Source organism: Geotrypetes seraphini, chromosome 1, assembly GCF_902459505.1.
Source record: "Geotrypetes seraphini chromosome 1, aGeoSer1.1, whole genome shotgun sequence".
In the NCBI taxonomy this organism is placed as follows: Eukaryota; Metazoa; Chordata; class Amphibia; order Gymnophiona; family Dermophiidae; genus Geotrypetes; species Geotrypetes seraphini.
In genome coordinates this window covers 469,089,035-469,161,123 of record NC_047084.1, presented here as the reverse complement: position 1 = coordinate 469,161,123, position 72,089 = coordinate 469,089,035, and the positions used below count along the sequence as shown (strand labels likewise).

The 72,089-nt window shown below is 40.6% G+C and overlaps 4 protein-coding genes across 4 annotated transcripts; all 4 read left to right on the top strand.

Annotated features, from left to right (window-relative positions):
* Positions 1 to 6,404: 6,404 nt before the first annotated feature.
* Positions 6,405 to 7,349, top strand: LOC117368624 (olfactory receptor 1-like). Its single transcript, XM_033962356.1, has one exon. It carries the CDS (start codon positions 6,405 to 6,407, stop codon positions 7,347 to 7,349), a length of 945 nt encoding a protein of 314 aa, XP_033818247.1.
* Positions 7,350 to 23,326: 15,977 nt separating this feature from the next.
* Positions 23,327 to 24,280, top strand: LOC117368613 (olfactory receptor 1361-like). The gene has a single exon (XM_033962345.1). The coding sequence runs from the start codon at positions 23,327 to 23,329 to the stop codon at positions 24,278 to 24,280; it is 954 nt and encodes a 317-aa protein (XP_033818236.1).
* A 13,943-nt stretch (positions 24,281 to 38,223) lies between these two features.
* On the top strand, positions 38,224 to 43,502 carry LOC117368602 (olfactory receptor 1361-like). Its single transcript, XM_033962334.1, has 2 exons — positions 38,224 to 39,137; positions 43,472 to 43,502. The coding sequence occupies exons 1-2, from the start codon at positions 38,224 to 38,226 to the stop codon at positions 43,500 to 43,502; spliced, it is 945 nt and encodes a 314-aa protein (XP_033818225.1).
* A 19,128-nt stretch (positions 43,503 to 62,630) lies between these two features.
* LOC117368591 (olfactory receptor 1361-like) lies at positions 62,631 to 63,542 on the top strand. Its single transcript, XM_033962323.1, has 2 exons — positions 62,631 to 63,063; positions 63,349 to 63,542. Exons 1-2 carry the CDS (start codon positions 62,715 to 62,717, stop codon positions 63,540 to 63,542), a joined length of 543 nt encoding a protein of 180 aa, XP_033818214.1. The 5' UTR covers positions 62,631 to 62,714.
* The last annotated feature ends 8,547 nt before the right edge of the window (positions 63,543 to 72,089 follow it).

Sequence of the window (72,089 nt, the reverse complement as noted above, 5' to 3'; positions counted from 1 at the left end):
AGCGGCACATTAAGCACTCAGAGCTGAGGAAAGAAATATATTCTTTCACAATCAATTTCTGTAACTGAAGAAAAAGGTGAACATAGAAATTGAAGTAAGTAAATGAGGGAGTCCAGAGCAGAAATAAAAAGAGTAACAGCAGATTCTGCAGGACATGAATGAGATGTTATAACACATGTGTGTAGATCTCAGTATTGGAACAGGGAGAATTCAAAAAGGCTGTGCTGCTGAGAAATGCAATCTAAATACTGAGCAACCCTTAGGATTAGAATGGGCGACTCGGCATTTAGCTTGTACTGCTTGGCAGTGTGACTTGATAAAAAGGGGGAGTATGCAATAATATTTTGAAAGTCTTTTCACTTCTCGAATAGAAACTGAAAAGAAACTGAAACTGAAAAGTGAGAAAATCCCCCCAAACTAACTGGCAAATTCTCATACACCTTCTCAACAAGGTGTGATAATGTTAGAACATATTTTTCTATTGTATCATAAATATTATGTAATACATATGAGGGGTTGCTGAAAAGTTCTCAGCCCAAACAACAAAGCTGAGGCAGTCTCCACTGAGTGCTGCTCCCAACACTCATAGAGCTCCTATGAGCGTTGGGAGCAGCGTGGTCCATTCAGCATGGCTCTCTGCGCTAAAAACCACTAGCGCAGTTTCGTAGAAGAGGGGGTTAGTCCAATAATTTTTCCCCCTTTATTCATTCTGTATTTTTCCGATGGAACATAAAAAGTGGAAAATCACTAGACTATGGAGACAGTCCCAACTTTGTTGGATGGACTGAGAACTTTTCAGTGGCCCCTGGTATACATGAGATTGAAAGGGCAGCAAGTGTTTTACTCTTAACAAAAGTTAATTATGTACCATTCACTTCACAACAGTCACAGAATCATCTTTGCATATGCAGGTGGAATGCTAGAAGAGACAATATACTTATTCTGACTAATGAAATAAGAAAAAAAGTTATAAAATAAAATTGTACAGGACAATAAGCAGAAAGATTGTTACAGACAAAATTAGGATGGAAGAAATGAAGGCAAAAAGAAAAAAGTGACAGAATTATAAAAGGAAGCATAGAAAGATAAATGAAGATGCAGCAGGAGGAGCAAAAATGTGGATATGTCAAGTAAGTACTTTTCTTCTGTAATATAAGGGGCTTTTTGTTAATAACCCCTCCCCCCCTTTTTACTAAGCCACGGTACAGGTTTCTACCATGGTCCAGAATGGTAATGGTCAAATGCTCATAGAATTTCTCTGAGCATCGAAGCAGCATCAGAATATTTAGCGCTCTAGGCCATGGTAGAAACCTCTACAGTGGCTTAGTGAAAAAAGACCATAATGAGACACTGTAGATGACTAGCAACAATGGACCAAATAAGTTCTACTAGAGGAGAGAATGGGGAAGGAAAAGGGTGATCAAGAGGCCCAGAAAGCATGAACAAACAAACCTTCTCCAGAGCAAGCAAACCTTGACTAGCAATGATTAGCAAGCAGTACCTTCACTGGTCCTAGTAATTGAGGACCAAAAGGCACCTGATCTGTGTTAAAGGCTTGGGCAAAATACGAAACATCTGCTTTGAACTGATGGTAATGTATCTTCTGTTAGGCTAATAGGAAGCATGATCTAAAGAAAAAGGGCTAAATATGATAGGCATCTCCAGCAAACTTTGGAGGAGCAGACAGAAAATCATTCTCTGTTGTGATTATCTTGCCTATATTGAGGAGGAATGTGGGACTGCAAGGGAATGTAAGAAATAAGTAGATCAGGTGGATGTTTAAGGGAGCTGGTAAAAAATGTTTGATGCCTCAGCAATTGAATTGTGAAGTAAGCAATGGGGAGCCAGCACTGACTAACAGAAGAGTAGCATTTCCCAATCTGTGGGTATGAAGGCAGCTATACTGTTCTCCCAGGGGAGCTCAGAATGGTTTACATGAATCTATTCAGGTACTCAAGCATTTTCTCCATCTGTCCTGGTGGGCTCACAATGGGGTCAGGCAATGGGGGGGATTAAGTGACTTGCCCAGGATTACAATGAGTAATGTGGGTTCGAACCCACAACTTCAGGGTGCTGAGGCTGTAGCTTTGATCACTGTGCCATGTTCTCCCCCTTTGGTAAAATTATTACAACAGTCTAGAAGGCATAGGATTGGGGCATGTATCAGGAATGCAACTATGTAAAAATGAAGTTTGATTTTCACCCCTTGTTGAACTTATATGCATTATATTACAGCACTACATTCTTTACCTTAGTCAAAAGTGAGTATGTAGGTGTAGTGTTGTGTGGAGGGAGGGTTACTTAATAAGGGATAGGAAAACTCCCTCACAGTCTTGTATAGTCACTACCAACACCTTAACGAATGTTGTTTCCAAAGTTTATGACATGGTAGTTTCTTCTCATTGCACTATATTCATTGTTGGTCTAGTCAAATATATCCTTTGCCATTTCCATTCTATAAGGTATGCCAAAACTGCAATCTTACCTCATAACCAGAATTTCCTTCTTTCATTCCTGAATATGCCATGCCCGGACTGACTTTATACATTTCAGATTCAGCTTTCAGCTCTCTCAGTTCATTCTTCACGTCTTCACGAGTCAATTCATTCTAAAGGTCTCACACATCATATTACTTTTCTCATTGGATACCCTTCCTCATGAACTCCGTTCATCAGGTGGTTCACTTTTATCTGTGCTCTCTTCTTTCATCTATAACTCCTGGCTTGACTTTCCATCTATCATACTAGGATTACCACACGTCCGGATTTCCCTGGCCATGTCCTCTTTTTGAGGAGATGTCCGGGGGGGCCGGACGGCTTTTCAAAACACAGCATATTATCCGGGTTTTGAAAAGCTGTGTCATGCAGGAAGGAAATCCGCACATGCACGGCTGTCATGTGATGATGTCACGTGCATGCACGCGTGCGCATAATGTCATCACATAGCGTCCGCGCATGTGTGGACTTCCTTCCTATCCAACAAGAGCAGGCAGTGGTGGGCGCGGGCTAGGGTGGACCTAGGGGCAGGATTAAGGAGTGGAGGGTGTAACTAGGTGGGCCTGAGGTGGGGGTCTAGTACCCCTAATGTTACATCTCTGCTGGTATACAGTGGTCTCAAACTCGCGGCCAGATACTATTTTGAGGCCCTCGGTATGTTTATCATAATCACAAAAGTAAAATAAAACAGTTTCTTGGTCATATGTCTCTTTAGTTATAAATTACAATATTATTATTAAGACTTAGCCAAAAAGGAAAGATTTATAAACTATGAAGAGTTTTACCTCATGCAAATTGTCATTTTTTTATTAAGACATTAACTATTTTTTTCTGAGGCCCTCCAAGTACCAACAAATCCAAAATGTGGCCCTGCAAAGGGTTTGCGTTTGAGACCATTGCTCTATGCAGTGCAAGCTCATAGATTCAGGACTCTAATGTAGCATGCAGGCACTCTAACCACCACAATTTCTTCTCTTTTTTGAACTCGTGTGGTGTAGATATCCACTTCTTGTTATTCTGAATCAGGTCTCTCAGCTCACACCCCTACATTCATTTGAGACCACAAGCTTTATTCCCATTCATTCGAAAACTTCTTAAAATGCATAACATTTCACCCAAGTTTTTGAGTGTTCATCCTTTAGTACATGATTTGCTTATGGAGTTACCCACTCCCACTGTACACTCAGCCATATAACTTTCATAAATTGATACAATCCTTCTGCAGTCAGATAAGTGGCATACAGAAAGTCCCTTTTCAATTTTAACACAAACTGCTGGTTTCAGACTCCTTGTTCACAAACAACTCTTTCCAAGCTCTGTCAGAAACCCATTCCTATGGAGACAATGCCCCTTCCATTCCCTCATACCTCTTTATTTTTTTCCCTGCGCAAGCAGCATTATGAACTTGTTGCCGCATCGGTGTCACCTCTCTCTGACATCACTTCTGGTCCCCGCGCCAGGAAGTGACATCAGAGGGATAGCCAACATGACGCAAGCAGTAAGTTTGTGATGTTGCTTGTGCCTGGAAAATTAAAATGGTGTGGGGAAGGGAAGGGGGTACGCACATGGCAGGGAGGTTGGGAAGGAACGGGGAGCAGAAAAGAGAGTGAGGGAGGGGCACCACTACCCTGGACACTACTCACCCTCAAGGCAGTTATTCAGCTAGTGGCTCAGCATGGAGCAGGAGCACAATAGCACCACTCCTGCTCTGGCCCACCGCTCGACCACCAGGGATTTCAAAAGTATGTGGTGAGGCAGGAGAGAGTTAAAAGTTATCACAGTTGACCAGGACAGGATTCGGGAGGGATTCCTCCTGTCCCAGCCCACCACTGGACCACCAGGGATTTCAAAGGTATATGGGGGAGGCCTACATAGCATCAGGAGGGAGGGAGAGTGGACAGTGTACAAGGCAGGGAGGGAGGGGGGGACAGGACACAGGGTAGGGGGAACAGGGTGTGGAGCCTGGCAGGGCAGGAAGGGAGGGGGGACTGGATACGGAGCTTGGCAGGACAGGGCACTTGAATATTAACAACCATGATTTATATTTGAGTCAACCTTTTTCCTTCTTTTTTGGATGGAAAAATGTTACCTCATTTTCAGCTTATATTCGAGCATATATAGTACTCTAGAACAGTGTTTTTCAACCTTTTTACACCTATGGCCTGGCAGAAATAAAAGAGTTATTCTGTGGACCGGCGGCTGAAGAACTCGGGGCTAAGTCGTGGGCCAGACCCCGCCCATCTCTACCCAATCTCCATCCCAGACCCAGACCCCATAATAGTACTAATTGCACCTTGCACGTCCAGTGCCTCATCTGGAAGCCTTCCCTCTGACGTTGCAACGTCAGAGAGAAGGTTCCGGTTCAGGCGCAGGATGCCGGTAGGAGCCACTGCCTGTGGCTTTGCGCACTGAATCAGTGAGGAAGAGGGAGCTGGCTCGAAGATAACGCCGCATCGATCGCACTGTGGACCGGCGGTCGAAGAACACTGTTTTGGGTCTGATGCACGTGCTGGCCCTGTGGACCGGCAGGAAATTTCTGTGGACCGGCACTGGTCCATGGACCGGTGGTTGAAGAACACTGCTCTAGAGGACAGGAGGGACAAGAGAGATGTTACAGATGTTTAAATACTTTAAAGGTATTAATACGGAACCAAATCTTTTCCAGAGAAGGAAAAAGGTAAAACTAGAGGGCATGAATTGAGTATGAGGGTTGGTAGACTTTAGAGTAATTTTAGGAAATTCTTTTTCAAGGAAAGGGTGATGGATACCTGGAATTCCCTCCCTAGAGAGGTGGTTGAGAGCAAAACAGGGATAGAATTCACTGTGGGATAAATTGTGACAAAATTCACTGTGGGATGAACAGTGACAAAATTAACAGTAGGATGAACACAGAGTTTCTTTAACCAGAAAGTGAAGGGTATAAATTGAAGAACTAGGGACAGAACTGGGCAGATTTGCATAGTCTGTGTCCTATGTATGTCTGGTCAGTTTGGAATGGGCTGGGGAGGGCTTTGGGAATTCTAGTAATGTGGGATTTTTTAGATAGGCTGAAGTGAGCTTCAACAGCAACTTCAGTAGTTGGAACTAAGAACTGTGCTTGTTCTTGGAAAATTTTGTTTGGGATATGTTTTCTTCTATAACGGTTTGGAGCAGATCTAAACAGCCTCTCTGATGCATCTTGCTTGTTCAGGGCACAAACTGTAACAGCACTGGCTTAATTTTAAACATCCTTACTAAACAACACAATCTATTTGCATACAATGCCCTAATTCACTTTTTACATTAAAAAAAATATTTAAATGGATGTGTGGAATAAATGAAAGAAAATACCAGAAAATTGAAAAAAAATAATTCTAAAAGTAAACTGAAAAGATTTGGCTGTATACCTTGCTTGTACTACAAATAAAATGGAAAACAGTAGAAACTGGTGACATGAATGACTGATCACTAATTTAGTAAAGCCAAATGCAAAATAATTAGCAAATTGAAGAACAGGGACAGGGGTTGAGGGTAAACTCATGCAACTTGAGCTATGTTCAGTTAATGGTGGGATTTAAGGATGCAGAGATTTAGGCCTTTGAAGAGTGGTTATGAGAGCTTAGTTTAGTCTCAGTAAGAGAAAAGTAGAAGAGAATTTCTGAATGTATCCTCATTTACTTTTCTATACATAATATGGAGGAATGTGTGATATTGCATAGATATTTTTATCTTATTTTTAATTACATTCTTTTTCCAATTACAGAATTGTTCAATTTTTTTTCTCTAATTAGTTTTCTACAAGTCTTCATTTGCTATTTGTGGAATTGTCTCATCTTTGGTCTTCAAAAAAGGACACTCCATATTATTGCCCATATGGCATGTTTTCCTTAATGCAACATTTTCATTCACTTCTATACTAAGATGATTGAAATGGAATCGAGAAACCAGACAACAGTGCTTGAATTTCTTCTTTTGGGCTTTACAGAACGAGTGGAGCTAAGAGGTTTTCTCTTTGTAACATTCCTGGTAATGTACACAATGAATCTTCTTGGAAATGGAACAATGATTTCAATAATTGCTGGTAACTCACATCTTCATACCCCCATGTATTTCTTTCTTTGTAACTTATCTTTGGTGGACATGTGCTTTAGTTCTGTCACTGTCCCCAAACTGTTAAGTAACCTCATCTCTAATTCAAGGACAATATCTTTCTCTAATTGTTTTGTCCAACTCTATTTCTTCATGTTCTCTGGTGGCTCAGAATGTGTGATTATGTCTATCATGGCCTATGATCGTTATGTTGCTATCTGTAATCCACTGCATTATGTCACAATAATGAACAAGAAGGTATGTCTGAGTATGTCAATTGCTTCTTGGATCATTGGCTTATTTCATAGTTTGCTACATACATTGTTGGTATACCGGCTTTCCTTCTGTAAGTCCAATGAGATTCAGCATTACTTCTGCGACCTTGCACAGATGCTGCAACTCTCTAGCACCGACATTTTCATTAATGAAATAGCAATCTTTGTAGAGGGTTCATTGATAGTAATGTTACCCTTCGTGATTATCCTGATCTCCTACATTCGCATTATCACTACCATCCTGAAGATCAAGTCCACAGGTGGAAGATGGAAGACCTTCTCTACCTGTTCCTCCCATCTCACAGTGGTAACACTCTTCTATGGGACACTTATTTTTATGTATTTCAGGCCTTCTTCCAATTATTCTATGGCAAGGGACAGGATCAGCAGTGTGGTATATAATGTGTTATCTCCCATGCTCAATCCATTCATCTATAGTCTAAGGAACAGAGATGTGAAGATAGCACTTAAGAGAGTCCTGCAAAGAAAAGGATCTTCTTCCAGTGGATAAACATTGTCCACAGAAGGAATACTTGAACATAAAAGACTCATTTTTCCTTTCTGTCTCATTTCTCGTTGTTTCATCTTAGATTTGATTTGCATCTCATAGGAGCTGAATGATTGAAAGTGTCTTAAATTTTATCCAGTCACCTCTCATCCTAGTGTGTCAGATGCATTTGACTTCTCCACAATAAAAGGCAACATAATATCATAATATTATAAGGCTTAATTAAATTGATAGTATAGTGGATAAATTATCAATATTAATAATCTAATAAACTTCCAGACAATTAGATTTCTATTCTTTAAGAAGAGCAGCAAGAGGAATGTCATGAGTCTCCAGTAAAGGTAGAAAGAGGTTATTTCTTTTCTGTCATTTCCCTACAGTGTTATGTAGGCTTAGTACTCATAAAACTGTGAGCTGACCTTGAAAATGAAGCATTCTGTGGACTTTCCATTTGAAAATATGCAAAGGTGGGTCTCATTGGGGCATCATTAACTCATATATATTGCAATAAGAAAGTATGCAGGTAACATTGGTGCAAAACAGGCTTAGGGGTTTATGACTATGTAATATGTAGAAATATTTTTAAAAAAAAACATAATGGAAAAATGCCTTTTTTATGGGACTAACTGTAATTTTTGATTAGCTTTCAAAGATAACCCCTTCTTCTTCAGAACAGAAATTGTTAGTCCCATAAAAAAGGTATTCTTTTTTTCCTTTATGTTTTTGTTTCATTTCTACTTATTACCTTGAAGAGTGGGCTAACATGGCGACCACACCATTTCACTCATGAGGAGTTTGTAAATGAAATCCATGGACTTGCATTTTTGACCCATCGTATCCCCATCCTCCGTGTGAAGATTGTCACTATCATAACACCAGGACTATCTTTAGAGGACTGGCGAAGGGTGTATGTGGTCCCTCTCCACAAAAGTGGAAGTAAGGAAGAAGTAGGGAATTACAGGCCTGTAAGTCTGACTTCTGTGATAAGCAAATTAATGGAAACACTTTTAAAACAGAGAATGGTTAAGTTTCTGGAATCCTGTGGATTACAGGACCAGAGGCAACATGGATTCACTAGAGGTAGGTCTTGTCAGACAAATCTATTCAATTTCTTTGACTTAGTGACCAGAGAATTGGATAAAGGATGTGCGCTAGATGTGGTGTATTTAGATTTTAGCAAAGCCTTTGACAGTGTTCCACACAGACATCTAATAAATAAACTGAGTATCCTCAGGATGGGTCCCAAAGTGATGGGCTGGGTCAAGAACTGGTTGAGTGGAAGGCGACAGAGGGTAGTGATCAATGGAAATTGCTCTGAGGAAAGGGTTGTTACCAGTGGTGTGCCTCAAGGTTCTTGGGCCTGTTCTTTTTAACATTTTTATAAACAATATTGCTGAAGTGTTGGGTAAGATTTACCTCTTTGCGGATGATAGTAAAATCTGCAATAGAGTAGACACGCCGGATGGTGTGAATAACATTAAGAAAGACCTGGCGAAGCTTGAAGAATAGTCTGAAATTTGGTAGCTAAAATTTAATGCTAAGAAATGCAAGGTCATGCATTTCGGCTGCAAAACCCAAGGGAAAAGTACAGATTAGGGAGTGAAGAGCTTATGTGCATGAAAGAAGAGCAGGACTTGGATGTGATTGTATGTGATGATCTTAAGGTGGCCAAACAGGTTGAAAAATGATGGCAAAAGCTAGAAGGATGCTAGGTTGCATAGGGAGAGGTATGGCCAGTAGGAAAAAGGAGGCATTGATGCCCCTCATTTAGAATATTATGTACAATTCTGAAGTTCGCACCTTGGAAAAGATATAAAAAGGATGAAGTTGGTCCAGAGGAAGGCTACTAAAATGGTGTGTGGTCTTCATCATAAGGCGTTTGGGGACATATTTAAAGATCTTAATTTGTATACTTTGGAGGAAAGGTGGGAGAGGGATAATATGATAGAGACTTTTAAATACCTACGTAATGTAAATGCGCATGAGTTGAGTCTCTTTAATTTGAAAGGAAACTCTGCAATGAGAGGGCATAGGATGAAGTTAAGAGGTGTTAGGCTCCGGAGTAATCTAAGGAAATACTTTTTTACAGAAAGGGTGGTAGATACATGAAACAGTCTCCCAGAAGAGGTGGTGGAGACAGAGATTGTGTCTGAATTCAAAAGGGCCTGGGATAGGTACGTAGGATCTCTCAGAGAGAGAAAGAGATGATGGTTACTGCGGATGAGCAGACTGGATGGGCCATTTGGTCTTTATCTGCCGTGATGTTTCTATGTTTCTGTGACTTACCAGCCTGTATATCCCTATTGCTGCCTTCCCTCCATTTGTTGTAGAGAGAAACTACATCCTCCCTAATCTAGTCCTGCATTACCCATCCCCGACTCTAAAGAAGAAATGAGAAGGTCAGCCAGAAAAGTCGCCAGAATTACTCCCAAATTTCCGCAGTACCCTTGGATGTATCCATCCATAGTTTTTAATAAACCCTCACAAGCCCAAGCCACTGAAAATCAATCAGGGTCTATCACACCTTCTGACCCAGTCGCATGAAGTGTTTGTACACCCTCCCCCAACACTTCAGCTGTGAACCCAGAACATAAAATATTAGTGAAGTCATCTGTCTCTTTATAAGCTGCTACCTATTGCCCCCATGTACCCTTGGGTTCCATAATGCCACTTTTGCACATCTTCCTATCCCTAATAAATTAAAAAATGTCTTGTCCCCCATCATTACCCTGGCAGTTATTTATCTTTCCATCTCCATCTTTGCTTTCCAGACTACTCGACCAGCCCCCCTTAACTCTATCCAATATTGCCTTTGATGCCTTGGACCTCATAAGATATCCTGTTGCCAACAGTGGCCAACCCAGGTCCCAAGAACTTAGCTAGATCCCATAAACCATATTCCATGCCCAAGTAGTAAAACAGAATTATTTTTTCACTCAGAGAATAATTAATATCTGGAACGTGTTGCTAGAAGTTGTAGTAAAAGCAGATAGCGTAACTGGTTTTAAGAAAGGTTTGGACAAATTAATGGAGGAAAAGTCCATAGTCTGTTATTAAGATATGGGGGAAGCCTCTGCTTACCATGGATCGGTAGCATAGAATGTTGCTACTCTTTGGGTTTTGGCCAGGTACTAGTGACCTGGATTTGCCATCGTGAGAATGGGTTACTGGGCTTGATGGACCCAGTAACCCAGTAAGGCTATTCTTATGTTCTTAATTAAGGATTAGTTAGTAAGAAAAAATTAAATTTGGACAGACCCAGAAAATAAATTGAAGAAAGATGAAATGAACTGGAGGAGGGAAAATTGTCTGATGGACAGGACGTCATGAGAAGACGAAGAAAGCAGAAACCCGAGACTGACACCATCATAACTGAAAAATGTAAATAACCAGACAACAAAGGTAGAAAAAAAAATTTAGCTTAAGATAAAATAGTGTGGTAGGTGTGTTAATAAATGTTAATAGGTAAAAATTAAAAATGGAAATAAAAGTGTTTTTATTAGATTAATTTTAATACCTTTTTGACTAACTTTAGAGGCCAAGATCTCTCTCCTCATGTCAGGCCAAGATACCAAAACAACAATATACTGTTCTGACATGAGGAAAGAGATTTTGGCCTCTGAAAGCTAATTGAAATATATATTTAGTCCAATAACATGATATCCTTTTCATTTTTTGTAATTTTTGCATTTGTTAATTTGTTATGTAGCAGTTGGAATATGTCAGTTTTTAGAAATGTATGTCTGCTGTATTTATATTTTGCATTGTACAGGGGACACACACATTGCCTTCTCTTTCTCTGGTGTTGCACTGTATGAACTGCCTGGCTTCTTTAGTGTTCTGCATGTGTGAAAGAGATATTGTTTTCTGATAACACTGACTGCACAATCAATGTGTTCTAATCTGGTTTGTTAGTTTTCCAATAAGTTTAGCGATGTTCTAGTGCTCACTGCAGTGGTACTTGTTGTGTGACTTGTGGAAGTTACTTCTATTATGGTATGTCGGAATTGCTCTGTAGGTCCTGAGTGACATTTATAGTGTTGTTTATTACTTCACACTCTGCCACCTGGTATTAGATTTTGAATTTGGATTTTCATCACACCTTTCTCAGTAAGGGCTCACGGCAAATTATGTTCAAGTACAGTAGGTATTTTCATGTCCCTGGAGCGTTTACAATGGAGAGTTAAGTAACTTGTCCAAGATCTCAAGCAACATCAGTGGGAATTGAGCCCTGGCTTCCCTGGTTCTCAGCCTGCTGCTCTATCCATGTTAACTTATTAACAAATTAAAGACTACTGGAGCTGAAGCCTGGTGGTCCTTTGGCTACCCACCAAAAACATTGCTAGGTAAATTATTTTATGTTTGGTAGTAATCTCAATTTTTGTTCGAGTACTGCTGAACCGGTGAGTCAGGAGGAAGACACTGGAATGGAGAGCTAGAACTGATTGAGAAGCAAATATTAAAGTATCTGATAATATTTTCCAGAATATAACAAATACTATTCTGTTCAATATGTTGTATTGTTCTGTACATTTTAAAAAATAAAAATTTAGCACATAATTCCCTCGTGTGTATACAGTGTGCATAGTACCATCAGTAACAGAAGAACTACGAAAGGCAGCTGGTAGACAATGAAGAGGTTCTTTTTTTTTTTTGTCTGTGATGTAGCTGAAGAAATGCTCACAAATTAAGGTAATAGAAAAGTTTTGCTCATGTCATCTTGGACCTGATGTTTGGATTTCTGTGCGCAATGCAGAACCTAGGCCAGCATGCTTGAAAAGTTGTACTTTTATTGATGTTCTTTCAATCAAATAGAAGTTAGAAAAAAAAGAACCCACTATAGGCATAAAGGCCCGGATTCTGTAATCTGCACCATTGTCAATAGCTGCCAATTGCATGTCAATCATGCAACTACAATGGTTAGAGAATCATGCCTCCAGCAAAGATAAGTACTAGAAATGTAGGGCAGTGTTTTCCAGGCCCACATTTACGACATCTATCTTTGATGTGAATTGCACCTCTGGAAGTGCCTACCGATTCCTAACACTACTTCCAGCATTAGCCATGTCTATAGTGGTATCAGGCATCAGTAGGTACCTCTATAGGCATGCTTATGGTGCCTTTTATTTAGGTATCAGAAGGTGCTTTAAATTTGGCATTTCTTGCCAGTAAGCCTTAGTTCTATAAAATTGCATAAATCAAAAGATTAGGTTCTTACCTTTGCTATTCTTCTTTCTTGTAAATCCACACTTTATTCCAGGACCAATGGATTATCTCCATCTACTCACCAGGACTTTGTAGGAAGCCTCAAATTCAGAGACTTAAACCCCTCTCCCTCATACCTCATCACTGTGCCAGTGCCTCAGTCAGTCTAAAACCAGCCAGGAACATCTGTAAAGGACAAAAACAAGAGAGAGGGGAATGGGGAAAACTCCCCAACATGTAAATCAATTCTGCTCATATCAACAAATACAAACAGCAACAATTAAAAAATGAGAGAACAGGTTATGAAACATGAGAAACCTGAATGACAAATTAGTGCTTTGGGGAGATACAGCCTGCACTGTGTGACCAGGCAGGCGCTGGGCCTGCCAGCATCCCAGTAAAGTCAGAAGGGAAAGTAAAGGGTAAACCCAGGAAGGGAGTTTATAAGGTCCGTCCTGGCCCTAATCTTGACAATTTCCCAGTCAACCACCAGGGGGGAGCCTGATCGTACTGAGAATCTAGTAAGTAGTGAGTATTTGGGTCACCACCGGAGGAACCCAAGGGCTACCCAGTTCCCTGCGGACTCAGCTAGGTTAGGGCGTGGCCCTAGAATAGAAAAGCCAGCAGTGGGGAACAAACAGACCGGCAGCATGGGGAGAAGATTAAGGCCTTTTCTCCCTGAGGATCTCCCTGGGCCAAGCAGGAGCAACAGAGTCACACCTATGGAGGTGGAGGAGGCTGGAGAAGCCCTGGATTTATCTTTGCCTAATGTGGAGCTTCTAAAGGAAATACAATAATCTTTGCCTGAGGAATTGGAGCACTTTCCTGAAGCCATGGAGGTTGGTTTATCCTCCAGCTGCAGGCAATAATCTACAAACAGTGAGTTTTGTTTTGGAAACTGTTTGATTTTTGGAACTGTTTGTTTTTTGAGCTGTTTGGTTTTGAGCTCAGTATTTTGGTTTTTTCTTTATAAAGCTGGAAGTATCTATGGGGAGAGGTTTGCCATCACCCTGGGAGGGAATTTTGAAAGCCATTGCAAAAAGCTTTTCTTAGCAAACCTAAAACACTCGCCTAATCCTAGCAGGTCTGCAAAATTGCTGCTAGAGGCTTTGTTTTGTGAAAGTGTGAACTGTTGGGAAGCAACACACAGAGCTAGGATTTGTTTTTACACCTTGTTTGAAATACAAGCAGTGCTGGCTCGGGAGAGAGCCCTAGCTCAAAGCATTACTGACTGAGTTTAAGGAAGAAAAGGTTGAAGTTTTTTTCCTGTTTTGTTTATTTGCCTTCTTTTGTATTTTGCCTTGAGCATTATTGACTTTATTGGTGACATCCTGATATTTGTGGTTTACCAAATAAAAGTGAAACATTTTTCATTGATACCTTCTTGGTATGGTTTTTGATTATTTTTGAGTTCCCACAGATGATCGCTGAATCAGCAAGGAATAGAGTGGGTTCCTGGAATAAAGTGTGTATTTACAAGAAAGAAGATTAGCAAAGATAAGAACCAAATCTTTCATTCATGTACAGTCCCACTTTATTCCGGAACCAGTGGGATGTAACAGAGCACTTCTGAAAATTGAGGGTGGGACTGATGATCCTGCTGCAAAAACAGAGGCACCAAAAGCAGCATCCTGCTTAGCCACCCCATCAAACCTGTAAAACGTGATAAATATATGCAAGGAGGACCAGGTAGTGACCCTGCAAATCTCATTCAGAGAAACAGCCAATGACCCTGGCCAAGTGGATGAAACATCTCTGGTATAATGAGCCCTCACCACAAGGGGGGAGTTCTTCCTGGCCACCACATAAGCCATGGAAATGGCCAAATGGATCCACCTGGAAATGGTGGCCAAAGAAGCCGAATTACCTATGCGAGCAGAACCCACCAGAACAAATAGATGGTCAGAAAGGCAATATTGCGCATGTCCAAGGACCATAACACCCAGTCTTGCGCCTTCGAACTAGAAGCAAAGGCAGGAAGCCAGACTTCCCAATTCACATGGAAAGCGGAGACCACTTTAGGAAGAAAATAAAGGACAGTACACAGCATCACAGTGGAATCCATAATATGCAGGAAAGGATCCCTGCAGGAGAGGGCCTGAAGCTCTGAAACCCTATGGGCTGAGGTAATAGCCACTAGAAAGACTGTTTTGATCATGAGATCCATCAGAGATGCCTGCTCCAAAGGCTGATATGATGGATGAACTAGAAAGCGAAAAACAAAATTAAGATTCCAGGTCTCCTGTGTGCTCTCCCCATGGTACTGCATCTATCTCTGTCTTTCTTTCTTTCTCTCTCTCTCTCTCTCTCTCTCTCTCAATGGATTGAGCATCTTTCCCAATCTTTCCCACCCTCTACACATCCCATTGTTCTCTGTTCTCCATTCCAAAATCTCTCTTTTTTTCACTATTCTTCCCTGCAGGTTCAGCATCTCTCCCCATTTTCCCTATCTAAGCTCTAGCTTTACAGTTGAACTTTATTTAATGTGACAGACAAAAGGGGCCAAGCTCTAAGACATACAGTATGCCAGTCAGTGACAACCCTGCCACTGGTTGCAATTCTAGCATTGTAAACCTGGATCACAACGAGGCAGTTCCTGTCAACCTAGAAAGGGCTTTGAAACTAGGATTTATTTGCCTTTGAATAAGCAAAGCAGAGGGAAACCATCAGGGAAAGGTTTCACACCCTTTTTCAAAGCTGCAACAGGCAGTGGGGGAGGGGTGCATAATTCTCACAGAGGAACGTCAGACCTCAGGGAACAGTGGACTAGGCAGCCAATCAGGAAGCTAAGTAGCTCAGCTCAGTTGGATAAACTGAGAGTGATTTCAGACAGCAGGAGGCCAGCTCAGAGTTCCTCACAGAGCTCACCTCAGAGACCCACACCAGGGAGAAACCACTGGGAAGGACACTGGAGACACTTGGAGTCAGACTTGGGACCAGACCTACCTTGACTGGGGGCAAGACAGGAGGAATCTTCCAGGCAAGTGAGAGCTCCTTTCTGTCTCAAAACTTACCAGGCTGATGGCAGTGTTGAGATAGATAGCTCTCAGTTAGAAATGGCAGTTAATGAGAACAGCTGTGACTACCCGTTCCCGGCACTGCTAATTATAATCAGCTGGCTGTCCTACCAACCGCTGAATTTAAAATGGGCTACGCATCATTATTGCATTAACAGCTGACTACATAGCAGATAATTAATAGCAGTTTGAAAATTCGATAAAAAATCACTATCAGGGACTAAAGTGTAATGGTCCCGATTTTGTTTTCCTAACAGCTCGTACTTGTAGGAAACACTCAGACACTGAACACTTTTCACAATATTCATTAATAATTTATTAGAGTTCAATACAAGATATGCTATATATTTGATTGACTAATAGTATTGCAGAACCCGAATGTGAAATGATTTGGGAGGAAATATACCCCTTTGCCTAGAGTTTACTGCAAAGTCAAAATATAGGCTGAACATTTCTCTGCATGTTTGTGAAGGTAGGGGCAGGACGTTTCCTGATCTCCCAGCTCAGTCCTTCTAATGAAACCAGTGTTCCTGTGTAAAATAAGAACTGTACAAGCCTTTAGAGGAAAACCAGCAGGGCACAGTAGCCCAAAGTTATAGAAGCTCTAAGTAAGTTGTGCATTACATCAGAGAGCTGACTGCACAGCTGATATCAGTGCAGCTACTTAGCATTGTGATAAAAGCACGTTGCAAACATTTGATTTTGTGAAGACATTTGTGGCATCATTTTGGTTTTGTTTATGGACTATTTTCTACCACATGAAGTGAGCAATTTTTGGTCATGCCATAAGAGTTATCTGAAGTACCAATACCAGAAGGAAAATAAAAGAAATCTTTTGTTTGAATCCAAAAGTTTGCAGTGTATTCTTAAGGGTGAGGCTTGCTTAGCCACTCCAGTGAACCGCTGGGCTGGATGTGTGTGTATGTGTGGGGGTCAGGACAGCACCTTAGCACCCTACTCCCTGCCACAACACAAATAATAAATATATCTAAACAGTTTATAAATATAAAAATAAGAGAATGGGTTAAGATTAATGGAGACAAACTATAGGCGAAATTAGTTTACAAGGGTTTAATAAAAATGTCAGAATTGGAATCATAGGTCAAAATTAACTTGGGGGTTGGGGGTGGGAATGAGTTGGGAGGCTGAGTGAAAATTAGTTGCCACACATAAGTGTGAACAGGGTGTACTCGCTGCAGAGGGTATTAAAGTGGTTACAAGTATTCTAGATGACCAAATGAGCTTTAAGAATGATATTAGATCTTAAGATATTTAGGTATGTCATTCCATAGGGAACAGGAATCTGTAGAGCGAACGGCTTCTGGGGTAGGCCAACAGTGGCATTCTGTTTCTCTGAGGCTTCTGGTGGCCCAGAAGATTAAAATAATCCAGTGTGTATCTGTATGTGTGTGGTGGTCGTGATACTGGGCCCCACAGGGGTGAAGGGGAGAGAGAGATGCTACACCACTGGGACGTCCAGCTAAGAAAGAAAAATTGGCATTCAACACAGGTTGACAGCTCGTTTGGGGAAGTCAGTGTTCCATCCCCATTCCCCACCAAACTATGCAGATACTGTCCTACTCTCTTTTCTCACTTCTCTTCAATCAGCAGCATCTGACTCCTTCTCCATTTCTACCACCTCAATATGTGAACATTCACCTCTTCTCCCACCCCAGCATCTGCCTACATCAGCCACTTCTATAAGCCCCAGCATCAGCTTTTACAGCCATATTTCAATAAAGTTGTCATCTTTGAAACCTAGTCACAAATGTGTTGAGTTAGACCTGTAAAATGCTTTATTATTTTCTATTTTAATTTTTATTAATACAGAAATAATGAATCATAGTATAGATCACCCTGTCCTGGAGGACCACCAGGCCAGTTGGGTTTTCAGGATAGCCCTAATGAGTATGCATGGAGCAGATTTGCATGCCTGGCACCTCCATTATATGCAGATCTCTCTCATGCATATTCATTAGGGCTATCCTGAACACCTTACTGGCCTGGTGGTCTTCCAGGAAAGGGTTGGGAACCACTGGTATAGATAACATTGTATAATATATTTACTGTGAATTAAACATCCTTATCAATTAACTGCATTAAGAGTTTGTTATTCTAAGTGAAAGTCCTGTTTCAAAGGTACTGATGAAATTGCTGGAAACTCAAGAGATTCCTTTACTCCTGTGTGAGAACATTAGGGATTCCCAAGAATGAACTCTATTTTCTTTGGGAGATTATATAATCAGTGGCACATTAAGCACTCAGAGCTGAGGAAAGAAATATATTCTCTCACAATCAGTTCTGTAACTGAAGAAAAAGGTGAACATAGAAACTGAAGTAAGTAAGCGAGCGAGTCCAGAGCCGAAATAAAAAGAGTAACATCAGGTTCTGCAGGACATAATTGAGATGTAATAAGAAATGTTTGTACAGTAGATCTCAGTATTGGAACAGGGAGAATTCAAAAAGGCACGATGATGTCCATTATTAGAGTAACCCCGCCCCCCCAAAAAAACAAAAACTACCCTCTCTCCCTTTAATCAAGTTGTGCTGCTGAGAAGCACAAGCTAAAAAACAAGCCAGCCTTATGATTTGAATGGGCAGCTCAGCATTTAGCTCACACTGCTCGGCAGCACGGCTTGATATAAAGGGTGTGGGGGTGTGTGGGTGTGGGGGGGAAGTGTGCAATAATATTTTGAAAGACTTTTCACTTTACAAATAGTTTCAAGTTCAAGTTTCAAGTTTATTAGATTTTAATATACCGACCATCAAGCAAATATCTGGACGGTTTACATTAGATTTAAAAAATTTACAGATAAGAATAGAAACAATTGAGAAAAAATAAAAAACAAAAGATATTAAATAATTAAATAATGTATAGTGAACATTAACGACAATAACAAGACAGACTTGACAGTGAGGAGAGAGGGAATGGATGGGTAAAGTTACATTGTAAGTAAGAAAAGGAGAAAGAGGGATTAGGAAGAAACATGTTGGACGGGGATAAGATATATTGAATGTTTAAAAGAGCAAAATTAGATTGAAAAGAATTTAAGAAATAGAAACTGAAAAGTGAGAAAATCCCCACCGTCTAACTGGTAAATTCTCAAATAACTTTTCAACAAGGTGTGATAATGTTAGAACACATTTTTCTATTCTATCATAAATATAATGTCATACATATGAGGGGCCGCTGAAAAGTTCTCAGCCCAGCCAAGAAAGTCGGGGCAGTCTCCATCGAGGGCTGTACACTTACCCCCCTGTTTTACTAAACTGTGCTAATTGTTTTAGCTCACATTTAGCGTGCGCTAACTGCTAACGCATACATAGACTAACATGCCACGCATTACCATTTAGTGTGTGTGGTGGGTGCACACTAATATTTAAGGCGCTAAAAAGCATAGCGCACCTTATGAAAAGGAGCCCTTAATCCAACAATTTTTTCCATTTTATTCATTCTGTATTTTTCCGATAGAACATAAAAAGTGGAAAATCGCTGGACTAAGCCCTCGATGGAAACTACCCCAACTTTGTTGGTTGGGCTGAGAACTTTTCAGTGGCCCCTGGTTTACATGAGATAGAAAGGGCAGCGAAAAGTAAATTGTGTACCATGGCATTTGTTCACAACAGTCACAGAGACATCTTTGCATAAAATACAGGTGGAATTCTAGAAGGGACAATATATAATTGTAGGCTTATAATATATAATTGTAGACAATATATTATTGTAAACTTATTCTGACTAATGATTTAAGAAAAAAAAATATAAAATAAAACTGTACAGGACAATAAGCAGAAAGGTTGATACAGACATTAGGATGGACAAAATGAAGGCAAAAAGAAAAAAAGTAACAGAATAATAAAAGGAAGCATAGAAAGATAAATGAAGATACAGTGGGAGGTGCAATCATGAGGGAATGTGACGCAAGTACTTTTTCTGGAATATAAGGGGCAATAAGGAAAAGTTTTGATGCTTATGTTTATTTATTGCCTTTTTGTTAACAACCTCCCCCCCCCCCCCTTTTTTTTTTTTTTTTACTATGCCACAGTAGAGGTTTCTACCATGGTACAGAACGCTAAATGCTTCAATGCTCATAGAATTCCTCTGAGCATCAGAGCAGCATCAGAACATTTAGCACTCTAGGCCATGGTAGAAACCTCTACAGTGGCTTAGTGAAAAGAGACCAAAATGAGGCACTGTAGAGGACTAACAACAATGGCTAAATAAGTTCTACTAGAGGGAGAATGGGGAAGGAAAAGGGTGGTCAAGAGGCCCAGAAAGCATGAACAAACAAACCTGTTCCAGAGCAAGCAATACCTTGACTAGCAATGATTAGCAAGCAGTACCTTCAATGGTCCTGGTTATTGAGGACCAAAAAGCACCTGATCTGTGTGAAAGGCTTGGTAAAAATTCCAAACATCTGCTTTGAACTGATTGTAATGTATCTTCTGTTAGACTAAAATGCAACATGATCTAAAGAAAAAGGGCTAAATATGATAGGCATCTCCAGGCAAACTTTGGAGGAGCAGACAGAAAATCATTCTCTGTTATAATTATCTTGCCTATATTGAGGAGGAATGTGGGACTGCAAGGGAATGTAAGAAATAAGTAGATCAGGTGGATGTGTAAGGGAGCTGGTAAAAAATGTTTGATGCGTCAACAATTGAATTGTGAAGTAAGCAATGGGGAGCCAACATTGACTAACAGAAGAGTAGCATTTCCCAATCTGTGGGTATGAAGGCAGCTATACTGTTCTCCCAGGGGAGCTCAGAATGGTTTACATGAATTTATTCAGGTACTCAAGTATTTTCCATATTTATCCTTTGTGAGCTCACAATCTATCAAATGTACCTTTGGCAATGAGTGGATTAAGTGACTTGCCCAGGGTCACAATGATTAGTTTGGGTTTGAACCCACAACTTCAGGGTGCTGAGGCTGTAGCTTTGACCACTGTGCCATGTTCTCCCCCTTTGGTAAAATTATTACAATAGTCTAGAAGGCAGAGGATTTGGTACATGTATCAGCACTACTTCTATTAAACAAGTCAGAAGTTAGTCAATGCTTCTTCTGAACATAGTCTTGTTGGTTTTAAACATATGTGAAATTATCAAATTCCATTTTTGACCTGTATCTTTTATCTAGATGCGAGCTTTATAGAGCAGAAGGCCACTCTTATGTGTATTAATACAATACCATATAAATTGCAATGTGATATAGAATTGATACTAATAATAGGTAACATAGTAACATAGTAAATGACAGCAGATTAATACCTGCACGGTCCATCCAGTCTGTCCAACAGTCACATTCATTATCAAGGCAATGTTGAACAAACAATCCAATATATTATTATATTTTACTTGCTAGCCTTGGCTTTTACATAGATGTGGTAGAGTTCGTTACCATGAGCCGATGAGGTAAATGTTCAAATTCTCACAGAATTCCAATGAGCATCAGAGCATTTACCTTCCTGGTTCACGGTAGAAAACTCTACCATGGCTTTGTAAAAGGGGACCTTAATTCCAATATAAGATGTCCTCCCCTACCTGTAACATATGTAAAATCTGTACTCAGAGATATGAATGTGTAATAAAATGCAAACTGATAAAACAAAAAATGTCAAAAGTAAGAAGCCAGCCGTTATACAGGACTTAAATTTCTCTTTTTTGAGAAGAGTGGATAAAATGGAGGGTGAAATGAAAAATGTTTCTGAACAAATTGCTTCTCAGTCCCAAGGCTTATTTCAGCATTTGGAGAAAGTAACAACTTTGAAGCAAAAAATGGAAGAGGTACAGAATCCGGGAGTAGATTTGATAAGAAATAAGACTTTTATCCAATGAAAGATTGAATATTTGGAAAATCAGTTAAGAAAGAATAATTTGAGATTCTTAAATTTTCCACACAAAAGAGGCACCAGTTATTCTTGGCCTATATACCAAGAGTGAATGCTTTGAGGTCTAATTTTGTATTGAAGTTTCCTTGTATTTGTATTGTATTGCTTGAGGGTTCAACTTTTACTTTTTTGACCCAAAACAGATATTGGATTTTCTTGTAGCTAAAGAGGAGATTAAGGTGTCTATATGACTCTCCAATGAGGAGAGAATGCTGTGATCCGGCTGAGATATTAATGTGGGGGAACCTCCAGGGAAAGTATTTTGCTTTTTTTGCTTATTGATTATTATCTCATTTCTGACAAATTGTGGATTGTCTTAGAATGATTTTCTTTCTTGATATCTTGATTTCTTTTTGGTATATTACTGAAATTCCATTATCACTAACCTCTTACACTGCCTCTCTGATATGAAAAACTGGATGACAGCCAATAAACTCCAGCTGAATGCCTCAAAGACTGAACTACTTTGGATCAGGAAAACGAACACTACTTTCACACTATCCTGGGAATCCACCCCCTTAACAGCAAAAGACCAGGTACAAAGTCTTGGAATTATACATGATGGCTACCTGTCATTCTCCGCCTCTCGTCTCGCAGACAGTTTCCACATCTTTTTACTACCTACGCCAACTGCAAAGGATCAACCCTACTTCCCAGAAACAGACTTAGCCCAACTGCTATATGCTTATGTACTCTCTATACTAGACTACTGCAACACCCTATTCAATGGCATTGCTGCAAGAGATCTAAAATGCCTCCAAATAGTCCAGAACTCAGCAATTCGACTCCTATACAATCTCAGCTACCATGACCCAATTACTCCAGCACTCTATGCAGCTCACTGATTACCAGTCAAAAAGCGATGCATCTTCAAAGCCCTTATCATAACACACAAGGGATTCTACAAAAAAACCCAGCCTACATAGCATCCAAGCTATGCCTATACACCCCTAACTGCCCCCTTCGATCCAAAGCAGAACAAAGACTCAGCATTCCTGCAGGGAGATCCCTCTGAATGAGTATGGCATACAAAAGATCCTACAGCCATTTCCTACCTCAGCTATGGAACTGACTACCCGAACATATCAGGTCGCTAGACTCACTAATGACCTTCCGCAGAGCAGTAAAGACCTTCCTCTTCCACCAATTGGGCCATTAAAAACTGCCTCCTCAATATACTTCTCCTAGTACTCTTCGCTATGACCAGCCTGGTCTCTAGAAAAAGCTCTGTTATTGTCTACTGTAATCTATTTGTTGTCATGACTAGTCTGTTTTCAAACAATTGTGAATGTTTACTTGTAACCCGTTCTGAGCTTCTGGAAGAATAGGATAGAAATTGAAATAAATAAATATTGAAGTGAATGTAACTTTGAAATGTTAGAAAAAAAAAAGTAGAAACTTGTGACATGAACAAATGAGCAATTAGAAAATTGAAGAACAGGAATGGGGGTTGACGGTAAACTCATACTACCTGAGCTATGTACAGTTAAAGGTGGGTTTTGAGGATGCAGAGATTTAGGCCTTTGAAAAGTGGTTATGAGAGCTTAGTTTAGTCTCAGTAAGAGAAAAGTAGAAGAGAATTTCTGAATGCATAATTTTATCCCCATTTACTTTCCCATACATAATATGAAGGAATGTGTGATATTGCATAGCTAGTTTTTATCTTATTTTAATGTTATTCTTTTTTCCAATTACAGACTTCTTCAATTTTTTTTTCTCTAATTAATTTTCTCCAAGTCTTGATTTGAAACTGAAGTGTTAATTGTGGAATTGTCTCATCTTTGGTCTTCAGAAACGGACACTTTATTTTACTGCCCATATGACATGTTTTCCATGGTGCATTGTTTTCATTGATTTCTATACTAAGATGATTGAAATAGAATCGAGAAACCAGACAACAGTACTTGAATTTCTTCTCTTAGGCTTTACAGAACATTTGGAGCTAAGAGGCTTTCTTTTTGTAACATTCCTGGTAATGTACACGATAAATCTTCTTGGAAATGGAACAATGATTTCAGTAATTGCTGGTAACTCACATCTTCATACCCCCATGTATTTCTTTCTGTGTAATTTATCTTTGGTGGACATGTGTTTTAGTTCTCTCACTGTCCCCAAACTGTTAAATAACCTCATTTCTGATTCCAAGACTATATCTTTCTCTAGCTGTATTGTCCAGCTCTATTTCTTCAATGTCTTTGGTAGCTCAGAATGTGTGATTATGTCTATCATGGCCTATGACCGTTATGTTGCTATCTGTAATCCACTGCATTATGTCACAACAATGAACAAGAAGGTATGTCTGAGTATGTCAATTGCTTCTTGGATCATTGGCTTTTCTAATGGTTTGCTGCACACACTGTTGGTATGCCGACTTTCCTTCTGTAAGTCCAATGAGATTCAGCATTACTTCTGTGACCTTGCACAGATGCTACAACTCTCTTGCACAGACACTTCCATTAATGAACTAGTAATCTTTGGAGAGGGTTCAACGCTAGTAATTTTACCCTTCGTGATTATTCTGATCTCCTACATTCAAATTATCACTACCATCCTGAAGATCAAGTCCACGGGTGGAAGATGGAAGACCTTTTCTACCTGTTCCTCCCACCTCACAGTGGTAATACTCTTCTATGGGACACTTATTTTTATGTATTTCAGGCCTTCTTCCAGTTATTCCATGGCAAAGGACAGGATCAGCAGTGTGGTATATAATGTGTTATCTCCCATGCTCAATCCATTCATCTACAGTCTAAGGAACAGAGAAGTGAAGATAGCACTTAAGAGAGTCCTACAAAGAAAAGGATCTTCTTCCAGTGGGTAAACATTGACCACAGAAGGAATACTTGCATCCATTATATAAAAGACTCATGTTTCCTTTCTGTCTCATTTCTCATTCTGTTTCATCTTAGATTTGATTTGCATCTCATAGGGGATGAATGATTGAAAGGGTCATAAATTTTATCCAGTCTCCTCCTACCCCAGAATGTCAGATGCATTTGACTTCTCCAAGACAAAGGCAACACAGTATCTTAGCTTCATATTTTAAAGCTCAATTAAATTGATAGTATAGTGGAAAATTATCAATATTAATAATCTAATAAACTTTCAGATATTTAGATTTAAATTGTTTAAGAAGAGAAGCATTAGAGGAATATAATGAGTCTCCAGTAAAGGCAGAAAGAGGCCATTTCTTTTCTATCTCTTCCCTGCAGTGTTGTGTGTGCTTAGTACCCATAGAACTTTACAGGCCCGCTGCAGTTACATTCAAAAGCGAATTTTTGGAGGCTCCATCATCGGTGACGGGGTCAAAGAAAAAAAAAAAAGATAATCTTACTGTGGACTTTTCATTTGAAAATATGCAAAAGTAGATCTCAGTAGGGCATCATGAACCCATATATATTTCAATAAGAAAGTATGCAGGTAACATTTGTGAAAACTGGCATAGGAGTTTATGAATTTGTAATATGCAGAAATAAAAAAAAAAACAACATAATGAAAAAAACCTTTTTTTATTGCACTAACAATGTAATTTTTGTTTAGCTTTCAAAGGTAACTCCTTTTTCTTCAGATCAGAAATTTAGAGCTCCTTTTATCAAGCCGCGCTAGCGGGGTTAAAATGCGCAACGTTTCATCACGCTTTAACCCCCGCGCTGGCCTAAAAACTACCACCTGCTCAAGGGAGACATTAGCGGCTAGCGCTGCCGACGGTTTAATGCATGCTATTACACGCGTTAAAGCGCTAGTGCGGCTTGATAAAATAAACCCTTAGTCCAATAAAAAATGTATTATTTCTTTCCTTTATGTTTTTATTTCAATTCTTCATATTACCTTGAAGAGTGGACTAACGTGGCCACCACACCATTTCACTCAAGAGGAGTTTGTAAATGAAATCTGTGGACTTGCATTTTTGGCCCATCCTCAGTGTGAAAATTGTCCCTAACAAAATACCAGGACTATCTTTAGGGGAACCTTCTTTGTAGGTAAGCAACATTTTACCTACATAGAATCCCGTTGAAAAAGTTTCTCAAAAATTCACAGATTGCTCTAATCTTTTTTCACTGTTGTTTGTCTTTAAATAATAACACCACCCCTTGAAGAGGTCATATGACAATCCCTCAAAATAAGGGGTAGTGGCTAGATACATGTCAGCAGAAAAAGTCACCAGCAGTAATGAGTTGAAGGGATCAAAAACTTTATTCAGAGATTAACCATAAAAAGTGTACCAGATAATCTATTAGGTACAGTAGTCCATAAATCTGAGAACTATTATACTTAGGATGAAATAATCACATCAGCACTCTTCACTTGGAAATTGATCACTAATTCTTAAAAGCTTTACATTGATATCTACAACTTACTGAACTTCCTTGCTCGCTCGTGCTCTCACTCGCTCGTGCTCTCACTCACAGACACACATGCATGCACACACTTACTTACACACACACACACAGAAAACAGTTTTGTTAGATTTATTAGCATAATCAGACTTCAGCAACACTGGCTCCAACAAGGAATAAGGTTGTTTTCTTTTAAAAACAAAATCAGACTGGTTCCTTTGAACAAGGACTAGGAGCCTTTAGCCTAATAGCCTCCATACCCTGGATGGTACCAATATTCATTTAATCCTTCCAGTATCATCCTCCACCTCTAGCAGGTAATTAAAAGAAAACACAAAAATCTAATCTAATCTACTCTAATCCTTAGGTTTGTATACCGCATCATCTCCACGTTCGTAGAGCTCAACGCGGTTTACAGTAGGAGAAATAGGAAGGAACTACAACAGAGGGTTAGAGGTAGAAGTGTGAATGTGATTGTTCACTTCTGAAAAAAAGGTATTCAATATTTTTCTTTAAATTTCCAGCCTTGCTAAAGCACACACACCACTTGCATATCATTCTTCCCCAAGGGTTCTTCATGTAGAATTTCCAAGCAGGCTTGTTTTCCTCTGTTAAGTCTGTATCATAGGTCATTCCCACTACTCCTTGGCAGACTGACTTTTATATGCTGGATAAGAAGTTTCTGGAATGTGCCCACCCTGTGACACACCCTCTGTTACTCAGTTTTCCCTGCTTTAGGCTTTCCCATGCACCTGGGATAATTGAAACTCCATTCTCTCATCCCTCCCCATGGAATACCAGCCCAAGATTTCCTTCCTGGAGGAGTGTGTGGTGCATTGGTTGGAGCTACAGCTTCAGCACCCTGGGCTTGTGGGTTCGAACCTCACATTGCTCTTTGTGACCCTGGGTTACTCAGTCCTCCATAGCCCCAGGTGCATTAGATAGATTGTGAGCCCACCGGGACAGATAAGGAAAATGCTTGAGTACCTGATAGTAAAAAAACACTTAGATATTCTTGATAGGCAGTATAAAAAAAACCTAATAAACTTGGAACTGTTCAGTGCTTCTAAACAAGCTTACACATCTTAGGTCTACCATTAGTAAATTCCACTTATTGGACCCTTGCCAAGTTTTCCATTCTATATTTCCTTCCACATTAAAGCCACAGCTTATCCTGGATTCCAGGGTGATGAAGGAGGACAGGGATGTTCCTACGATATTTCACTTATCACACACACAATAAACCCATCTAGACTGTGTTCCATTTTGAATGTGGAAATGTTTCTCTCACACCACAAATGGTCATGAATCTTATTTAGAAAAAGGCTGTTAGACTTTATGCTACTTTATAATTTTTTTAATAGTTTGTGTTGGAGAGGCTGTCAAGTATTTGTGATGTTTCTTCAGTTCTTTAACAAAAAAGACGAAAAACAATGTATTATCACAAATTGGATGACCAAGTCAAAATAGATGTATTAGTCTAGTCTAAAGTTAATAAATATATACTATTATATTTATTTTCTTTGAATTCTACAGTGGTTAGCATATCTGGGTTTTAAAAAAAGATTTGGACAAGTTGTTGAAGGAAACATCCATAGTCTGCTATTGAGACAGACATGGGGTAAGTCATTGCTTGCCTGGGATTGGTGACATGCTACAATTTTGGATTCTGCCAGGTACTTGTGACTAGAGAGTGACACAATAGCCATTACCACAGTAATCACCGGGGTAATGGGGCCCGTGTTGGGACATTGCCTGGTATTACCATGGAATTGATGGCCCACTGTACACTATTGTTATGGGAATGGGACCCAGTATTGTGGTGATATCATGGTAATGAGGAACAGGTCTGCCAAACAGGGCCTTAGGCCTTTCCCATTTGTTTGGTTTCAGTTTCAATGGCACATCATTGATCAGTACACTTTGAGATCTGTTTTTCAGGAAGGAGACAAACTATCGTAACCCAATGTCTCGGATATTAATTTCAGAGAGCCATGTAAGGAGGAGAGGATGCTGCACTGAGATCCAGCAGCACCAGAAGGACATCATTACCTTTATTCATGATTTTCCAACAGTCATCAATGATGTTGAAAAGGAAGTTTTCAGAACTGTGGAATTTCCTGAATCCTGATTTGAAGGTGTATAACAATCATTGTTTGTTGATGTCAACTTCTTATGACTCGGGGCAAATCACATAACCCTCCATTGCCCCAAGTACAAAACTTAGATTGTGAACCCATTAGGGAGAAAGAAAGTATTTGCATATAATAAATGCAGATTGCTTTGGTTATATCCAGAAAGGTGGTATATCAGATCCATAAACCCTAAAATACTGACTTAGCTTTTCAGATTGTGGAATCATACTTTACTTGGCAAAAATAAGCAAAGGCAAAGGCTGAGCAGGTGGATGACTCCGCCCCACCCCCCGAATTTGCTGATGAAGCTGGTGAAGGGTCATACACTGCCTGGAGGTGCTTTGCTTGGCCCAAAGACTGCTGACCCAGAATATGTAACTGGCCAACTGTAATTAGCATAAGTTGCAGCTGTTTTGTCAGAGGATGGAGGTGCAGTAGGAGCAGGCCGAGTAGCTGCGTCACCTCCATGAATAGAGCAGCCAGTCAGCTGAGAACCTCTGGCACCAGCTCCTATGTCTGCATTATAATATGGATGCATTGGTCACAGCTTTGGAGGCCACAGAGGCTCTTGCAACTCCGAAACCCACAGCCTCCTCAACAGCAGCCACAAGGGACTGGGCAACTAGCAGCTAAATGGGACCAGATAACCCAGGTTCCTTTGCTGGGGCTTGTGCCAAGAATCAGCCACAGCAGAGCTCTCCAAGTGGCTGGATTTTCATGGCGTTGCAAAGGCAGCAACCACCACTCATCAGAGGTACACCAGCGGCAGCACATAGGACTCAGACACTGTATCTGAAGAGAGAGAGGGGCAGACTCCTCAGTGGGTGCTCCGTTAGGGGGTATCCCCCTGAACCCAGAGAGGATGTGGAAGATAGAGGAAATGTGGAAGAGAGAGGGACAGTGCTAAGACTAAAGGGAAGGTGAAGTAGGTTGCCACAGACATGTTTCTTTATACTGGGCAGGGGGCTTGGAGGTGTGAGCACTGGGGAAGGGTGGATTGAATTTATGTGTCCTGGGGTATGGTTTGGGGGTAGGGATGTGCTGGGGAAGGGAAGATGGGTGTATGCTGGGTAGTAGAGGTATTGGGGGTTTGAGAGGTGTTGAGCACAAATAAATTGTATAATCATATTTACATGAAGTTGTTCTAGATGAGTCTTTGCCTGGCATGGACCCCTTGTTGGTATACATCCTGATTAGCTCTGTGAGTTGGGGGCAAAGATAGGGCTCCTCATCATTAGGATCTAGTGGCTGCTGCTTGGTTGCTAAAGCTAACCTGGCAGGGTCTCCCTTCTTTTATGGGCCAGGTTATGAAGCATGCAGTAGTCTATAAAGAGTTTTGCCACCTTCTCATGGTCCAGACATTTGAATCTGTTTTTGAGCTGACCAAAGGCACATTAAATAATGGCAGGGGTGTTCTTCTGTCACTAGTTATACTTCTCCTCTGTCTCATTTTGGGGTTGAGCAATGGGGTCCATGAGCTATGCTTTCTGGATGGAAAGAACAAGAAAAAACAGGAGTATAGTTAGTCTTTGGAGGTGGGGGAGCTGTGGGTCATGGATCTATCTAGAAGGGAGGGAGTGTGTTGAAGGATAGTAGGGTAGATATGGGTATGGGGTTTATGAAACCCCATGCTGTTTATCTAGGAGCCAGCACTGATGACATCCCCTCAGTTGAATCTCCAGTGGATTCCTGAGTGCCGGAGGATATAAGCATATAAGCATCATAGATCAAACCTGGGTAGTAGTCATGCATGTCCACTTTCTCCCCTTTGGCTTTGCATACAACTTTAATGCTCATGGAGTGGTGGGCTTTTCTGTTACAGCAGGTGACCTCCTCTGCCTGGAAGATCATGGAAGTAGTTTCAAGGTCTAAATGATCTCTGAGAGGGGCATCTCCTTCCACCTTCCACCCCCTCCACTCTCTTCCACCTCCAGCAAATCTTTAGCCACCAGTGCATACAGTGCATCCATTATTCTCTCCTCCCACCTCAGGTGTGATTTACTGTCTCCCAAAACACTACTTTGTGCACCTATACCTACTACAACTAGTGAGACCCTCCCTAGACTGAGAGCACCCAGAAAATCACTCTCCCACCACTGGCACAGTCTTTAGACATACACAGCAATGGCAGAACTCACTCAGTTTCCCCACACCAGCACGCATTCCTGACACACACAGCTTCAATACTTATCACGCCCTCTCCAACTCACAGCAGTCAGGCCAGACAGAGCACCGTGACTGACTGGGAATGGACAAACAGTGGAACATAAGAACATAAGAATTGCCGCTGCTGGATCGTTTTTTTGTTCCTGTGTCCAGGTTGAAGTGGATCATATTGTGATCACTGTTTCCCAGCGTCCCTTCTACTTCTATACCTTGTACCAGTCCTCGTAGTCCATTTAGAATTAAATCCAGAATTGCATTTAGTCTCATATTTTCCTTGACAAGTTGTTCCAGGAAGCAATCGCCAACAGGATCCAGGAACTTGGTCTCCCTACTGCAGCTAGAGTTACCTAGGTTTCAATCTATCCCCGGATAATTGAATTTGCCCATGATAACTATGTTGCCTCCCTTGCATTCATGTTTAATCTCGTCTATCATTTTTCCTTCAGTCTCTTCGGACTTCCCTGGAGGTCGGTAGTAGATGACGATCTTCGTATACGTTCCATTTGTTCCTGGTATTTTGGCCCACAGAGACTCTTCCTTATTGTTCATTTCTGGCGTGTTCTCTCTGGTAGACTCAATTCCCTCTTTTATGTATAGGGCAATACCCCCACCTTTTTGTCCTACTCTGTCACTGTGGTATAGCTTGTATCCCATTAGCACAGTGTCCCAGACGTTGCCCTTGTTCCACCATGTTTCCGTGATGCCGATCATGTCTAGGTTATCTTTTTCTGCTATAGCTTCCAATTCCCCCATTTTATTCCTTAGTAGGAGACAGGCTACAAGCAGGTAAGGAGGGGTGGTAGAAGGAGTGGCTGGGGTTCTGCAAGATATCAATGTGGAATCAAAAAAGTGGCAGGCAGGGCATGTAGGTAAGAGCACAAAGGTTCAGATTGGGTCACAGATAGAAAGGTAATACAGCACTCCGCAATTCTCCAGTAATTCTCACAAATGCCTACTTCTCGCTGTCCACTCACCAACTCAACCAAATCTTTACTGGGTCAAAAGACAGGTTTGTTCTTCCCATGGATGCTTTTAAAGCAGTTCTAACTCTGGATGTTTTTACCCTCCTCCTACCCCCCAAATGCATTTTGCTATCTTTCATGGTAGGGAATGTCCATGTTATAATACTGCCCATATCACACCTATGTCATGCCCTTTGGAGATGTCTTAGTTTTGGTGACTAGCAGCCTTGGATCCCCCCCTTTTTTTATACTGTATATACTCGAATATAAAATGGGATTTTTGGGACAAAAAATTGGCCCAATAATGGGGGTCCCTGTTTATATTTGGGGTCAATGTCCCCTCCCAGAAATTTTTTTAAGGCTGCCACAACCAGGCTCTGCCCCTAATTCCCTCCCTGCCCTAGCCTCATACGGTACCTTATCTTGGCAATCCGCGATGGAGGTGCAGCTGGCAGGAGCAAACTTTCCAAGTTCCTGCCCTGCTGCAAACTGATTGCCGTGAATTCCTTCGGCCGCTAAGCGACAGGAGCGTGATTTGGCACTACTGTTCGGTACTGAGTGGCATCCTTACTGGCTGCCGCAAATTCTCGTGAGTCTCTAAGTTCCTTTGCACTTAACTCAATGTGTCTGTTGTATATGAGTAACAGGCATGTTCTCTTATGAGTTTCTCTTTTGTGATTTGAGGTGCTACAGAAATGATAAAAACAATTACTAGTAATGGTACCGGTGCCATATGTTATTTTACCTGTGAATTAAATAGCAAGAGCAAAGAAGTAAGACCACCATGTATCTTTGAAAACACTATTTTTAAATTATTTCCCCCTTCCTTTTCAGATCATGCCCAAATAGTCATTTAGACTGTAGCCTATAAAATTCCAGTGATGCTGCAAGGGACTGTATGAATTCCCTTTCTTCTTTGCTTGAGAACATCAGGACTCACAAAAATTAGTTTAACTGTTTTCAAGAAAATATATAACCACAGTAAATCAGTCAGCAGCACTCAGAGTCTAGGAAAGGAAGTCTCTGAAAGATGCTTAAATAAAACTTTAGGTAATATATGAGAAATATCAGCCACAAATCTGGAATCATTTTCATCACTGAAGAAAGAGGTAAGAGTAGTGATCTGGTGCTAGAATTGCAAGGCGGAGGGTGGGGGGGTGTTATTGGGTAGGATTAAGGGTGTCAGGTCAAAAGCGCGCCGGGACAAAGGCGCGCCCAGACAACTGAGCGCAGCGCGAAGGTGCGCACCGCTCAAAATTAATGTTTTCAGGGCTCCGAAGGGGGTGTGTGTGGGGGGAACCCCCCCACTTTACTTAATAGACATCGTGCCGCATTGTGGGGGCATTGGGGGGGGGGTTGTAGCCCCCCACATTTTATTGAAAACTTCACTTTTTCCCTGTTTTTAGGGAAAAAGTTAAGTTTACAGTAAAATGTGGAGGGTTACAACCCCCCAAACCCCCCATAACGCCGGCGCGATGTCTATTAAGTAAAGTGGGGGGGTTCCCCAACAAAACCCCCCGTCGGATCCCCTAAAAACAGTAATTTTGAGCGGCGCGCACCTCCGCGCTACGCTCAATTGTCTGGGCGCGCCTTTGTCTTTCGCACCGTTGTCTATGAACCAGGATTAAGATGCTTTAGAAAAGTTGTGTGTGGTGTCTTGAAACTGGAATCACAGGAAATAATGAAGTGAAGGGCAGAGTTGCCTGTTGAATGAAACTTTGAAAAAGAAATGTGCCTTAATTTTGGGATTGTATGTTGAAAGTCTCTTTTTCCCTTACAAGAAGTTGTAAATATAAGAAAATCTTAAAACTTGATTGGCAAAGTTTTGACAAACAGGCTTTGGATGGAATGAGAGTATGTTAAATCTAAGTGTTTCATAAATAAAGTATAATTAACATTCTTACAAATAGTAACTTGTATATCACACCATATCAAGCCTCTACTATTTTGGATGTCAGAGAAATGCAGGTAACCGCCAACCCATCCCTGGGCTTCCAAGCAGGACCATACCAAGATGGAATGGTGCCCTGCGCAAAACACCCTCACCAATTCCTTCTGCCCCATTGTGGCTGCACCATTTACCCAGACCTCCGAACAACCCTGCAATCACGTCATCTTGAAGATCAGAATATCTGTGGAAAACTGAGAGAGACAAGAACCTTGATCCAACTATTGGATCCATGAAAAATTACAAGCAAAAATCAAAGCAGGACGGGGGTTAGAGGATAGATTGTAGGAAAGAAGACTAGGACACTTACACTATTGGGTAGGAAGAAAAGAAGGCAGAAAAAAGGAAGGAAGGAAAAAAAGCATGGATATGGGAAGTCAGAGGAAAAAGTGTTTGGGAGGGAAGATATTGAATGAAAAGATGAGATCTGGAATGGTTCTGAGAATAAGAAAGTCAGGAAAAGATGAGTTAGGTGGAAATATGGGCAATGGGAGCCTGAGAGAGGCTAGGGAGATTTACTGTAAGAATGTGAAGCAAAGAAAAGAATGAAGGGGAAAACAGTCTGAATATAAGAATGAGTCAGTGAGTCTGAAAAGGAAGATCAGATGTCAAAACAGAGGAAGATAGAGATAAACATACATGATGACATAGGAATTGAATGGGTTGTGTTGCCTTTGCTGTCTATGAATCGCTAATGTGGTTTTGTAAAAGGGTCCTAAACGCAGTAGAAAAATATGACATTATATTTTGTCATTTGCCCAAAACAATGTGCACCAAAAAGGTGCATTTTTTTATTTCAGAAAAAGGACATAAAATGGCCTGATAGTAGAATCACTACACATGCCCAAACTACAACACACGTGTAAACTTATCCAAATGTGCACTATCTTCCGTTCACCTGGTGTGCACCATTTCCAAACAATGTGCACTGCTATCAACAACTGACCAAACATTAAATTGAGCAGAAAAAAAAAAAGAAAATTTCTGTAAATAAGATGGAAAATGACATGAAATGAAAATTTTCTGGATGCCTTTTGCGTTGAGTGAAACAATAATTTCATCAATTTGATTTTATTTGGTTTGATATGTACTACTTAGTAACTTTACGGTGTTTCTCTTAATCTTTGAACTTTATGAGAAAACAAATAATCAGTTTGCATTTATTTATTCTACCCCACTCAGGATTTTATAGATCTTTATAACACCCCTCAATCTTCTCTTCTCTCAGCTGAAGAGCCTCATCCTCCCAAGCCTTTCATCATACAAAAGTCAGTTCATTTCCTTTCTCATTTCAGTTGCCCTTCTCTGTTATATTTCTAATTCTGCTATTTCTTGTTTGTGATGTGATGATCAGAATTGCATAATTCTCAAGAGGCAATCACACCAGGGAGAGATAAAGAAGCAGTATGATATTTTTTGCTATATTCTCTATTTCTTTTGGCCTCTCACACAATGTGTAGAAGAATTCATCATGTTGTCCACAATGACATCAACTGACTCCTAACATTTAAACACTCAGTCAGTAAGTTGACAAAGTCCTTGTTGTATGTACAGTATATGCATACAAATGGCTTCTTATGAAATAGAAACAGGTATACAACTATGCAAATTCTTTTACTACGCAGCAATAAGCATTAATGCATGCTTACCACAGCTAAAAATGTCTTACCGCATGGCACACTCAGGCATCCTGCAGTTATTTTGGGACTGGCACATGTTAACCACATGATAAAATGTAATGGGGTGGGTTTAGGGGTGGAGAGTGAGTATGCTTTGTACTAATTAGTTAGTGCAGCTACATTGCTGTGTGCTAACTGATTAGCATGTAGTTAACATGTGAGCCACAAAATAGGAAGCATTATGAGCTCACTAGTTCATGCACTCATTGAAAATTAGCGCATGATTATTAATATAGAAAGTAGAAAAAACAGCCATTTTCCTCTGAGGTAAAAATGGCCGTCATGTGGGGAATGACCCATAAAAGGACATGCTAAATGCACTCTTTGCTTCAGTTTGGTGGTGTGTACTTTGTTGATAGGCATGTACAAGGGTAGGGCATAGGCAGAGTTCTTAACTATGCACATAGATTATAAATTCCACTAATCTGCATGCAAATTCGATTAATCTAGGAGTGGACATATCTGCGAGATAGGCATGATTGATGCCATTTAACAGCTATAAATAGAAGTAATAATAATAATAATAATAACTTTATTTTTATATACCGCCTATAATCTTGCGACTTCTAGGCGGTATATAAAAATAAAGTTATTATTATTATTATTATTACTTCTATTTATAGCTGTTAAATGGCATCAATCATGCCTATCTCGCAGATATGTCCTCTCCTAGATTAATCGAATTTGCATGTAGATTAGTGGAATTTATAATCTATGTGCATAGTTAAGAACTCTGCCTATGCCCTACCCTTGTACATGCCTATCAACAAAGTACACACCACCAAACTGAAGCAAAGAGTGCATTTAGCATGTCCTTTTATGGGTCATTCCCCACATGACGGCCATTTACTGTAAGTACTGTAACTATGAGCAATTCAACATATCACTTTTCCACATAGTTCCCATGAAAGACAATGCTTTTGTTGTATCATTCAACTAACTTCTGCATTCCTGCAGAGAAGTTCTACAGCTGCTCCTGAAGCCTGGTGAGCACCACTTCCTTTACTTCATCATGCTTTGACTTTTGCTCTCTGAGACGCAGTGATACACACATGTCTCATCACTGATGACAATTCTCTCCATCTTCTTCACACCGGCTGAGGAACTGGGTCACAAGCTCCACATGCTGTTGCTTGTGCAGATCAATAAGTTGTTTGGGAACTCATCATGCACAGACTTTCCTAAGTCATCATGCATTTTGGCAAATGCAGCCCTATAGCCGATATCCAAATCTGCAGCCAATTGAGACACCAAGGCCTATAGTATCTGGACTAATTGGAGTCTTAGGCCACTCCCATGATATGCCAGGATGCACTGGGAAGGAGTCCTAAGGCCCTGATTGACCCAGGTAAATAAGGCAGATGTGTTGGGGGTGGAAGAGTCAGTGGTGTTAGTCATGAGGGAGTGGACATCCTTCCAGCCACGTGGATGTTGGGGTGTGGGGGAGTCCTGTGACACTGATCGTGGCAGTGATATTTCCCCCCAGATCAGCTGAACCGACAGGACTTTCTGAAGCATTTGCAGGCTTATATTTTAGGCTTCTGTCGCATCTCTAGGGAAAAGCGTAGAGATGCTTAAACTCGCCTAAGGCCACGTCTGGTGAAACCACATCCATGTTCAGCCTTCAGCAAGCTTAAGTATCACTAAGCGTCTCCCTAGACCCACAACATATGCCCACAGTGTAGGCTTCCTTCCTCGGGAGACTTTTTTTTCCAAAAGCATGGGTCATGTTTGGCTGCCAGACAGCAATAGGATGCCTACTGCTGTCTACAGGAAATTTTTGCATCAAACAATTGCATATCAGGCTGCTAGTTGGTATTCAGAACTGCGTATTTTGTTTGCTTCTTCGATTTCATATATGCATTTCCAAAAACTATTAAAGACATCTCTTTTTGTAAGATTCTTAGGAAAGTAAGAAAGATTATATTTCTCTTGTATTTCACTATGATGTACAGTCTCTTGATGATGTAAACTGCATCGATATGGAAGGTACTGCGGTCTAGAAATGTATTTTAATGTAATGTAATGTAATGTAATGACCATTTTTAGAATCACCCCCACGTTCTGCACAAGGACTAGCTTGCTACTCATATTGTAACTTAGATCTGTTCTTTTCATCTTGTTTAACTGTACAAACAACTTATCTTGAAATTAGCCACCCATCTGTTTAATCCAACTGACTCTGTTCTATTCATCTTGTCCTTATCTATTATCTGCATTTTGGCTCCTTGGCTATATGATAAGCTGTATTGTAGAAAAGCATAAACATCATATCTAAGTTATTTAAATGTTATGTGTGCTTATTATTTGTTTCATAAGTATTATGCTGACATTGTATTATATTTCTGCTAATTGAATTTCAGTGTTGTTAATAAGTATGCAGTATTTGTGAAACTATTTCAGGTAATCCTATTATTAAGTTTCAATGTGCTAATGTCAATTATGTTTATATGTGGTCATTTTACTACTGTGAAGTTGCTAACAAAAATGTAAGTTTTATGTTGAATTGTATTTGCTGTACATCACCTTGGGTGAATCTCTTCATAAAGGTGGTTCATACATCCAAATAAATGAATAAATCTGAAAACTGAGCCAAATTCTGAAGATTCCTAAGCAAACTGGACTTATTTGGACTTATTAACCAACTTTTCATGAAAAGATTTACCCAAAGCAGTTAAGCACCTCCCTTACAGGAAGAATGAAAAAGTGGAAACTCTAGAAACTTGTAGCTTGAGCATCTCAACAGTATTTATGAAACTGAAAGACAAAAGAAGAACAGGGAGGGTAAAGTCAGGTTGGATTTCAAAGACACAGATTTAGGATATTGAACTGCGGTTAGGAAAGCTTAAGTTAAAGATCAGCAAGAGAAATATACGTAGCATAGTAAGTAGGAAAGGTCAAATTCTGAATCTATTATTGAATCTTCATTGATATGGGTAAGGGAAATGCTTTTGATATGACACCTTTCTGTGGTACAATCAAAGTGTGTTACATATTATACACCAGTAATTCATCTTCTTAGATATTGTCCCCTGGATTCTGTAGTACTTTGAGTTGCGCACACAGATTTGGGGGCACAGAAATGAGAGGGTCAAGATTGGGTTGGGGGCATTCCTAGAATTTACATGTTTAATTACAGAATAAGGGAGAACTGGGCATATTTTGGACACCAGGAGTTGCACCACATTTCATTTAGTTCAAATGGACATGCCTGAAGTTAGACACAATTCCTGGGCATAAGTGCTATCCTGTAAAACGCTTCTATAAGTGCCATATCTAGAATAGCTCTCAGCGGATTTTTTTTCAGTGTTATAGTTAGAAATGTGTGATATTACTTGCCTAGTTTTTGTCTCATTATCTTACTTTTTATTAGCATTTATAAAGAGATATATTTTCTTTTTTTTAATTCTTTTTCAGACATTTTCATAGTTTCTCCAAGTATTCCCCTGAAGATGAAATGTGAATTTTCTAGAGATGTCTCACCTTTGACATGGTTCTTTTAATGTTTTGATTGATCTCTATACCAAGAGAATAGAAATGGAATGGGAAAATCAGACAGCAGTGTTTGAATTTCTTCTTCTTGGTCTCACAGAACTTGATGAGCTAAGAAATCTTCTTTTTCATGTATTTCTGTTAATGTATATGATGAACCTACTGGGAAATGGAACCATGATTTTAGTGATTGCTGGTAACTCACAGCTTCATACTCCCATGTATTTCTTTCTTTGTAATTTATCTTTTGTGGACATGTGTTTCAGTTCTGTTACTGTACCCAAATTATTAAGTAACCTCATCTCTGACTCCAAGACTATCTCTGTCTCTGAGTGTATTACCCAACTATATTTTTTCATTGCTTTGGGGGGAACAGAATCTCTACTCCTGTCTACCATGGCTTATGACCGTTTTGTTGCCATCTGTAATCCACTGCATTACATCAAAATAATGAGCAAGAAGGTATGCTTAAATATTTCAGTTGCTTCTTGGATCATCAGCATATTGAATGCTTTGCTGCATACATTGCTGGTATGCCGACTCTCCTTCTGTAAGTCCAATGAGATCCAGCACTTCTTCTGTGACCTTACACCACTATTACAACTCTCTTGCACAGACACTTCCATTAATGAACTGGTGATCTTCACAGAGGCCTCATTGCTAGGAATGCTACCATTCTTTATTATCCTGATCTCCTATATTCACATCATCACTAAAATCCTGAAGATGAAGTCAACTAGTGGAAGGTGGAAGACCTTCTCTACCTGTTCCTCCCATCTCACTGTGGTAACTCTCTTTTATGGGACAGTTATTTTTATGTATTTCAGACCTTCTTCCAGCTATTCCTTGGAAAAAGACAAGATTGCTAGTGTAGTGTACAACGTGCTGTCACCCATGGTCAACCCATTTATCTATAGCCTCAGGAACAGAGATGTGAAAATGGCACTGAAGAGAGTCCTATATAAAAAAAGATATTTTAGTGGGTAAACATTGTCCAAAGAAGATTTACTTACATTAATAACATTAAAATAAACTAATTTTTTCTTTCTTTCTAAGTGCTTATTCTGTTCCATCTTGGATTTGATTAACTTTGCATACTAACTGAGTTTTGGAAGGGCCTTAAGTTTTATGCAGTCTCCTTCTCCCACCATAGAGGATCAGATAAAGGGTTGTGGATTTGATATGCTGCTTTTCTGTGGCAGGTATGTTTTCATGTAAAGGCTCAGAGGCATGGAATGAGATCCCTCTATACATCTGGGAGCAAGGAAATTTATGCAATTTTAAGAAATTACTGAAAAAGTATTTGTTTGGTAAGATGAAATATGGGAATTGAAGCTTTAATATATTTGGAGGCACTGGTCGCTGAAATGCTTTGTTTGTTAGATTTGTTAATTGTTTGTGATGTGATAATATTATGTATGTACGTTTTGTAACCCCCTTTGTAAAGGGGGATATAAATCAATAAACTATAAACTATAAACAACTAAAATAGTTTAGATATGCTATAAGCAGGTACCTTTTTGTCTCTATTGTCCTCACAAACAGTTCTTTGCAGTGCTATGTGTACTTACCATCCATGGAGAAATCTTCCAAGAGGAACTCCTTGTCCTTGTCCTTGAAAATTCACAAATGTAGATGCCAATGGTGCATCTCTGACACATATATGGTTAAATTCATGAAATAGCAAAAAGGATTTGTAACCCAAAGGGACTAGAATAGCCAATACTGTCCAATACAAAAATAAATAAAAATTAGCTAAGCGGTCCTTTGCCCCTGAAGGAAGTATATGAAAAACTAAGAACTGGTCACCTAAATAAATTATCAAAATAAATAATAAATAATAATACAAGTCAATAAAGGACATCAGTATGAGCCTTAAATAGGTAACATGCGGTGTATAGGCTCAGGCTATTTCTCATAGGTGACTAGCACCAGAACCTCAGTCCAAATGAGAATCGCCTCATACATCATTAAGTCCTTTTAAAGTGACCGAAAGGTAAAAAGTGTGGAGTGCTAAGATAGGAAAAAACTTATTTTCAGGGGAAGAATCTTAATAAATAATTAAAAATAGAAAAACTCCCAAAAACATCACAATGTGAAAAAAATGTGCTTTCAGTCACTTTAAAAGGACTTAATGATGTATGAGGCGATTCTCATTTGGACTGAGGTTCTGGTGCTAGTCACCTATGAGAAATAGCCTGAGCCTATACACCGCATGTTACCTATTTAAGGCTCATACTGATGTCCTTTATTGACTTGTATTATTATTTATTATTTATTTTGATAATTTATTTAGGTGACCAGTTCTTAGTTTTTCATATACTTCTTTCAGGGGCAAAGGACCGCTTAGCTAATTAAATTCATGAAATGCCATCAAAACTATAGATTCCAAAAATTTGAACGCTAAAGGGCTCATTTTCAAAGCACTTTATAACTTTATAAGTCTGCATTGATAATGTGCCTCTAAACCTCTATTCTACAATGGCAGTTTCATGTGGTCTGAGCATATACATCAGATCTTTTATTGGGGGCGGAGAGGGGTTGCCCCACAGCCATTTGCAGTGTTTCAGGCAGGCACACTTCCTCAAGAGAAGAGTTAATTTTAATGACTCCTTTAAAGAGGCTTTTGCTTATTTGCTGTACTATCTTTATTGGTTAGGAGTCAAGTTGGTATGATGGTCACATATATATACATGTAAATGTACACTGTGGAGTAGATGCTATATAGAGTGCCAACATTTAGATGCTGGGAAACTTCATACTAAGAAGCTGCTCTATAATGGAAAGTATGTATGTTCTTTCCATTATAGAATAACAACTAAGTCTGCATTGACACATGTCCATTTAGACACCCCCATTTATAGCAGCTCAAAAGCTAGTATAATGCAGGTGCTTAAATGTGCCAAATGTTCATGTATCATGTATTCTGTAACTTGTGGACCACATTCTGGACATGCCCCTGACCCGCCCATGCTTCTTCTATGTCAACAACCTCTTTATAGATGTGTACTCTTGAATTTACATGCCCAGGTTATAGAATAGCAACAGAAGGCAGCTATGTGCACAGCTGCAAATTATGGCCTATAATTGGCTATGTCCAATTAACAGTCAATTATTATATTAATTTGCATGCATATACTACCCTTATTCCAAACAGGGCTTATAACTTTTGATAATAAGGGTCAAATTCTCCAAATGACTTCCCAAAGTTAGACGGAGGTAGGCGTCCTACCACCATCTAATAAACCAATCGTGATGAATGTTTTTTAAAAAAATGCAGGCTCCATTCTTAGGCTCCGGTCTTGTACCTACAGAGGTATATAGGTAAGCCTATGGATGGCTAAGGCTGGTGTGGGCATGGTTTGCGCTGGAAGTGGCCTTAGGCATAACTATGTGCCTCCATAGGCATGAGACTAGCCTAAATTTAAGGCACCTTTGTTTAAAAAAATTGTTTAAAAAAAAAAAAAAAGACACAATTTAGGTCATAGAGCCTGATGATGATTGAGACGCAGCAAGTGCCTGTTTTGAAGGTGACTGCCGCAGCGGGTATCACTTTCAGAATCAGGCCTTAAATGTCAATTTGCATGCTCTTTTTTTATAGAATCCGGGACATATATATTGTGACCAGTCAGACACAAGGCCCGCCAAGGTCCCAGTTAAGTCAGTGGAAAAAGTAAAAGGGAAAACCCGGAAGGGAAATTCCAAGATCTCCCAGGGTCATGTTTCTGTTAATAATGCCTTTGACCAGCAGGGGGAGCCTGAATTGTCTGAGGAGGAGTTAGGAGATCTGTGCACAAGTTGCCACCGGGGGAGCTCAAGAACCCCAGGCAGGTCTGCTGATTCACCCAGAACAGGGCACGCCCCTAGAGTATGTAAGCCAGTAGTAGAAATCAATCCGGGAGGCCGGCTAGGGAGGAAGTTCAGACCTTGCCTCCCTGAGGAACCACCTGGGCCAAACAGGAGCAATAGACCCATGCCTATGGAGCTAACAGAGACTGGGCAAGCTGAAGACTTGCCATTCCTGGGTGTGGAGCCCATGGACTATCAAGAGGCTTGTGCAGGCTGTGAAACTGATTGTCCTGAGCCCATGCAGGTGGACTGGGCCTCAAGCTGCAAACAGTGAGTGTGTATTTTTGACTGTTTGCTGTTTGGACTATTTTGGATGTTTGTTTTTGGAAAGCTAGGAGTGTGATTGGATAGAGGTTTTGTTAATACCCTGGGTGGGATTTTGAAGGCCATACCTGTGGCTTTATTATTACAAAACCTGTGTCACTCTCCTTTCCTGGCAGTCACATAAAGTTGCCAGAGGCTTTACTTATTTTCTTTAATTACTGTGAATTGTGGAAGTCAGTGCATTGAACTGAATGCTGTGAAAATTGAACAAGCTGCTTGGTAGTAGGCTTGTTGGCTCTGAGGAGAGCTGAAGACTCAGCTGCTTTTGTGGCATTTTTGCTTTGCTGCTGTTTTGGTATTCTGACATTTTTGTAGCTGTAATTATGAACTTCTTACCTTTATGAAGGAATGAGTAAAATTGAATTATTTTCCTATGAACTTCAATTGTTGTGCCTTTGATTTTTCTGTTCCTGCTTAGTTTCAGTCCAGTCCTGCAGGGTGACTCCATCTCGGGTCACACGCTGGTGTACTACTTTTGTGTAACCACTTGGAGTGCTGTAGAGTTTCAAGTTTCAAGTTTCAAGTTTATTTCTGCTTTTGATAAATCGCCTATTACAATTTCTAAGCAATGTACATAATATAATAAAATACAATAAAAAAATTTGACGTAGTAACAATGTATACTTATTATGACTAACATGAAAGAGAGGGAAGCGGGTATAGTTACATTATAGGGTTTGTTAAGTAAAAAGGAAAAAACAAAAGGTAGGGTACTGGGCTACAGTGTGGCTACAATATAAATGCTAAAATTATATCTAGGTGCTCTTTTGTAAATATGTGCTATCCTCAAAATAAAAGATCCCACCATTATAGTATCCTCCTCCACAAACGCCCACCACTATAACCTTGAACCTCAGCAACACCATTCTGTGTTCAATTCTTTTCATTATACAGAGCTTTACATGTTAAATTGTCACCAGATCTTATATTTAATTTTCCATTATATTAGGTATATTTTAGAATATATAAATATTTTGCAATAACTTATTAGAATTATTTCATTTTTAACTAGTACTTAGCTTTTATATGTAGTCTTAGAGATATTCTACACCAAAATATTTTGCAGAATGCTTTATCAAGGCAAAGTCTCTAATAATATGTTGCCACCTCTCTTGACCACTTGTTCAATAAAGATCAATAAGGATCCATAAGGAGCCTTCCCTCCTAGACCCATCCATTTTCTGTACTATCCCCTCCACTCAAATCCCAGAGAACCAATCATCTTAAGCTCCTTCCTCTCACTCCCTGGTCTCAACCATTTCTGCTATGTCCCTTTCCCCTAGCCACACCCCTAGTCCCATCTATCTTTTGCCTTCTAATATCTCCTGTTCATTCTCCTCTCTTCATGTCCACTGTCATTCCTTCGGTGTCTGTCCTGTCTAGCATATCCCCTCTCCAACTCCCATTCTTATTCCCCCATCCTTCTTCCTGTGTTCCTCCCTCTCTCCATCTTCTCCCTCTTCTTTCCCATTTCTCCTTGTATCCCAACTCCAGGACCAGCATCTTTTCCTTTTTCTCTCCTGTGCCCCCATCTCTCTTTCTTTCTCTCTCTTTCTTGATGGAGTCAGCATATTTCCCAATCTCGTCCCATTTTTCTATGTTCCGCATTCCAAAATCTCTGTTTCTCTCTCTATTCCCCCCTGAAGGTTTAGCGTCTCTCCTCATTTTCCCTGTCTAAGCTCTAGCTTCACAGTTCACAGTTCAGAAATAATATATATATCTAAACAAATTACAAATGTAAACATAAGAGAATAGGTTAATGGAGAGAAACAATAGGTAAAATTGGTTCACAAGTGTTTAGTAAAAAATCCAGAAATGGAATCATAGTTTAAAATTAACTCAGGGAGGGAACAAAAGGTAGGGGGGGGGTGAGTGAAATTAGATGATAAGACATAAGAGTGAACATGGTGTACTCACTGCAGAGGGTGGCAAAGTGGTTACAATTATTCTAGGTGGATAAATGATCTTTAAGAACATAATAATAGCCTTACTGGGTCAGACCAATGGTCCATCAAGCCCAGTAGCCCATTCTCACAGTGGCCAATCCAGGTCACTGGTACCGGGCCAAAACCCAAGGAGTAGCAATATTCCATGCTATCGATCCAGGGCAAGCAATGACTTCCCCCATGTCTTATTAATAGACTATGGACTTTTCCTCCAGGAAATTGTCCAAACCTTTCTTGACATCAGCCACACTATCCGCTCTTACCACAATCTCTGGCAACGCGTTCCAGAGCTTAACTATTCTCTGAGTGAAAAAAAAGTCCTCCTTTTGGTTTTAAAAAGTATTTCCCTGTAACATCATCGAGTGTTCCCTAGTCTTTGTAATTTTTGATGAGGTGAAAAAAATCGATCCACTTCTACCCTTTCTACTCCACTCTGGATTTTGTAGACTTCAATCATATCTCCCTTCAGCTGTCTCTTTTCCAAGCTAAAAAGCCCTAACCTTTTTAGTCTTTCCTCATACGAGAAGAATTCCATCCCCTTAATCATATTGGTCGCTCTTCTTTGAACCTTTTCTAGCGCCGCTATATCTTTCTTGAGCTAAGGAGACCAGAATTGAATGCAATACTCCAGATGAGGTCGCACCATGGAGCGTTGCAGGGGCATTATAACATTCTTAATCTTGTTAACCATTCCTTAAAACTTAGGAATGAGAGCTCTGCACATAAATATTTAGGAATGTCATTCCAGAAGGAACATGAAGCTGTAGAGCAGTGTTCTTCAACCTTTTTACACCTATGGACCGGCGGAAATAAAATAATTATTTCGTGGACCGGCAAACTACTAAGATTGAAATTTTTTTTTAAAACCATCGCCGCCCCGTCCCCGCGAGCTCGGTCCCACAAACCATCTGATCCCATCCGCACAAGCCTCAAATAGTTATAATTTTATACTGAACATATTTTATTAAAGTATAAAAAGAAACAATATTCTATACAATTGTCATTTTATAAATACAAATAATACAGGGCAAAGATCAACAAAACCCCTGTCTCCCCTCCCCTTCACATATATCCCCTCTACTATCAAGAAAACTGAATAAGCCAAATTATTACAGAATGCTACACACATATCAAGTAACAGAATACCACAGTCACACATGACAGGAATGGTGTTAGGGGAGTGGAACTAGGGCAACTGCCCCCTGGTCAGAGAGAGCCCTAAGCCAGCTGGAAGCTAAAGAAGCACTGCCTGGGCTTTGCACTCCCCAATTATGTCTAGCAAGATACATATTTCAAATCTGATATATTTGAATCACAAGATAGAAATAAAATTATTTTGTTTTACCTTTTGTCGTCTCTGGTTTCTGCTTTCATTGCCTTTTCACTCTCTTCCAGCCAGTGTCTGCCCTAAGAACATAAGAATTGCCACTGCTGGGTCAGACCAGAGGTCCGTCATGACCAGCAGTCCGCTCATGCGGCAGCCCTCTGGTCTAAGACCAGCACCCTAACGGAGACTAGCCCTACCAGCACACGTTCTTGTTCAGCAGGAACTTGTCTAACTTTGTCTTGAATCCTTGGAGGGTGTTTTCCCCTATAACAGCCTCTGGAAGAGCGTTATAGCTTTCTACCACAGAACTTCCTTACATTTGTACGGAATCTATCCCCTTTCAACTTTAGAGAGTGCCCTCTTGTTCTCCCTGCCTTGCAGAGGGTGAACAACCTGTCCTTAGCTACTAAGTCTATTCCCTTCAGTACCTTGAATGTTTCTATCATTTCCCCTCTCAATCTCCTCTGCTCAAGGGAGAAGAGGCCCAGTTTCTCTAATCTTTCGCTGTACGGCAACTCCTCCAGCCCCTTAACCATTTTAGTCGCTCTTCTCTGGACCCTTTCGAGTAGTACCGTGTCCTTCTTCATGTACGGTGACCAGTGCTGGATGCAGTACTCCAGGTGAGGGCGTACCATGGCCCGGTACAACAGCATGATAACCTTCTCTGTCTCTTCAGTCCAGCATCTGCCCCTTCCATTCACTGTCTGTCTTTTCCTGCCATCTCTCCTCCTGCCCCCCCCCCCCAATTTGGTCTGGCATCCATCATCTTCCTTCTGTTCCCCTCATGGTCTGGCATCTCTATCCTTCCCTCCCCCCTGTGGTTTTTAGCATATCTCTCTTCTCATTTCCTCCACTCAGATCTCATATCATTCTCTGCTCTCTTTTCCCTTTTCTTCTCTGGTCTTCCTTCTCTATTTTCTGCCTCCATCTAAATTAAATTCTTTCTTACTATTTAGTCTCGTTTCCCTCTTTTCACTGTGTCTACGCACAGCTTGTCACCCCTTTCCCTCACCCCTCCATTATCTTATTATTTTCTTTCCCCTTTATTTATCTCCTCCTTCCATCCAGTATGTGTTCTTTCCCCACTTCCATTCAGCATCTGCTCTCCCCTCTCAACTGACATCCATCTGCCTTCTGCTCTCTCTCCCTTCTTCTCACTTCCATCATCTGTCCCCTTCTCTCTCTCTCATCTCCTCCATTCCATCATCTGCCCCTTCACTCTCTCTCTCTCTCTCCCCCCCAACTTCCATCATCTGCCCCCCTTCCCCTCACCTTTGTGGGTCACTTTCTTTCCCCTGAGGGTGGCTCATGTCAGAGGGGAAGCTTTGGCCGAGCAGAACCGCTTGCAAGGAACAGTGGAACTTACTTGATTGATGTTGATGCTGGGGCCCGTTGCCGTTTGAAGGAAAAAAAAAAAAAGGTGGAAAAAAGGGACCTGCAAAGGCGAGAGGAAGGGAAACCTCCAGGACAGCTGCTCTTTGCCCTCCTTCAGCGGCCCAAGAGTCCAGACCAACAGTGGCAGCTCTGTGTACTTCTAACTTAAGCACAGAGCTGCCCCTAATCAATAGTTTAGCACGGTTTCATGAGGCAGCCTCGGGGCCTTTGATAGCCAGCCCGCTTCGATGATGCGATGTGGGCCGGCCTAGCAAAGGCCCCGAGGCTGCCTTATGAAACCGCGCTAAACTATTGATTAGGGGCAGCTCTGTGCCGAAGTTAAAAGCATACAGAGCTACCGCTGCTGGTTTGGAGGTGCGGAGACAAGGCAGGAGGCAAACGCGGTGGAAGGCAGGAGTCCCGGTGAAGGCAGGAGTTTCGGCACAGCGACTGCAACAGGAAGTTGCAAGTCAGCTGACGACGGCCTTTCGTTGCGGCGGGGACCGAATCCTTCGCGGCAGGCAAGATTTTGTTTGCGGATCGGCACCGGTCCATGGACCGGTGGTTGAAGAACTGTGCTGTAGAGCCAAAAGCAGCAGTCTTTCTTTGCTGAGGTTACTAGAGGCCCAGAAGATCAGAGGACTCCAGAGTGTGTGTGTGTGTATGTGTGTGTGTGTGTATGGGGGGTGGGGTAGTAATACTGGGCCCTGTGGGGTTGAAGGTCAGAGAGAAAAATGCTGCATCAATGGAAATTCCAGCCAGAAAACAAACAAACAAAAAATTGCTACTTCAACCAAAGTTGACAGTCTTTTGGGGGAATCAGTGTCCCCTCATTCCCCCCAAACTATGCCCACATTGTCCTACTCTCTTTTCTCACTTCTCTATAATCTGCAGCATCTGACCTCTTCTCCTTTTCTACCACCTGCATCTGTGAGCAATTGCCTCTTTCCCACCCCAGCATCTGCTACAGTCACTCGTATAAGCCCCAGCCCCAGCATCATCCCCTTTTTATAGACCCAATCACCTTGTTCCAAGAAAGTTATAGCTTTTGAAATCTAGTCAAAAATGAATTAAGTTAGATCAATAAAATACTTTATTATTTTCTATTTTAATTTTATTAACACAAAAATAATGAATCATAGTATAGATAACACTACTGTATAATATATTCACTATGAATTAAACATGCTAATCAATTAAATACATCAAGAGTTTGTTCTAGTAAGTGAAAGTCCTGTTTCAAAGGTACTAATGAAATTGCAGGAAACTCAAGAGATTCCTTTACTCCTGTGTGAGAACATTAGGGATTCCCAAGAATGAACTCTGTTTTCTTTGGGAGATTATATAATCACAGTCACATTAAGCACTCAGAGCAGAGAAAAAAAAAATATTCACTCACAATCAATTTCTGTAACTGAAGAAAAATGTGAACATAGAAACTGAAGTAAGTAAATGAGGGAGTCCAGAGAAGAAATAAAAAGAGTAACAGCAGATTCTGCAGGACATGACTGAGATGTAATAACAAATATGTGTAGATCTCAGTATGGGACAGGGAGAATTCTAAAAGGCACAATGATGTGCATTATTAGAATGAAATATTATGTTAAAAAGTAACCCTTCCTTTTATCAAGCTGTGCTGCCAAGTAGTGAAAGCTAAATGACAAGCTGTCCATAGGATTAGAATGGGTGGCTCAGCATTTAGCTTGCTCTGCTGAGCATGATAAAAGGGGGAAGGATTGATATTTAAGTGTACAATAATATTTTGAACATCTTTTCACTTTTCAAATAGAAACAGAAAAATGAAAAAAATCTAACTGACAAATCTAACTAACAAATTCTCATATAAGTTTTCAACAGGGTGTGTGAATGATAGAACATATTTTTCTATTGCATCACAAATATTATGTAATACATATACATAAGATAGAAAGGGAAGCAAATGTTTTACTTTTAACATAAGTTAATTGTATACCGTAGTATTTGCTCACTTCACAACACCCATAGAGTCATCTTTGTATAAAATACAGGTGGAAGAGACAAAATACTTATTCTGACTAGTGAATTAAGAAAAATAAAGTCAGTAGACGGGAAATACTCTACATAGTTTTTCGGTAGCAGGCCCACAATTGTGGAATTGACTGCCAGGTTGCTTGAGACTCTGCAAGGACTTGAAATCTTTTAGGAAGGAATTTAAAACTCATTTACTTGTACAAGCAGTTAATGTGGAATACTTTTCTAGATAAGTTGTATATAATTAGATATTCTGATAGAATATGCATTAGATGTGATAGCTGACATGTTGCTTTCAATGTTACATTACATTAAAGATTTCTATTCCGCCATTTACCTTGTGGTTCAAGGCGGATTACAAAAGAGGATCATTGGTCATGTCTAGTGAAGGTAAAGAATAGATCAGGTAGTGTCAGAGAATCCGGAAGAAGATAGAACAAAGAAAGGTATTCATGATGTTAAGACTTTTTCAGGGATTTCTTGAACAGTATTGTTTTTATTTCTTTTCTGTGGTTGTTGTCAGCAGATTGGAGATTTGCTTATCTAGTTTTGCTGCTTGAGTAGCTAGGAGGCTGTCGTAAAGTTTTTTCCGTTTAACTTCTTTGATTGGAGAGTGTGTGAATGGAGTGTGAGTTTTTCTATGGCTGGTTGAGGTAGTTTGGATGAGTTGGTTGTTTAGGTAGGTTGGGCTGTCTCCGTTTATAGTTTTAAACAGTATGCAGTAAAATTTGAATAGTATTCTTTCCTGGATTGGGAGCCAGTGTGAGTTGATGAATGCTTCAGTAACGTGGTCGTGTTTCCTTAAAGAATAGACGAGTCTTAGGGCTGTATTTTAAATTGTTTGGTCATTATTGCAGGGCAGGTGAGGTAGAGGATGTTTCAATAATCTAGTATACCTAGGATTAGGGATTGTACTATGAGCTGAAATTGTGTTCTTTTGAAGTATTTGTAAGAGCTTATGTATGTGCTTTTAATGTAATCTGCTTAGGTTTTAAATGGAATGGAAATTTTATAATGAATCAATTAATAAAATAAAATCGTACAGATCAATAAGCAGAAAGGTTGTTACAGATAAGATTAGGATGGACAAAATTACAGTAAGGCAAAAAGAAAAAAAGTAACAGAAAAATAAAAGGATTGCTAGGTTGCACTTATCTTACAGAAAAATATATCTAATCTAATCTAATCTAATCCTTAGGTTTGTATACCGCATCATCTCCACGTTCGTAGAGCTCGACGCGGTTTACAGTAGGAGAAATAGGAAGGAACTACAATAGAGGGTTAGAGGTAGAAGTGTGAAGAAAATTTAGAGGACTTGGGATGCCAAGATATAAGAGTTTTCTTGATTCCTAAGTTGGAGGGAGACTTACATTTTTTGAGAAAAGCCAGGTTTTCAGATGTTTGCGGAAAACTTGGAGAGAGCTCAAGTTCCGAAGTGGGGAGGTAAGGTTGTTCCAGAGCTCAGTGATTTTGAAGTGGAGGGAGGTCCCTAGCTTTTCTGTGTGGGAAATGCCTTTTAGTGAGGGGAAGGATAGTTTTAATTTGTGGAAGGATTTGGTGGTATTAGGGTTTGAGGAATTCCAAGAAAGAGGGATAAAGGGAGGGAGGATACCATATAGGATTTTGAAAGTTAAGCAGGCGCATTTATAGTAGACCCTGGCGATTATCAGAAGCCAGTGGAGCTTGGCCAGGAGCGGGGAGACATGGTCAAATTTACTTTTAGCGAAGATGAGCTTGGTCGCGGCATTCTGAATCCGTTGGAGTCTGTGGAGGTTTTTCTTAGTTAGGCTTAAATAGATAGAGTTGCAATAGTCCAATCTGGAAAGGATGATGGATTGGACAAGGAGGGTAAAATGTTATGTATATATGTAAATAAGGACGTTCTTATGACTTCAATTAAGATGGAGCAATTTTAGTACATTCTGCTATCCTCCTCATTCAGGTTTTAATACCCCCAGATCCTCAGTGACACCACTCTGGGCTCGATAAACTTGCTGTATCATATACCTAGAGTTTATCGAGGCCAGAGTGGTGTTGCTGAGGATCTGGGCGTATTAAAACCTGAATGAGGAGGATAATAGGATGTAATAAAATTGGTCCATCATAATTGGAGAAAAATAAAAGGAAACATAGTAACATAGTAAATGAGACCAGACAAAGACCCGAATGGTCCATCCAGTCTGCCCAACCATACCCTCTCTTTAAATTACTGTTTTAATTTAAACTGTCCTTTTTCCTAGATATTTCTGGGCCAGAAAGCCAGAGCTCTGTCCGGTATTGTGTTTAGGTTACATCTACTGAAGTCTCCATCATATCTCACTCCAGCCCATCTAAACCATCCCAGCCACTGAAGACCTCCCCAGCCCATCCTCAATCGAATGGCCATATATGGGATATAGACCATGCAAGTCTGCCCAGTACTGGCCTTAGTTCTTCAATATATACCATTATTTTCTGATTAAAGATTAGTGGAATAAAGTGGGAGGAGCAATCATGAGGGAATATGAGGCAAGTACATCTTTTCTGTATTACAAGTGGCAATAAGGAAAAGTTTTGATGTTTATGTTTATTCTTTGCCATTTTGTTAACACAATGAGACATTTTAGAGGACTAGCAACAATGGACTGAATTTGGACTAAATAAATTCTACCAGAGGAGAGAATGGGGAAGGAAAAGGGTGATCAAGAGGCCCAGAAAGCATGAACAAACAAACCTGATCCAGAGCAAGCCATACCTTGACTAGCAATGATTAGCAAGCAGTACCTTCACTGGTCCCAGTAACTGAGGACAAAAAGGCATCTGATCTGTGTTAAAGACTTGGGCAAAATACCAAATATCTGCTTTGAACTGTTAGGCTACTAGGAAGCATGATCTAAAGAGAGGACCAAATATGATAAAGTCATCTCCAGGCAAAGTTTATAAGAACATAAGAACCACCATCACCGGATCAGACCTTCGGTCCATCAAGTCCGGTGATCCGCACATGCGGAGGCCCAGCCAGGTGTACACCTGGCGTAATTTTAGTCACCCTTATCCCTATATGCCTCTTGTAAGGAGATGTGCATCTAGTTTGCTTTTGAATCCTAGGACCGTGGATTCCACAATAATCTCCTCTGGGAGAGCATTCCAGGTGTCCACCACTCGCTGCGTGAAGCAGAACTTCCTGATATTTGTCCTGAACTTGTCCCTCCCCAGCTTCAGTCCATGTCCTCTTGTCTGTGTCACATTGGACATTATAAATAACTTATTTTCCTGATCTATTTTGTCGATTCCTTTCAGTATTTTGAAAGTCTCGATCATATCCCCTCGTAGTCTCCTCTTCCCAAGGGAGAACAATCCCAGTCTCCTACGTCATTCCTCGTATTCCAAGTTCTTCATACCTTTAACCAGCTTCATTGCTCGTCTCTGCACCCTTTCCAGCAGTTTTATATCCTTCTTTAGGTTGGGAGACCAATGTTGAACACAGTGTCTGACCATTGCTCTATAAAGCAGCATTATAACCCTCTCTGATCTACAAATGATTCCCTTCTTTATCATGCCTAACATTCTATTTGCTTTCCTTGCTGCTGCCGCCTGCTGCTGCTGCGCATTGTGCCAACAGTTTTACGACATGATAGATTCTTCTCATTGCACTGTATTCATTTTTGTTCTAGCCGAACATATCCCTTGCCATTTCCATTCTATAAGGTGTGCCAAAACTGCAATCTTACCTCATAACCAGAATTTCCTTCTTTCATTCCTGAATACGCCATGCCCAGACTGACGTTATACATTTCAGTTTTAACTCTTAGTTCATGCTTCACTTATTCACAAGTCAATTTATTCTGCAGGGCTCACACATCATATTACTTTTCTCATTGTATACCCTTCCTCAAGAACTCCATTCATCAGGTGGTTCACTTTCATCTGTGCTCTTTTTTCCATCTATAACTTTGGCTTTACTTTCCATCTTGCTTTATCATACACCTAGAGGAATCTTATTGATATGCCAGATTTTCTCTCTCTTTTTATTCAAATCCATATGTTAAGGTCCTTTTGAATCTTAGTCAGTGCTTCTTCTGAACATAGCCTTGTTGGTTTTAAACATATGTGAAATTAACAAATTCCATTTTTGTTCTGTTTCTTGTATCTATATCAAGGGTAGGCAATTCTGGTCCTTGAGAACCACAGGCAGGTCAGGTTTTCAGGATATCTACAATGAATATGTATGAGATAGATTTGCATGCACTGTCTCCTTGAGATGCAAATCTATCTCATACATATTTATTGGATAATTCAAATTCTTAAAACCAGCTATTAAATATTTAATACAAACAAGTATTATCTGAATCAATTCAATTTTAATCTTATCTCCCATAGTTCATTTCATTACAGTACTTTTACAACTTACCAATACTTAATTTATTAATAAATATCAGAATAATTTAGTCAGTGAACCTAATCCCCATCACTCACACTCACTTCCTAACTTTCACACACATACTACAGTCATTGTGATTACTTTTGTGCAAAACTGGATCTTGGTTAGTTCATGAGTTCATTAGTCCATGATCAACAAGTCAGAGAGGCTTTAAATTGACAGTTGCACAACAGTATAGCACATGAAAATCACAGTTTCTTAAACACAATCGGCAGCTGGGTCGGATTAACGGATAGGCCCAGGAGGCACGTGCCTAGGGCCCAAACTTGTCAGGGGGGGGGGGGTCCTCTGAAGAAACGAGTAACTGACGACTCAGAATTTTTTTTATTTTAAACGGCGACGGGCCCCCGGGAAACTAAGATCCACAACGCAATGCAATGTTTGGGCCCCCCGGTGAGCAAAGCAATGGTGCCCCCCTCCCCCCGCTGCAGCAACCGTTCTGTTGCAAGCGGTGCTCAGCTCAAAGCTTCCCCTCTGACACAGCTTCCTTTTTCCACCTGGGCGGTTCACGTCAGAGCAGAGGGAAGCTTTGGTCGAGTAGCAGCTCCACTTGCTGCAGGAGGTACTATGTTGTGCTTTGGTCCTAACGAAGCTACAGATTGAAGTAGCATTTAAAATAGAGAATGACACGGTGGCGGTTTACCCGCAGCTACTGCGTTTAGCCGCGGGTAACCCGCCAAAAACGGGGAATGAAAATTAGCAGCCTCTGCGGGGACGGGGACAAGGCCATCACCGCCCCGTGGAGCGGTGAATGGTCTTGTCACCGTAGTGAGGCATAAAGGATCGTGCGGTCCCCGCACCCCCATCTGCCCACCCGCACGCCGGCTCGATCGTTTAACCAGCTTCCTCTCTCCACCTCACCTTAGTTTGCCGGCTTTCTTTTTCGGCGACCGGAACGCTTTCCGCGGCTGCTCAGTATTCAATCTTCTGCTCTGACCCAACCGGAAACAGGAAGTTGCAGCAGAGCAGAAGATTGAACTTTGAGCTGCCGCGCGTGCGCGGCTCTTTGAAAGCGTGCCGGTCGCCGAAAAAGAAAACCGGCAAACTAAGGAGAGCTGGAGAGCAGTAGCGTACCAAGGGGGGGCGGGAGGGGCGAAAAAGGTAATGGCGCCAGGCCTTGGAGCACCGAGGCAGACCGCTTCTCCCCCCTCCCAGCCGAACCCCCGCTGACCCTCCTATCTCCCCCCCCCAAGTGAACCTTTCCGACCCTCCCAGCGAAAGCAGCAAACCTCCCTCCAGTAGCGTCGACTTTCTCCACCCTCTACCGCATCACTGATGACGTCATCAGTGACGCGGCAGAGGGAGGAGAAAGCCGCGAAGGAGGTTTGCTGCTCTCGCTGGGAGGGTCGGAAAGGTTCACGGGGGGGGAGATAGGAGGGTCAGCGGGGATTTGGCTGGGAGGAGGGAGAAGCGGTCTGCCTCGGTGCTCCATTACCTTCTTCGGGCAGCAGCAGCGTTTACAATTCGCTGCTGTTGCCGGCTTCAGGCCTTGTTCTCTGCCGGGTCCTGCCTACTTCCTGTTTTCATGAAGACAGGACCCAACAGAGAGGAAGGCCTGAAGCGGGCAACATCAGTGAATTGTGAATGCTGCTGCTGCCCGATGAAGTTCAGGACATCGAGGAAGGAGCAGGGTGAAATCGGCTGCTGGCTTGGGGGTGAGGGTAGGGAAAGAATCGTGGAAGTGGAGAAATTGGCACGATGGCTTTGTGGGGGCTAGGGGGAGAGAGAAAGAAAGGAAAAAATAAAGAGGGGGGCAGGGGGAGAGAGAAAGAAAGGCAGAAATAAAGAGGGGTCAGGGGGAGAGAGAAAGAAAGGCAGAAAGAAAGAGGGGGTCAAGAGGGAGAGAAAGAAAGGCAGAAAGAAAGAGGGGAGCCAGGGGGAGAGAGAAAGAAAGAGGGGGGGGGGCAGGAGAAGAAAGAAGAAGGATCAGAAGAAGGACCAGAGACTCATGAAATCACCAGACAAAAAGGTAGGAAAAATGATTTTATTTTCAACTTAGTGATCAAAATGTGTCCGTTTTGAGAATTTATATCTGCTGTCTATATTTTGCACTATGGCCCCCTTTTACTAAAACGCAATAGCGGTTTTTAGCGCAGGGAGCCTATGAGCGTCGAGAGCAGCGTGGGGCATTCAGCGCAGCTCCCTGTGCTAAAAACCGCTATCGCAGTTTAGTAAAAAGGGAGGGGGAATATTTGTCTATTTTTGTATAGTTGTTACTGAGGTGACATTGCATAAAGTCATCTGCCTTGACCTCTTTGAAAACCCGCGGAATATAAATAATAATTAACATTTTCTCTGCGTACAGCGTGCTTTGTGTTTTTAAAATTTTATTGTTGGTAGATCATTTTGACTTGGCCACAAAGGTAAGGGGGAGGGAGGGAAGGGAGCTGCTGAAAGACATCTAGTAATCCTTGCAGGCTTGACTGTGCAGGGAATTATTTTTGTAAAATCATGTTTTGTTATGTGACTGGCATTATCTAGACTTTAATTTCTATGAATGAATAGAATGAAAATGATATAAAATTACTTGCTTGCGGGGACCGCGTGTTCCGGCTCACACAAGGAAGGAGGGGGTGAAAGGGAAAAAGTTTATCTTCCTTGGAAATAGATTCTGTAGTGACCTCATCAAAGAAGACCAGCACTAAATGTACAAGAAATCCCTTAAACAATGTCAAAAGAGCCCAAAATAGAAAACTGCTACTGCCTTGAGACTCCATTATTGAAGGAATCAACTTGAAATCACAGAAGAGACAGGAAAAGGTTAAATGCCTCATGGAATCCTCAGGTACAAAACACAAACCAAATTGTGAATGAAATCAGAGCAGACAGTAAGAATTATAAAATTGATGTCATTATCCATCTGGAAAAAAAGGTGTACTAGAAATAATGCCTCAGCAATACAATTTTCAGAAGTTCTATTTGCTCATGGTAAGGGAGAAGAGAGACTGCTAGTGATGGTGGGGGGACTGATAGAAGATATGAAAGAAGGGTGGTAGAAAGGAACAGATGGTAAAGGAGGGAGGGAAGGGTGGTGGTGGAAAGGAATAGAACAGACATTGAAAGAGGGTAGAGAGGAACAGACCCTGAAAGGAAATGTGGAAGGCAGAGTGGGGAGAAGACGCTGGAAGGGAAGAAGACAGATGCCAGACTATGGGGGAGCGGAGGGAAGAAAATGGGTGCTAGACGGGGACGGTGACGGGGCGGTGAATGGGATGGCAGTGGCGGTGACGGGGCGGTGAAAGGGATGGCGGTGACGGTGACGGGGCGGTGAAAGGAACGGCGGTGACGGGGCGGTGCAGAGGATGGTGGGCCGGAGACGGTGCAGTGACGGGGACAGATTTTTTCCCCGTGTCATTCTCTAATTTAAAACACAGGTGTAGAAAGCTATCATGTGTGATCTCGTTTACTAAGTGGAATGTATATTTTCAAACAGCTTGATACACTCAACCGGAGATTTCAGCTCTTTGGTTATAATTCACACCTGAGCTCGCTCATACTTCTTCATTACTAGTCATTTAAGGTGTTTGGGGGGAGGGAGGAAGGGTCAGGTTTCCGATTTTGGTTTTCAACAGGATTGCCCAGTGGGGGGAGGTGCAGAAAGAGACTGCCCATAGTAACCTTTAAGCCAAGCGTCCATTAGAGTGTGGTTTATTTGCCCTTTCTGTAAGTATGGTCTTTAAGATTCAGTCGGAGATAACTTTATTCTGTTCTAAAGACTAACCTCCCTCTGTTAGTTTGATGCATTTCATTGCCGTTTGCACTGTATTAAATATTTAGAAGTTTGCAGTGGTGAATAAAGAGATCATTAATATAAATTGATTCCAGTGTTTCAAGGAGTGTCTAACGGATATATAAATTATATCTATTAAGGAAGCTGTAGCTTGAGCAGTTTGCAGATGTTGAGGTGAATTATAAATTACTGGAGACTTCTCCCAAACTGAAGGCTTATTACTTTCTGCCTCTGGCAGTACTGAAATACATACGAGTGTGCCCTTTCAGAGGTCTAAAACAAAACAAAAACAGAGTAAGGAAGTATTCAGTTTGTAATGATAGAGGAGAATCATATTTCATATCTTCCTAGAATCAGCAATTTAGGTACTTAACTTGCCCTTTTCAATATCAGCTTCCTTCTATGACAGTTTTGTAAAAAACTCACTTTTCCAGCTTGATTTTTGGAGAAAAGAGGGTATCTCCACTGGGGAAAAAAATAGACCTGTTAACAGATTGGGCTAAATACCTGAGCCAAGGATACGAGTAGCTGAGGATATCTCACGGACAGATCTGAAGACAATATCCGATACTTGCTCATCCATACTCTAGACATGTTTACAAATCAAATGGTTTATCTCTGAGCTTATATTTAAGTAACAAGAATTTTTAAAACTGGACAAAGCTGCAAGAATCTAGCAATGGACTGTATTAAGAAGGGATTTTTTTAAAAAATAAAGAATCAAGAGGGGCATCGACCGGAAACACAATATTCTCCAAAAATGTCAGTATAACAAGGAAAGACAGGAGCCTCTGAGAGCATATAAGAGTTTTAATGGGCTGTATTTTTTTTATTAGAATACACAAGGTCTACATTTACCTTTTTCAAGTTTTCATTTCTTAAAAACCTAAGTTCAAATCATGTTTTCCAAGGTTTGTTGAAACCTTTTTTCCTCTCTTTCTTAGAACTGAGTGGTTCTAGGAAGATAAGAAATATGATGCTCATCTGTCTTTAACAAAAGAATATTTCACCGCCTGTTTACTCTGCTTTTTGGTTTTGTTTTACAGCTTTGAAATGGAGACCAACAAACAATAATATGAAACCTCTAAAGGAAATATTTAATGCTTCTAGAACTGAGAGCTCAGATTTTATTTATTGAAGTTTTTGGATATTGGTTTATATCTTAGATATGGATATTTTTAAGAATGTGTGACTGTCACTCTGCCTAGGTTAAAATAGCCTTGCATTTCGGACATATGGAAAGGTTGCTTTCATTTTCTTTCCCCATTCAATTGCTTGTCACATTTGGATTTGGCTTCATTTTCTGCTTTTCAACTCTTCTTCGTGTTGCCTGAATCAGCCAGATGCTTTGTAGAGAGAGTAGATGAGCTTGTGCTGTGGATACTTGGGGACATAGAGAGAAGGGAGGAGGCTCATAGGAACCAATATGAGAAGCCAGGGATAAGTAAAGTCAATATCAGACTCATCCTGGTAACTTCTTGCAGAATCAGAGATGCTAAGGACCTAGCCCGGGACCTGTCTTCGTTTGGAAAAAAAAAATCTGAAAAAAGGTGTGGTGACTGACTCGCTGCGCGAAGGTGAGGAGAAGAAAGGGAGATGGGCCTGGGGTGGAGAGAGAGAAAGGGTAGATGATGGAAGCGGAGAGAAGGGGGGCAGATGATGAAAGTAGGGAGAACTTGTGCCATCAGCGTCAGGTGCATATGGGAAAGCAGCAGCAGAGGTGAGGGGCCCTTACCTCTTCACCACTGCTGCTGCTTTCTCACATGCTGGATAGGGGGCATATGCTGGATGGGAGGAAGAAGATAGAGTTAGTGAGATAGCGGAGGGGTGAAGGAAAGAGGTGTCAAGCTGTAAGTAGACATAGTGAAAAGAGGGAAACTGAGGACTGAATAGTAAGAAAAAATTTAATTTAGATGGAGGCAGAAAATAGAGAAGGAAGACCAGAGAAGGAAAGCGAAGAGAGAGGAGAGAGGGAAGAAGAGAGATGCCAGACCATGAGAGGAACAGAGGGAAGATGACGGATGCTAGACCAGGGGGGGTGCAGAAGGAGAGATGGCAGGGGGGAGACCAAATTTCTGGAAGTGGTAGACAGTGGATGGAAGGGAGAGAATGACAAGAAGATGAGGAAAAGGGTGTGTATATATATATATATATATATATATATATATATATCATTTAATAACAAGCATAAAAACAAATAAGAAAACAGGTAAATAAATGGGGATGGGGCAGGGTTAGGTTGTGGATGGGGCAGGGGGGGCCCAGTGTACTTGTGTGCCTATGGGCCCTTGAAGAATTAATCCTGCCCTGATTGGCAGGCCTCTCTGTCCTCATGATGGTACCTGTTGTGTGTCAAATCATGCATAGGCACTGTTTACAGAATCATGGCTACCGGCGGCTAGCAAGGACGCTAGGCGACAGATATGAAGGCCAGGGTGTTACAGGTCTACACTTCCAGTGCCTAGGGTCATTGTGCAATTGCAGTCAGCAGTGCCTGGTGATGCCAAAGTCTGGTGCCATCCCTAAACATACCCACATCTGGGCTTAGGCATGACTAGGTGCTGCTAGGTCCCAGGCACTGGCCTTGGAGGGCGCTAGTAGCACTTAATTTTTTTTAAATATGATTTTAATTATTTTACTGGCATGAGCAAATATCACACCAATTAAAACCAATACAAACATTTAAGTCAGGCACCAGCAGGCGTGATCTAGGTGCCTACCAGCACCTAACTTTCAAAGGCCTTCAGAGACTCAGGGCCTTATGTCATATTATAGATACTTTCATATGAGAATGAGTTGAAAACAGACAATACTGGCTACCATATTTGTCATATATACATTGTTTCAGCCCCTTTTCTACCCTCTGCTTCTTGATTTTGCATGACACACACTTGTCCATCTATATTTTGATTTTTATGATTACAATGATTTTGTTTGCTTGATCACTTTCATATCTTGTTTTATATGGCGTATTTATTATTGCAAGTATACACTACTTATTGACTGGATCCTCACCTTATATTTTCTACATTTTTAGCATTCATGTTATTATTTGACTACTGTTTGTATTTTATACCCCTGAGGAAGCCCTGAATGGGTAAAACGTGGACCAGGTTGGGAACTTATAAAGAATTGTTCTCAGAAGATCCAAGATGGCCGCTGAACAGACACCCTGAGAGCGTCGCTCCAGACCGCGGCGGTTATCTTATTTTCTTCATAGTACTCGTGGCTTTGTGGCCCGACTTCCTGTCGAGATGCCGAAGAGAAGGGGCAGGAGCGCAGCTGGTGCCTCGTCGCGCTCAGATTTGCCCTCCTTCGGCAGGATAGATGACCTGTTGCGGCGGATGCAGGGAACAGCGCAGGCCAAGTCGGTGAGCAGCCCGCTGGGAGCACCCGGACGGAGCGAGACTGGGGTTGTCTCTCCTGGGCTTGAAACTACTCTAAGCCCCGACTTGAGAGCCCCACCTCCGCGACCTCGGTCAACCAGTTCTCCAGGGGCAGAGGAAACCCCGGAGAAGGGGGAGGTCCTTTACCCAGAGGCAGCCTGTTCCATCTTAGAGACTGTGGAAGCAGAGTTCCCTGACCAAGGAGCAACTGCAGAGGAGACCCAGGAAGTACAAGCAGTCGGAGGTGGATTTCAATCAGATTTAAACCAGGACAGCTCTTTTTCTCAGGACGGTGAGCATTTCTACACTCAGCAAAGATTTTCTATTTGTGAGAAACCAGCACAAGTGACTTTAGATTCTTTATGGGATTTGATAGTAAATTTTACTCAATCTATAAGTCCCAATTTCCAATACATAGAAGGAAAATTGATTCAACATACTAAAGAGCTGAAAGACTTAACAGCGGATTTGGCAGTCTCTAAGACCACAACTCAAAAGCTTGATCAAGAATTGTTAACACTTAAACATGTACAAGAGTCCCTAATTAAGGACAATACTAATCTCAGGAAGAAAGTGGAGATACTTGAAAATAATTCTAGAAATAATAATTTGAGACTTATTAATTTTTCTAGAGTATCCACCGTCACTCCCAGGGAAATGTTAAAGAGATATTTGATTGAAATATTGCAAGTTCCTGCGGAAACTTTACCACCATTTACTCAAGTATATTATTTACCAAACAAAGATGGGGCTCAATTACAGACTAAAATATCGGAACAATTACCACTGAATATTTCTGAAATTTTAGAAACATCAGATAGCGAGACTGCAGTATCTTCTACAATGTTAGTAACTTTAGCTCTTACAATAGATAAAGTATGGTTATTGAGACTTTTCTTTAAAAACAAACAGAAAGAGTTTCTTGGATGTAGAGTACAAATGTTTCCTGATTTTTCCAGAGAAACTCAAAAGCGTCGTAGAGAATTTCTACTTTTGAAATCTGGAGTCACTTCACTGGGTGCGACATTTTATTTGAGATATCCTTGCAAGTGTATTATTTGTTACCATTCAGTTAAATACGTTTTCTTTGAACCTTACCAGTTAAATGCTTTCCTAGCTTCATCTCGATTGGATAAAAAGGAATCAACAATAGCTCAATAATTTTACAAGCTGTTCTTTAATCTCAGTGTGTCTGTATATGCCAACCTTTATATTTTTTTTCCTTTTTCTCGCCTAAAGTAATCTTGGATCTTCCTTTTGAGGACTTGAGTGGGTTATTTGAAAGATTTTTTTTTTCTTTAATTTTACTTGCCCTATATTGTTTATAAGTAATATTCTAATAACCTACTTTCTGTACAAGTGAACACTTGAATATATAATTAAAAGATGCATATTTGTTTGTATTGTGCACCTTGGGGTGCTTGGATATTGGATTATGTTGTCTGCATCAATAAAAATTGTTAAACCTAAAAAAAAAAAGAATTGTTCTCAGAGAATAGGATCTGATTTTGTCTGTATCAGTCTGGTGGAGATCTGAACAGCCCCTCTGATGCATGTTGCCTTCCAGTTTCAGGGCACAGTCTGCACCTGCACTGACTTCATTTTCAACATCCCTACAAAACAACACAATCTATTTACATACATTAAAAAGCCATAATTCACTTTCTACATTTTCTTTCTACATTGTGCAGAATGTAGTGCAGACACGGGCAGTAGAGGAGGAAGTGAATTGCTACACAGCAGATCACTTCCTCCTCCTGTGCTGACTTAGATCCAACAGTTTGTGTGAGCTGTTTTCTTACATGTGCATAATTACTTCAGGAGTAAATGTATGATATTGCATAGCTAGTTTTTATCTTATTTTTAATTATATTCTTTTTTTTCCTTTTTCAGACTTCTTCATATTTTTTTCTCTAACTATTTTTCTCCAAGTCTTCATTTGAAGCTGAAGTGCTATTTGTGGAATTGTCTCATCTTCGGTCTTCAGAAAACAACACTTAATTTTACTGCCAATATGGCATGTTTTCCTTAGTGCTACATTTTCATTCACTTCTATACTAAGATGATTAAAAAAGAATGGAGAAACCAGACAACAGTGCTTGAATTTTTTCTCTTGGGCCTCACAGAACAGGTGGAGCTAAGAAGTATTCTCTTTGTAACATTCCTGATAATGTACACAATGAATCTACTGGGAAATGGAACAATGATTTCAGTAATTGCTGGTAACTCACATCTTCATACCCCCATGTATTTCTTTCTTTGTAATTTATCTTTGGTGGATATGTGTTTTAGTTCTGTCACTGTCCCCAAACTGTTAAATAACCTCATTTCTGATTCCAGGACTATATCTTTCTCTAATTGTATTGCCCAGCTTTATTTCTTCGTTGTCTTTGGTGGCTCAGAATGTGTGATTATGTCTATTATGGCCTATGACCGTTATGTTGCTATCTGTAATCCACTGCATTATGTCACAATAATGAACAAGAAGGTGTGTCTGAGTATGTCAATTGCTTCTTGGATTATTGGCTTTTTTCATGGTTTGCTTCATACACTGTTGGTATACCGGCTTTCCTTTTGTAAGACCAATGAGATTCAGCATTACTTCTGCGACCTTACACAGATGCTACAACTCTCTTGCACAGACACTTCCATTAATGAACTAGTAATCTTCGGAGAGGGTTCATTGCTAGCAATGTTACCATTTTTGATTATCCTGATCTCCTATATTCGCATTATCACTACCATCTTGAAGATCAAGTCCACAGGTGGAAGATGGAAGACCTTCTCTACCTGTTCCTCCCATCTCACTGTAGTAACACTTTTTTATGGGACACTTATTTTTATGTATTTCAGGCCTTCTTCCAGTTATTCCATGGCAAAGGACAGGATCAGCAGTGTGGTATACAATGTGTTATCTCCCATGCTCAATCCATTCATCTACAGTCTTAGGAACAGAGATGTGAAGACAGCCCTTAAAAGAGTCCTACAAAGAAAATAATCTTCTTCCCATTGGTAAACATTGTCCAAAGGAGGAATATTTGAATCAACAATATATAAGTCTCATTTTTCCTTCTGTGTCATTTCTTATTCATTTCTATCTTAGATCTGATTTGCATCTCATGAGCTGAATGACTGAAAGGGTCTTATATTTTTTTCTAGTCTTTTTCCTTCTCAGATGCATTTAACTTTTCCAAAATAAAGGGCAACACAATTTGTTAGATTGATATTTTAAAGCTCAATTTAATTGATAGTATATTGCAAAAATTATCAATATTAATAATCGAATAGATTCTAGGCAATTAGATTTCAATTCTTTAACAAGAACAGCATAAGAGGAATTACCATTTGTTTTCTGTCACTTCTCTGCAGTGTTCTGTGTGTTTAGTAGCCATATAGCTGTGAGCTGACCTTGAAAGAGAAACATACTGTCAATTTTTCATTTGAAAATATACAAAAGTAGGTCCCAGGGGAGGGGGATTTCCATTAACCAATACACATTCAAATAAGAAGGTATGCATGAAACAGCTGTTAAAAACAGGTATAGGGGTTTGGATAATGAAATCCATGTGTTTGTATTTTTGTTCCATCCTATCCTCATCCTCAGTGTCAATATTGCCTCTAAAAAAACACCAGGACTTTCTTTAGAGGAACCTTCTCTGTAGCAACATTTTACCTAAACATAATCTCTTTGAAAACTGTTCTCAAAAATTCACAGAAATTTTTGAATTTTGCTTCATTGTTGTTTGTCTTTAAATAATACTACACCATGAAGAGGTCCTATGCCAATCCCTCTGAAATGAGGGGTAGTGGTTAGGTACATCACCAGAAATTGTCACCAGCACTTTAGAGTTGAAGGGATCAAAAATTTTATTCAGAGATTAACCAGAAAAAAGTCTACCAGATACTGTGACAAATCTAGCTCTCTTCCTAGCTTTGGCACAGGATTAGTGAAGAAGATCAGTAAACCCCTATGTAAGAGAGCTGACCAGGTTGGCCCGGAGGATTATGTAAGCGCTGACTTCCCTGGGACTAACCTTGAGGAGCCAGACAGTGACTTCCAAGGGGAATTCAGGCCGGTGTCAGGCTACTCTCCAAAGCCTGCAGTCAGGGCTCAAAGGAACCTAGGAGTTAAGAAACTTCAACTTCTAGAAGGCCCGGGTCAGAACAGGAAGTGGTCACAGAAGCAGACACAGCTGCAGGAAGAGTTTTCTCCCTTCTCTTCAGAGCAGGGAGGGGCGAGTTGAAGACTGTTAAAGCAGGGCAGCTGAATCACAGAGAGGAGAAGCCGAGGAGGCTTCAGGGTGAGCTCGAGAGGAAGCTTACCTCTCCTGAACTGAATCCTGAGGAGCTGAGCCACGAATGGTACATGGTGGACATGTCAGGAGTGCTTGAGACCACAGCTGAGAGGGACCTGCAAAGCTGTAAACCGATGAACATTGGTGTGTCAACTCTGTCTACTGAAGGTTTGGAGGCAATGGACACCAACTGAGCAAAGGTGGGCAGGGTTTGGCTATTTTGTTTCTTACCTGCTTTGCTTAATAGTTTTGAATCTAAAGTTTGGGGTATGTTGAACTGTATGAGCTTATCAAAGTTACTCTCTGAAACACTGCAATCCCTGAACTGGTGCATTAGACTGTCTAACCTCACAAACGATGGAGCGTTTGTGTTCTCCCTTTCTGCACAGCTGGAGATTAATTGGGGAAGATGAGAGACTGCAGGAACGTAAGACACAGTAGAATTCTTTTCTGTGTTGGAGGGAGAGTTCCTTTATCTGCAGGCACTCCGTGGGAGAGCTACAACGCTAACAGTTCCTTTTGTTGATTTTTTTTTTTTTAATGAACCTTTGGTTTTTTTCTCATACTGCAGGAGGGTTATTTGCCCTCTCTCCTGCTCTTTCCTAGTGAGGAAGTATTGTTTGGACTACCCTGAACGTAGAAGGCTGGTGAAGAGGACTGAGAGGTAAAGACTAGAGTCCAGCCCAATGTTTTTGTATGATTTAATATTTTAAATTAGAGCCAGGCTTGTTTTTGGGAAGTCAGGGGGCCAGATTGACCCGGAGCTCTATGTTTGAAGTGTATTACAAACTGTATTGAAAATGCTGCAATTTGCTATCAATACCCGAGCAAGTTAATCAGAAGCATAAAAATAAAATACATCTTTATTTTTCCTGACTATCTCGTGGGTGTGTGGTTTTCTTTTCCCCTTTGCCTGATCTCACTGTGGACATTAATCCTGTGGTTTTAACCCTAGGCGGATGCCTAGAAGGCCTGGAGGATTCCCTGGTGGTGGGGAAGGTACTGGGAGCTGCTAAGGTCACTTGGATCACAGCTCGCTGCAGTGATCAGGAGCTCGTGGTTGTGACAATGCTCTACTAATTACAGTAGTCCATAAATCTGAGAACTATTACACTTAGGGCTCCTTTTACTAAGGTGTGTTAGCGTTTTTAGCGTGCGCTGAAGATTAGCGCTTGCAAACCCCGCGTTAAACCAAAAATACTAATGCAAGCTCTATGGAGGCGTTAGCGTCTAGCGGCATTGTAGTGCACGCTAAAACCACTAACGCACCTTAGTAAAAGGAGTCCTTAGGGTGAAATAATCACAACATCAACACTCTTCACGTGGAAATTGATCGCCACTTCTTGGAAGCTTACTGAGCTTCCTTGCTCTTTCTCTCTCACACAAACAAGACTGGATAAAAAGAGCAGTCTTGTTAGAGTTATTAGCATATACAAATTGCATTTATGACTTTTCTCAGGCTTCAGCAACACTGGCTCCAATAAAGAATGAGGTTGTTTGCTTTCAAAAACAAAATCAGACTGGCTCCTTTGAACAAGGACTGGGAGTCTTTAACCTAACAGCCTCCACACCCTGGAGGGTACTAATATTCTTTCAGTATCATCCTCCACCTCTGGCGGGTAATTAAAAGAAAACACCAAAAAGATAAACATTGAGCTGATTTTCTCTTTCTCAGCATCTAATGTGATTTTTCACTTTTAAAAAAAGGTATCTAGTACCTTTCTTTAAATTTCCAGCCTTGCCAAAGCACACACACCACATCCATGCCATTCTTCCCCATAGGTTCTTCAGGTAGAATTTCTGTTAACTCTGTGCCATAGGTAGTTTCCACTACTCTTCCTTCTTCTCCTTGGCAGACTGACTTTTATATGCTAGATAAGTAGGTTCTGCAATGTGTGTACCCTGTGACACACCCTCTGTTACTCAGGTTTCCCTGCTTTATACTTTCCCCTGAGAGTAATTGGGACTCCCATGTCTCGTCCCTCCCTTTGGAATACTAGCCCAAGATTTCCTCCCTTTTCAGTGATTCAAAACAAACCATAGCAAAATGATGGCAGATAAAGGTCAAATGGCCCATCCAGTCTGCCTATCTGCAGTAACCATTATCTCTTCCTCTCTCTAAGAGATCACACGTGCCTATCCCATGCCTTATTGAATTCAGGCATCTGTTTCCACCACCTCTTTCGGAAGACTGTTCCACGCATTGTGACAAATCCAAGTCCATTTCTGGTTTTAGCCCAAAGATGACTACTACTTAGACATACAGATTGCATCAGATGAGGAATTGCAGGAAAAGGACAGGCAGGAAAACTTAACTCAGTTTAAACCTGTCCCTGACACTGCTAGGAGATTACTACCTTTCCAGCAGCCTGTCCCTTTAAGAGCCGGGGCTATAAAGAAACCTGTTTGTAGACAAATGGAGCAATCTAGTGTGTGGAGAGCCCTTCCCCCATCCAGGCTCAGGGGGTGTGTCTCTCCACAGCTTAAAGCGAGGCAGTCAAGAGTAGGAAGGGGAGAGTGGCAAGCTGGAACTGAGGAGAGCCAGGAAGAGAGTGAGATTCTCTCTCACCAGACAGAGGAGGCTGGGGAAACAGATTGGCATATGGCAGATGCAGAGGAGATGTTTTCTCCCTCTGGAATTCGTGAGCAGGACCAAGGAGAAGCAATGGACATTCAAGAGAGTGTGGTAGGAACTGAAATGTTTCCTGTGGACATGGAAGAGCAGTGAAACATATGTATTTTGTTTTCTGCGTGCAGACTCTGAGCTTCAAGATAAGCTGTGTTTTTTTCTTTGAGGAGAGTTTTGAATTTTGCCTTAAAGCATTGATTTTGATTCAAACAAATGTTTGTATGTTTCTCCCTGCTAGCAGCCAGGCTAGGCAATCACGTTCCTCTCTCATAGCTGTGTGTAGTTGCTACAGCAATATTTCAGAAGGAAACGTTTCAGAAGAAACGTTTGAATCTCTGCACTTAACCAGAACATTGGCTTTGAATTAAACTTTACATGCTGGGCTGTTATAAGTTTTTCCCCTTACAGTGCCTGTGTTTCTGAGCACAAGTTCTGCTTATAAAGAAACAGCTTATTTAAGGAAAGGTTATGCTGAAGTGAAGCAATGCAATATATCTACATGTTATGCTACCCAGTTTGCTGTGAGGTTTCTTTCTCTGTTCATTATCTGGCCAAGGACTGGCGGTGCTCTTTGGAACAAACAGCTGAGTGAATATTGCAAGCCTAAAATATATAAACTAACTGCTCTGATGAAGAGGACTGTGTTATAAAAGACTGTTAAAGTCCAGAAGCAGAAGACTGTATTTCAAGCCATTATTGACAATCTTGGAAACTGATTTTGAGGGTTTTTTCTGTATGAGAAATATATGATTTCATGGAATGAGTGGTTTTTTTTGGTATTGCAAAGCTGAAGCCTGAATTATGGTTTATTCGGCCAGTAGCTGAAATAAAGCTATTATTTTTGCCATTTCTGACGAAGACCCATTACTTGCATGACTCTGTTAGGCCATTAACTAACCAAATAAAGACCTGAAGGGTCTTTTAGTTGGAAGGGACACATCGGGCCAGAAGTTTTATCATGATCCCGTGGGCTCACTGTGCATATCAGGGGCATGGGTGTGGCATCTACCACCATTTTTGTAAAAAAGTATTTCCTTTGATTATTCTTCATCTTGTGCCCTCCCATTCTAAAGCTTCCTTTCAAATGAGACTTGACTTATGTGCATTTATGCCACGCAGATATTTAAATGTCTCTATCGTATTTCCCCTCTCCCACCTGTCCTCCAAAGTATACATACACTTCTTAGGTCTGCCGTTAGTAAATTCTACTTATGGGAACCTTGCCAGGTTTTCCATTCTAGACAACCTTCCACAATAATGCCACTGCTTATCCTGGCTACCAGGATGATGAGGGAGGACAGGGAAGTGCCTATGTCATTTCACTCATCACACATACAGTTTTTATTGACGACATTGCAAATAGATGCTGGTACTGTCATCTCGCTATAGGGACACTGGATTGTCTGCTTTTCTTTTGTCCCTTGATATTTAACTTTTGGCGATCCATTTGGAGTCAAATAGTATACTGAACAAGTATCAGAATTGCCGCTGCTGGGTCAGACCAGTGGTCCATCATGTGGCAGCCCCCAGGCCAAAGACCAATGTTCTAAATGAGTCCAGCCTCACCCACATACGTTCCAGTTTAGCAGGAACTTGTCCAACTTTGTCTTGAATCCCTGGAGGGTGTTTTCCCCTATAAAAAACTCCGGAAGAGCGTTCTAGATTTCTACCACTCTCTGGGTGAAGAATAACTTCCTTACGTTTGTACAGAATATATCCCCTTTCAACTTTAGAGAGTGCCCTCTCATTCTCCCTAAGTCTATTCCCTTCAGTATTTTGAATGTTTCAATCATGTCCCCTCTTTTCAAGGGAGAAGAGGCAAAGTTTCTCCAATCTCTCATTGTACGGCAACTCCTCCAGCCCCTTAACCATTTTAGTCGCTCTTCTCTGGATCCTTTCGAGTAGTACCTTCTTCATGTATGGCAACTAGTGCTGAACGCAGTACTCAAGGTGAGGGCGTACCATGGCCCGATACACCGTCATGATAACCTTCTCTAATCCCCTTCTTTATCATTCCTAGCATTCTGTCTGCCCTTTTCGCCGCCGCCGCACATTGCGCGGACAGCTTCATTGACTTGTCCATCAAAACTCCCAAGTCTCTTTCCTGGGAGGTCTCTCCAAGTGCTGCCTCGGACATCCTGTATTCATGCATGAGATTTTTGTTACCAATTTTGCTTATCTTTATACTGTATGAAAGGATATGTATTTATTATATCATTTGATGGAATTAAGTGTTGTTTATTTTCTGCATTGTTTGATAATATGTTGCACTTGTAGGTTTTTAAAAATGAATAAAGATATGGAAAAAACAACATATAAGACAGAAATTGTTATGGCACGTTATATGTCCTTCAGATTCATGCATCACTTTACACTTATCCACGATGAACCTTATTTGCCATGTCGATGCCCATTTCTCGAGCTTGATAATGTCACATTGCAGATCTTCGCAATCCCTGTGTGTCTTCACTACTTTGGATAACTTCATATCATCCACAAATTTAATCATCTCACTCATTGTACAATGTCCAGATCATTTATAAAGATGTTGAAGAGCACGGGTCCAAGCACTGAGCCCTGCGGCACCTCACTGGTGATGCTCTTCCAGTCCAAGTATTGTCCATTTACCCCCACTTTCTGTTTCCTATGCTCCAGCTAGTTTTTAATCCATGTGAGTATTTCACCCTCGATTTCATGGCTCGCAATTTTCCAAAGTAGTCGTTCATGTGGAACCTTGTTGAACGCCTTCTGAAAATCCAGATATACAATGTCAACCAGGTTGCCTTTGTCTATTTGCCTGTTTACTCCCTCGAAGAAGTGCAGCAAGTTCATCAAACAAGATCTGCCTTTGCTGAAACCGTGCTGACTGGTCTTCATCAGACCGTGTCCGTCAAGGTGATCAATGATGCGGTCCTTTATCAATGCCTCTACCATCCTTCCCGGTACTGAGGTCAGACTCACCAGTCTTTAGTTTCCTGGATCTCCCCTAGATCCTTTTTTGAAGATCGGCATAACATTCGCCACCTTCCAATCTTCCGAAATCTTTCCCTATTTGATTCACAGATTGGCTATTAGTTGAAGCAGTTCAGCTATAGTCCCTTTCAGTTCCTTGACATATGATGCTGTGCTGTTTGGTATGTTATTGATGGCCAAGAGTCCAATAACTTCATCATGATGGGAGTTGCCATACAACTTATTCTGAAAAATTGGGACTTATAAATTTGAACATATGAGAGTAATACAATTGGGAAATTATAAGAAATTTAAGGATGTTTGGGACCCATTGACAAAATTTTGTAAAGATTAATTATTGGTTTTAGCCCTTTGATTATATTCGTATTTCGTATTTAATGAATCGCTTATTTAATTTACTAAGCGATGTACAATGTAATAAAACTATACAAACAAATAGCAGGTGCTGATGTACAAAATGACTTTGACATTGTAGGGTAAGACTAATGTGAGTCGTGAGGAAAAAGGGGGGGAAAGATTACAATGCTGATCAAGTAAGAAAGAAAAACAATGATGGAATGAACAAAAGGGAGGGTAAATTTGGTGCTAAATTAGAGGCTTCATATTGTTATTGGATGGAAAAAAGTTATTGGTTGGAAAGTAAAAGATCAAATGCATCGTTGAAAAGGTAAGTTTTTAATGTTTTTTAAAACGATGATAAGTCTTTTAGTTCTCTAATATATTGAGGTAAAAGGTTCCATAGTTGAGGGGTCATAACTGAAAACATATCGTGTCTTCTGGTGCCTATAATTATCAGAGAGGGAATGGAAAGAAGGTTATGAGAAGTCGAACGGAGAGATCGTGAGGAATTATACTGTATTAACATCCTGGTGACGAATTGAGGCTCATTATAACTCAAAGATTTAAAAACTAAGAATAGTATTTTGAAGGTGATGCGATGGCTGACCGGGAGCCAATGGGATTTAACCATCAAGGGCGTAACATGATCCTATTTTTTAGCATTGTAGATCAGTTTAACGGCCGTATTTTGAATTAATTGAAGCTTTCTTTTTTTCCTTTTGTGAAACATTAAGGAGGGGAGAGTTACAATAGTCAATTTTGGAAATTACCAAGGAATGAATTAAAATATTTATGGATTTGGGCTCCAGGAATTTGGATATTGAGCGGATTAGATGTAATTTGAAAACACACGATTTAACTATATTGCTGATGATACACATCCAGGAGGGGTGGGGGGAGGGGGATATGCCTTTAAATTACTATTTGATTGTAATTTGTTGGTCTTGATCATTTGTATTACTTTTGCTTATCTTTATACTGTATGAAAGGATAGATGGGTGGGTTGGGGGAAAGGATATGTATTTATTATATCATTTGATGGAATTAAGTGCTGTTTATTTTGTACATTGTTTGATAATATGTTGCACTTGTTGGTTTTTAAAAATGAATAAAGATATAGAAAAAACAAAACAAAAAAAACAACATATAAGACAGAAATTGTTATGGCACGTTATATGTCCTCCAATTCATATTCCAACTATTTCCCCCCCCCCTAAAAAAATGCAAACAAAAAAAGAAAAAGACCAATATAATATTAACAATGTGCCATGCCTTGGAATTTTCATGTGCCAGAGCCTGAAAAATATCA

Coding starts and splice junctions, on each gene's coding strand:
- LOC117368624 (XM_033962356.1), top strand. CDS start 6,405: ATGGAATCGAGAAACCAGACAACAGTGCTTGAATTTCTTCTTTTGGGC.
- LOC117368613 (XM_033962345.1), top strand. CDS start 23,327: ATGATTGAAATAGAATCGAGAAACCAGACAACAGTACTTGAATTTCTT.
- LOC117368602 (XM_033962334.1), top strand. CDS start 38,224: ATGGAATGGGAAAATCAGACAGCAGTGTTTGAATTTCTTCTTCTTGGT. Junction 39,138..43,471: donor ATGGCACTGAAGAGAGTCCT/ATATAAAAAAAG, acceptor TCTCTTGACCAC/TTGTTCAATAAAGATCAATA.
- LOC117368591 (XM_033962323.1), top strand. CDS start 62,715: ATGTACACAATGAATCTACTGGGAAATGGAACAATGATTTCAGTAATT. Junction 63,064..63,348: donor TATGTCAATTGCTTCTTGGA/TTATTGGCTTTT, acceptor GTTCCTCCCATC/TCACTGTAGTAACACTTTTT.